Raw genomic sequence first — 60,948 nt, forward strand, 5'->3', positions numbered from 1 at the left:
TCTGTACCTGTCTGCAGAGAGAAACACAGGAAGTAACATTTTTCAGCATGTTCATTTGATCAGAGTGCTGATTGCAAACATGTGGTGTGTCCTAGGGACATCTTTGTTAGCTAGGGAGAGAAGAGGAAGCTCTTTCTTCTGGCTTCTGCTCTCAGAGCTTCTTGAGACAGTGACTTAGGAAACCAGGGCGAACATACAACAAAAACCAGAACACCCAACACTTGGCATTCACAGGGCTATTTACAAAAACCCAAACAAACAAACAAACAAACAAACCCAAAGGAACCTGCTTGGGGATAACCAGCAGCTCCCCTTTTGCTCTAGTATGGAAACTACCATGTGAGGTATGTAGACAGTAATTTTCTTTCCCATAGCTAATTTCTGGGCTTCTTGGATTAACAGAACAGTGGCAACCACAGCCCTTAGACACCCTGTCCATCCTCTGCTGACATTATCGAGTTGTTTAGAAAAATACCCTATAGCCCTTTTCCAAGATCCCAGTCTCTGAGTTAGTACTCAGAGCTTGATGGAGGCTCTCATATACAAAGAGTTCGAAGGGTTTAGTTAAATCAGGCAAGCCCAGGGCTGGAGCAGTCATCAAAGCCTTCTTGAGGGTTTGAAAGGCAGATCTGCACTCGGGCACTCACTGCAGTATTTCCTTTGATTCTCTGAGCCTTTCATACAATGGTCTCACAATTAACCCATTGTAGGGGAATAGACAGGCGTTGTGTGAACAAGTCTTTTCAGACACCCAAAGGGGCCTTGAAGGACAGGGCCTCAAGGTAGCTGAGGCAAAGGTACAGCGAGGACCAGTGTGTGGATTTCTGGGTGCTAGAATAGAAGGGGATTGCATACAAGCTCAGCCTATTAAACTTACACCTAAGGTTAAAAATTTACACGATGTACAGAAGCTGGTAGGAGCACTGCAGTGGTTGCGGACATTCGTGCGCGTCACCGGTGAGGAGATGCAACCTTTCTATGCGTTGCTGAAAGGGACCGACCCATGGGAGCCCAGGAGTTTAGACCCTGAGGCAGTTCAGCAGTTGCAGATGATAGACCGTCGAATGCAAAAGGAAGGAGTATGGCGGTGGGACCCTCAGGAGGAATTAATCGCAGGTTGGATTCTGACTGCTGGTGGAGGATTAGGATTGCTATATCAAATACGAGCAGGGGAAGAAAAGCCACTGCGATGGGTATATCAGAAGGTTCCCAAGGATGCATTCTCCACAAAAGTCAAGGTAGCCGGGGGAATGATTTGGCGTCTGCGACGGGAAAGCAAGGGAATCTTTGGGAAGGAGCCAGATAAGCTGACAGTGCCGTGGAATGGGGAGAAATGGCGGAAGGTGGTAGAGAGTGAAGAGGATATACAATTGGCGGTATACTCGTACCCAGGGAAAATCGTCACAGGCACGGTACAGAGGTGGGCCGAGACAGCCAAAGTGGTGGATTTAAGTGTGGATAGTAGAGTTTTGGATACCCCTCACCCAGGACCAACATATTTCACAGACGCTTCCTCGAAGACGAACAGAGCGGCGGTAGTGTGGAAAGAAGAGAATAGTTGGATGCGCCAGACGTATGAGGAGCAGGGTAAAAGTGTGCAGTGGCTGGAGGCGAAAGCGCTAGAGATGGCCCTGCAAAAGGATACAGATCGGCATATAAATGTGTGCACAGACTCCTTATACGTGTATAAATTAGTCACGTCCATGAAACGAGAGGGTGTACCGCACACGGAAATTGCCTTGATGCTAGAGGTTGCTTTATCGCAGCGAGGAGCAACTGTGACAGTAATTCACATTCACAGTCATCAGACGGGGCCTGGACCACTGATTGAGGGGAATTGCATGGCTGATGAGGCAGCCGCGGGAGTCTGGACATTGACGGAGGCAAAGAAACTGCATGAAAAACTGCACCTGGGTGCTAAAGCCTTGGCAAAGGAGTGTGGCATCTCAATAAGAGCAGCAAGAGAAGTAGTAGCCACCTGTCCTTACTGTCAGCACTCGCCATTGTGGGAGGCAGGAGTCAACCCTCGAGGACTGGAAGCAAAAGCTATCTGGCAGACTGACTTTACTGAATGTCCACATTTAGCCCCCGGACGGCACCTCGCAATTACAATTGATACATATAGTGGAGTCATCATGGCTACTCAACATCGGAAGCAGACCGCAGCGCAGTTGACTGCGCATTGGACCACGGTGATGGCGTGGCTTGGAAAGCCCACCGAGATAAAAACAGACAATGGACCATGCTTTCAGGCTCGAAGTACCGAAGAATGGTGTAAAGCTTGGAATATTGTATTAAAACACGGCATTGCTTACAATAGCACGGGGCAGGCAATAGTTGAACGCGCTCATCGCACCTTGAAAGCAAAAATAATACAGCTTGGGGAGGGGGAGGGGTATAAGGGAGCTATACCCATAGCAGCTCAGCAAACTATTTTAATGCGTGCATTATATTCGCTTAATCATTTTATATGCAGGCAGGAGCAAGTTACAGCAGTGGAGAAGCACTTTGGCAAAGCTCAAGCAGGCGAGCGCTATCCGCAGGTTCCCAGGCAGTGAGCAATGGGAGAGAGGATGGAAACTGAGATGCCTGGGGAGGGGCTACGCCGCGGTTGAGAATGAAGGGCGCATAGAATGGGTGCCTGCAAAGTGTGTGAAAGCAGAACTGTGCAAGGATGTACAATGAATAATCCCTTTCTGAGTTGTCTATTTGCAGGGTCTGCTGACATGGATCCTCATGCTAGCCGTACCATTGGGAAAAGAAATTAGCTCCTTGACAAGATCGCAAGCAATATTGCAGCGAGAGCGACACTGGAAAGGGCGGCAAAAGAGAGATATGAACTGGGACTGGATAGTAATAATTGGGGGGATCTTGTTGTGTGTAGTAACCATGGTTACTTGTGGGCTGCCATTGTTATGCTGTGTTATAAGACAAATCAGAGAGCGCCTGCAAGAGTTACATGAATATAGACCTGACCGCAATATGTATCCGCTTATGCAAGTAGCTTTGTAGAACTTTTAGCAGCATGGGGAGGGGGAGATGTAGGGGAATAGACAGGGATCGGCGACCGGAAGATCACGGGTTGTGACAGAAAGATAGACTCCTCCCCATAGGAGTGGCAGGAACAGGAACCGCAAGAGCTATATAAGCGTGTGACGCAGCTAAATAAATGGACATTTTGTATCCATCATATTGATGTCTGTGCATCACTGTCCCCAGGGTGGGTAGAGCCCTGTGTCCCGGAGATATGTGGCCCAAGATAAGTTCTCCCATAGAAGCGTACAGCAACAACCCATAATTAGGGTTCCACAGTTGTCACCGTCCAGCCATTCCCAAGAAGGCACGTAATTCCCGCACTGACCGTGGTTCTGGCATTTGGCAAATTGCTTCCTTCCATTCTGTTCCCAGGATCCGCTGTGCCTGTGAAATGGTGAATCCTAGGTATAGGACCTGGGTCTTTGCTACCTGCGCCACCTTCTTGGATACTCAGCAGCTGGCTTGTCCTAGAAAATTTAACAGGCTAACAGTTATTTGAATGCACTCCTCCTGCGAGGGGGTGGCTATCAGAATGTCATCCACATATTGGAGGAGAGTTAGATTCTCATTCTCCTTTTTCCATACTTCCAGCTCCTTTGCCAATTGATTTCCAAACAAGGCAGGGCTATTTTTAAACCCTTGTGGCAACACAGTCCAAGTAAGTTGTCTTTCTTCCCGTGCTTGGACTTTCCCATTCAAATGCAAAAAGCACTTGACTTGACTATCCAGCTCTTGAGAGGTATGCATAAGAAAGCATCATTCAAATCTAATACCATGAACCATTTATCATTTTCTTTTATTGTTGTTAACAGAGTATACGGATTAGCTACTACCGGGTGTCTATCTTGCACTATCTGATTAATGGCTCTAAGATCTTGTACTAATCTGTACTCCTCTGACTGGGGTTTCTTTAGTGGTGTGCTGGTTTTGGCTGGGAAAGAGTTAATTCTCTTCACTGTAGCGCGTGTAGTAGTCAGGGACCTTTCCAGCTTCCCATGCTCTGCCATGTGGGCAAGAGGCTGGGAGGGGCGGGGCCACAGCCAAGACAGCTGACCCCTGACTGGTTAATGGGATATTCATTCCATACCATGTGACACCACGATCAGTATATTAACCGGAGCGGTTTGTGGGCTGGGGCTCAGGGGCTGGTGGTGGTGTCAGGAGGTAAGCAGCTGCATCACATGTTATTTGTTTTGGTTGTTCATTCCCCCTTCCCCCACTGGGTTTCACCTCTCGTTATTTTCTTTTTCATTGCATTATTATTGTTGTTATTGTTTTATTTCAATATTAAACTGTTCTTATCTCAACCCATGAGCTTTCTCACTTACCCTTCTGATTCTCTCCCCTATCCTGCCAGTGGGGGAGTGAGCGAGCGGCTGTGTGGGGCTGAGTTGCTGGCTAAACCACAACTGGCAAAATGGGAGTGTTGTAAATTGATTGACAGTCTATCAACAGTTTATATTGTATAAACTTATTAATCAAGTTCTCCAATCCCGGTCAGGCATCAGGTTTCAGTTGTATCCTTACTGGTTCCGCTGCTTTTGATCTCCCTGGAATATCAGTGGCCCAGACTAGTGGCATGATTGCATTTTCCACCTCCACTGGAATCTCATTCTCCACCTTTGGCTGCTGTAACATAAAAACCTGGGCCTCCAGAGCTTTACTCTCTGGAATATGTACCCATACTTGTCCATTAGCAAAAGTTATTTGAGCCTCCAATTTGCTTAGTATGTCCCTGCCTAGTAAAGGCATTGGGCACTCTGGCATATACAGAAACTGATGTGTCCACCACTTTTTACCTGTTTTGAATTTCAGGGGTTGGAAAAATGGTTGGTTTTCCCCCTTCCCTGTGGTACCAACTACATTCACGGTGTTTTGACTCAAAGCCCCTTTACAGGTACTTAAAATGGAATATGCAGCTCCAGTGTCTACTAGGGAATACATTTTTTCATTCCCCAACCTCAGGGTAACCAGAGGCTCAGCTGGGGATGAGCCTCACGGTCCCTTTCATGCTTCATCTAGAGTTAATAACCTAGCAGCCTGTTCAGGAATTGCTCCACCAACTCAATTTCCCTGTGGACATTCCCATTTCCAGTGTCCCCTTTCATTACAAATAGCACATTGATCTTTATCCAGAGGTTGGTGCTGGAATCCACTCCTTCTAGCACCTCCCTGGCCTCAGCCTCTGCCCTGTTCCCTGTGATCTGTGCCCAGTCAATGCAGCAATCAACTCCCTTTTCCGACCCCTTTCTACAGTCTCTTGGTTATTTTACACTTTCCAAGCTGTTTCCAGCAACTTATTAAGATTCCTAGAATCTTTCCCCTCCAATCTCTGAAGTTTCTTTTGAATGTCTGGTGCAGACTCCTCCTACAAATAAAGTTACCAACTGCAAAGCATCTCCCTCTTTGGGTCCAAATTTGTATATCTCCTAGCCACAGACATTAATTGCTTTTAGAACTCAGAGGGAGATTCTTCCTTCCCTTGTATCACCTGATACAGTTTAGACAAATTGATAGCTTTAGGGATAGCATGCTTTACTCCAAACATCACCAACCTTTGGTATCTAGTCAATAATTCTCTTTGCACCAGGTTATTAGGATCCCATCGGGGATCCACAGATGGAAAATGATCATTCACAGTTCCTGGCTGGGTGCTTTAGGCATGTATCCTTTCAGCCTCCTCCTTTGCCTTAGCTAAGACCATAGTTCTCTCATCCAAAGTTAACGAAGTATCCACTATTACCTGTATATCATTCCAATCTGGATCTTGGGTTCTAACTATAGTTTCAAATATTTTTGTTACTTTTTCCAGGTCTTCCCTATATATTCCAGCTAACTCCTTCCAAGATCTTAAATCTGTCACTGAAAAATGAAACTTTGACAGTGCCTGGCCCGTCATTCCCAACTGCTTGCTGGAGAGGGGCTTGGAGTGCCTCCCTCCTTTCTGGATCATGGTGTCCCGTTCCCCTTCTAGTTCGCCCTGCAACAGGGCTAAAATCCCCTCCCTCTTCTGAAATTAACTCCTCTGCTCCCCCTCTGCTCCTTTCTTGCTATGGTGATTCTGGTCTCCTTTGCCCTGGGGCCACCAATAACACTACCCCCTCCTCCTCTGGTCTCCTGTATTTGATGTAGCGTTTCATAATACTACAAGCTGAATGGCACCTCTTAAGCTTTCTCCCCTGATCCTTTTATAAATTCCAGGTGATTTTGCAATGTAAAGAACAAATCAACATAAGGCACTTCATCCCATTTCCCTTCCCGCTGGCAAAACAACACTAATTGCAATAGGGCATTATATTTTAAAGTTCCATTCTTAGGCCACTTTATCTTCCAAAGTATACATCGGCCACCAATGATTACAATATTCAATTAACTGCTTCCTTGTGAGGGGATCATGCCCCACCTCCTTCCAATGCTTCAATAAACACCCTAAAGGTGTTTTCTTTAAAATTCCTCCCTCAACTGATTAATTTGAACCCATCTTAGTTCCAATTTCTTCTCAAAAAAAAAGCCTTAATTATAATTTCTACTTAAATAAACCTTAATTCCAGTTTCTGCTTAAACAAAACCATAGTTTCAATAAACAGACTGTGATTTCCAAGTTACCACTTAATCAGACTGTTAGTTCTGGTAGGACTCAAACCCCCAACCAGAAAACATACTTTGCAAAATTCTTTTTCTCTTACTAATTGACCAAAACAAATATTACAAGCACTGGTACTTAAAACCAAATTATAATTACAATTTCCAATTAAATAGGCTTTCCCCTCCTGTGCGGGCAGACCTTTGGCTGGTACGTGAGGCGCTCACGCCAGCACTCAAACCCAGCGCTGGGACTCTAACCCAGCCCCTTGGCTGGCACTCCAGGCACCCCCATAGTAACATACAAACAAGCCTTCCCTTACCCAGGTCCTCCTTTATTTCCCTTTATAACCCAATCCAGCAGGAGATTACTCTCCCAGTTTACAGATGGGTTTACCCTCAGTAGTGCCTTAAGAAATCCCAGGGGTCTTGCCCTGAACTCACTGGACCAGGGGATTGGAGGATCTCCCCGAAAACCCTTCGATGCTGCTGGAGTCCTCTCAATTCCATGGATCCATCGAGCTTCAGAAGCAGAATCCCACCTGGGTCACCAAATTGTCACCAAAAGCTGGGAATAAAACTCCTTAACACCGGGTGTATTAAAGAGCAGGCATTGCTTTGTTCAGCGCCGAGTGTGTGGGGGATAATTCCTCCTAGTGTGCACACCTACCGTAATTCCTTTTTGACATTTATACATGAAAGTAACACACCACGCCTATCTAATACATAATCATTGACCTGGCTGGGCATCCCCTTCTTCCACTGGTCTATATCTTCTCCGCTTAAGTTTAAAGGTACAATGTGATTTTAATTCACTGCGCATGCTCAAGAGGATTCAGGGGCGGGTAGTCCTTTCATTCCTCAGTTGAGTCGGTGGTTGCAATCTCCCCCTGCTGGAATTACCTTTCCCCTAGTTTCCACGCTTCGGCATCTTCTGAGCCAAGATGTTCCCTGCTGTCACTGCTGACTGATTTGTGGCCTTCCCTTATCTTCACACCCTTTGTGGCAGGATGTTTCCACTGTGAGTCCTTTAAGTTCTACTGGTTTCTATTGTTTTAGGAGGTTCTTGTCAATGGGGCATTCATTGCTAATAGCCTCTTGTCTGGCCTAAGCATTATTTATCTTGTTAAAATTCTCAGGTGTTAGTCTCTACTCCTAACTATGATTCTTTCTTAACTACTACTAACTCCTGTGCTATTCCATTTCATCCAAGAAGAATATATACATATGAGGTAACATTCACCACAACTCTCTGGGCTCAGCCATCCAGCTGTTTTTTTACCCAGCAAAGAGTACACCTGTCTAATTAATGAGCACCCAGCTTCTCTAGGAAGATGCTGTGGGAGACAGTGTCAAAGGCTTTACTAAAGTCCAGGTAGACAACATCCACAGCCTTTCCCTCATCCACTAGGCGGGTCACCTGGTCATAGAAGGAGATCAGGTTGGTCAGGCAGGACCTGCTGCCTTCTTGCAACCTAAGTTTCTCTTAAGCATGCGAGGGGTGTGAAAAATAACTATAAGGATTAGCTAGTGAATAGCACATCTTATATCTTTGCAGTTTAGGAAAAGACTTTTGTAATGGAAACAAAGTTACACATAGAGTGGATTTCAGTTCTGCTGTGTTCCTCTATATGTCAACACAGGAAGAAGATGAATAGCACTCAAATGTAAAGAGGCTTAAATAAGTGTAATTTGGGCTTAAATTTAAAAATTTAAAAAAGGAATTTATTTTTTTACACAGACATTCTGTAGTAAGTTGGAAAGAAAATAACTAGAATTAATTATGCACAAGAACATTAACAAACTGTGTTTACCCAACAAGGGAACCTCTCCCAGAAACAATTCCTATTAGAGGCTTCAGGGCTCCCAGTCCTCAGCATGGAGAGAGAGAGAGAGAAAGCTGCTCACCTGCTTGCTTCACATGGAAATCCCCCCAACATTTCCCAAACTTCTGTGAACGTAGTCCTCATAAGCAACAGCTACACAGACAAGGATGGCATTTCCATTCTCAAAGAAGTCAACCTTTTAGTTATATGTGCACTCTTTGCTACAGAGCCTCCCCACGTAAAATATCTCTTTAATAAGCAACTTCTCTTCTTGCAAAGTTTCTAATAATGACTGGTTTTGGCTGGGATAGAATTAATTTTCTTCACAGTAGCTAGTATGGGGCTACATTTTGGATTTTTGATGAAAATAGTGTTGATAACACAGAGATATTTTCATTATTGCTGAGCAGTGCTTACACAGAGTCAAGGCCTTTTCTGCTTCTCACCCCACCAGCAAGTAGGCTGGGGGTGCACAAGAAGCTGAGTGGGACACAAACAGGACAGCTGATCCAAACTGACCAACGGGATATTCTATACCCTATGGCATCATGCTCAGCATATAAAGCTGGGGGAGGAAGAAGGAAGGGGGGGACATGTGGACCAATGGCGTTTGTCTTCCCAAGTAACTGTTACACATGATGGAGCCCTGCTTTCCTGGAGATGGCTGAACACCTGCCTGCCCATGGGAAGTGGTGAATGAATTCATTGTTTTGCTTTGCTGGTGTGCGAAGCTTTTGCTTTCCCTATTAAACTGTCTTTATCTCAACCCATGAGTTTTCTCGCTTTACCCTTCTGATTCTCTTCCCCTTCCCATTGTGGGGGGAGTGAGCGAGCGGCTGTGTGGGGCTTAGCTGCCTACTGGGGTTAAACCACAACAACTCTCCAGAACAAACAAAAAAAAATCTGCAATTTGCTGAAGTCATGTAAATATTGCACTTCACCCCATTCCTGGCAATACTTTACCTCCATACATCTTTCTATTGCAGATTCTGCACTGAAACCTTAAGTAACTCACCAGGCTTGCTTGCTGGAGACAGATGGGGTTCACCTGTCACAAAGGGGGAAAAGGATTCTGGCTCAGGAGTTAGCAGGCCTTGTTGAGAGGGCTTTAAACTAGATATGAAGGGGGAAGGGGATAAAACCAGGCTTGCTAGGAATGAGCCTGAGGGTGGCATACCTGTGTTGGAAAAGAGATCAATAGATCAATTGAAGTGCATTTATACCAATGCATGCAGCATGGGCAATAAACAGGAGGAGCTGGAAGCCATTGTGTGCCAGGGAAACTATGATGTGGTCGCCATCACGGAAACATGGTGGGATGACTCGCACAACTGGAGCACTGCAATGGATAGCTACAAGCTCTTTAGAAGGGACAGGCAAGGAAGGAGAGGTGGAGAGGTAGCCTTGTATGTTAGAGAGTGTTTTGACTGTCTAGACCTCAATGACGGTAATGATAAGGTTGAGTGCTTATGGGTAAGGATCGGGGGAAGGCCAATAAGGCAGACATCCTGGTGGGAGTCTGTTATAGACCACCCAACCAGGATGAGGAGACAGATGAAGTACACTACAAGCAGTTGGCTGAAGTCTCACAATCTCTAGCCCTAGTTCTCATGGGAGACTTCAACTTACCAGATATCTGCTGGAAATACAACACAGCAGAGAGAAAGCAGTCTCGGAGGTTCCTGGAGTGTGTGGGAGATAACTTCCTGACGCAACTGGTGAGCGAGCCAACCAGGGGAGGTGCCCCGCTGGACCTGCTGTTTACGAATGGAGAAGGCTTGGTGGGTGATGTGGTGGTTGGAGGCTGTCTTGGGCTCAGCAACCATGACATGATAGAGTTCTCAATTCTTGGAGAAGTAAGGAAGAGGATCAGCAAAACCACTACCCTGGACTTCAGAAGGGCAGACTTTGGATTGTTAACAGAGTCCCTTGGGAGGCAGTCCTGAAGGGGAAAGGAGTCCAGGAAGGCTGGATGTTATTAAAGAAGGAAGTCTCAAAGGTGCAGGAGCAGGCCATCCCCGTGTGCTGTAAGTCAAGGAGGCAGGGGAGAAGACCGGCTTGGCTGAATAGGGAGCTTTGGCTGGAACTCAAGAAAAAAAGGAGAGCTTACTGCCTTTGGAAGAAGGGGCAGGTGACTCAGGAGGACTACAAGGATGTTGTGAGGTTATGCAGGGAAAAGATTAGGAAGGCGAAGGCCCAGATGGAACTTAAACTGGCTGCCACTGTTAAAGATAACAAGAAATGTTTTTATAAATACATCAGTGACAAAAGGAGGGCCAGGGAGAACCTCCCTCCTTTGTTGGATGCGGAAGGTAACCTTGCCAGGAAAGATGGGGAGAAGACTGAGGTACTTAATGCTTTCTTTGCCTCAGTCTTTAATAGTCAGACTGGTCATCCTCAGGGTTGTCAGGCCCCTGTGCTGGGAGATGGAGTTAGTATGCAGAATGAAGTCCCAGTTGTTGAAGAGGTGGCAGTCACCGACCTGCTCCTTCACCTCGATGTTCACAAGTCCATGGGGCCGGATGGGATCCACCCGAGGATACTGAGGGAGCTGGCAGAGGAGCTCGCCAAGCCACTCTCCATCATTTATCACCAGTCCTTGTCAACCGGGGAGGTCCCAGATGACTGGAAACTAGCGAATGTGACACCCCTCTACAAGAAGGGTCGGAAGGAGGATCCGGGGAACTACAGGCCTGTCAGCCTAACCTCGGTGCAAGGAAAGGTCATGGAGCAGATCATCTTGAATACCATTAGGCAGCACATGCGGGACAACCAGGGGATTGGGCTCAGCCAGCATGGGTTTATGAAAGGGAGGTCCTGCCTCACTAACCTGGTCTCCTTCTATGATAAGGTGACCCGCTTAGTGGATGAGGGGAAGGCTGTGGATGTTGTCTACTTGGACTTTAGTAAGGCCTTTGACACTGTCTCCCACAGCATTCTCCTGGAGAAGCTGGCTGCTCACGGCTTGGACAAGTGCACTCTGCACTGGCTTAAAAACTGGCTTAAAAACTGGCTGGACAGCCAAGCGCAGAGAGCGGTGGTGAATGGAGTCAAATCCGGTTGGCGGCCAGTCACGAGTGGTGTTCCCCAGGGCTCAGTGTTGGGGCTGGTCCTGTTCAATATCTTCACTGATGATCTGGATGAGGGGATTGAGTGCACCCTGAGTAAGTTTGCAGATGACGCCAAGCTGGGTGGAAGTGTCGATCTGCTGGAGGGCAGGAAGGCCCTACAGAGGGACCTGGACAGGCTGGATCAATGGGCCGAGGCCAATTGTATGAGGTTTAACAAGGCCAAGTGCCGGGTCCTGTACTTGGGTCACAACAACTCCATGCAACGCTACAGGCTTGGGGAGGAGTGGCTGGAGAGCTGCCTGGAGGAAAAGGACCTGGGGGTGCTGGTTGACAGCTGGCTGAACATGAGCCAGCAGTGTGCTCAGGTGGCCAAGGCGGCCAATGGCATCCTGGCTTGTATCAAGAATAGTGTGGCCAGCAGGAGCAGGGAGGTGATAGTGCCCCTGTACTCGGCACTGGTGAGGCCGCACCTCGAGTACTGTGTGCAGTTTTGGGCCCCTCACTACAAGAAAAACATTGAGGTGCTGGAGCGTGTCCAAAGAAGGGCAACAAAGTTGGTGAAGGGTCTAGAGAACAAGTCTTAAGAGGAGCAGCTGAGGGAACTGGGGTTGTTTAGCCTGGAGAAGAGGAAGCTGAGGGGAGACCTTATCGCTCTCTACAACTACCTGAAAGGAGGTTGTAGCCAGGCGGGTGTTGGTCTCTTCTCCCTAGTAACAAGCGATAGGACGAGAGGAAACGGCCTCAAGCTGCGCCAGGGGAAGTTTCGGTTGGATATTAGGAAAAACTTCTTCACTGAAAGGGTTGTCAAGCATTGGAACAGGCTGCCCAGGGAGGTGGTTGAGTCTCCATCCCTGGAGGTATTTAAAAGGAGGGTAGATGAGGTGCTTGAGGCTATGGTTTAGTGGTGGACTTGGCAGTCATAGGTTAGCGGTTGGACTCGATGATCTTAAGGGTCTTTTCCGACCTTAACAATTCTATGATTCTATGAAATCAGACTGAGCTCCTCCTGCTGTAGTCAGCTCAAATGATTTACCGCTGTCTCTGTTTCTCTCTCTTGCTCTCTCTCCCCGTTTCTGTGCCTCTCTGTTCCTCTCCCTCTCCCTCCCTCCGTGTCCTGCCCCACCCCACCCCCCCCATCCCCCCCATCCCCCTCCTGTGTCTCTGTCTTTCTCTCTGTCCCTCTCTGCATCTGTTTTGGTCTCTGTGTCTCTCCATATCTCCCCCCCCCCGCGTTTACCACTTGTTCTCTGTCTCTCTGTCTCATGCTCTCACTGTTTGTTGTGCACTCTTCCCCCGCCACCTCCACCTTGGTCTGCCTCTCTCTCTTTTGCTGTCTCTCTCTCTGTCTGCCTCCATCTATGTGTCTCTCTGTCCCTGTCTCTGTCACTGTCTCTGTCTCTCTGTTGCTCTGTCTTTAGTGTCTGTATCTGTCTTTCTCTGCCTCTCTCAATCTCTCTGTCGGTCTCTCTCTCGTTCTCTGTCTTTCTCTGTGTCTCTCTGCCTCTCTGTCTGTCCCTCTTTCTTTATGTGCGAGTGTGTTTCCCCATCTCTCTTCCCTGTCTGTCTGTCTGTCCGTCCATCTTTCCCTCCCCAGGGGTCTGAGTCGCAACCCAAGTAATTGTTAAAGTACCTGTCTTCAATTTTATAAAGATGCTGCTCAACAACATCTTCCCAGATGAAAGCATCTGAAACACTAAACACCTGCTTAAAGCTCAATGAAAACTAATTATCAGCTTGCAGCATATTGCTACCTCATCAGTTACCTTTGCTTTGAAGCTCATGTACTGTCATGTGTTGGAGGGTTTAATAAATTGGTTGTTCAGCCATAATAATTGCAAATGCTGTTTTTCTGTTACTGGTTTTTATGTTTTAAGCCAGTAGAGGTTATGTGAACATATTTGTGTAAATAAAAAGGTGAGTATTTTTCATTATATCACTTGATATTTAATTATTAAATATTGCTCTGGGTAGGTATTAGCTTCATACTTGTGCCTTACAGAGCACAACATGCATGTCTAGTGCTTAGGAAGTAACAAAGAAGGCAGCCGTGGCATATGTTCTAAGGACTGTGGACCAAATTGATCATTTCTCTTGAGGTTTCTTGTATTAGTGTCCCTTATGTTGGATATGCTACCCCCTTATGTTTCTGATATGGTGGGCCTAAGTACCTGATAAGTACCTTATTCTGAAACACCAGAGTTCCTGTATTATTCTATGCAATGTATAATACCATGTTTACCATTGCTAAACAGTGTTTGGGCCAACTTGAATATATGGTTGCTATCCTTTCTGCTAATATTTCCTCTGCCTCACTTGCTAGGTACATGTATGACTAGTTGGAGTACTAGCAAAGTATTTATAGCAATGGGCCTCAATGCAGCTAACTGCTGCTGTCATTGCTGCTGTGCTTCTTGGCTGTGTCTCTGAGCTTTCCAGTGCCCCTGACCTGACTGAACTTGTGCTCTATAAGAAGCTGTTGGGTTTGTCCTTTAAATTTTAGCTAGTAAGCAAAAGAATGATAAATATGCTCTACATTTATTTAAGTGAAACTACTAATTTCCTGTGAGAAGGGGGAGGAAGACAAAAGGCAGTGAGCACAAAATGAAATACAAAAAATTCCATTTAAACAGAAGAAAAAACCTTTTCACTGTAAGGTGGTCAGACACTAAAACAGGTTGCTCAGAGAGGCTGTGACAAATATCTCACCCTTGGAGATATTAAAAACCTGACTGGGCACAGTCCTGAGCAACCTGCTCTAGGTTACCCTGCTCTGAGCAGCAGGGGGTTGGACTAGACAATCTCCAGGGTGTCTGCCAGCCTCAGTCAGTCTGGTTTTGTGATACTCTCACAACTTGAGCCCTGTCGTATTAAGATGCTTGAGCCCAACATCTGGTTTGACAAGATTTTTCAGGAATTGGTTCACAGTGAATCAGAAAGAAACATGTTGGGGTATACTAGAACCCAGGAAAAACACAGAGGCTTCTGTATGTATGCAGTAGCATTGCTCCTAATGTTTCTTTCCCTTCCAGTTTGCGCCATGTGTTCCCTTGATCCCTCTTCATAACACCATCCAGGTCCACCTCGTGCAGACATTCTCCATTTACTGCTGATGCTTCTCCCTGGTCTTTTGTCTTTAGTCCAGCTTTATCTTTTCCTTTCTCGTTTTCTTCTCCTTCCCTGCCCACCACTCAATTGTTCCAAAGCACCTCCTGCCTTCCCACTGTCCCTCAAAGGGTAATTGTTGCAGCCCAAAGTCATAGGGTCATTAAAATCTGTTACACTGCTTAAGCATTTTTTGGCAATTTGACAGAGCCTCACAGAAAACAGGGCCTTAGAAAGTTAAGTAATTTTTTCTGGACTTGTCAATAAGGAGAGAAATATGTGCTTTATCTAAAAAGGATACTGTTAAAACTTAAATTGCTGTTCAGATAATGAGCAGTCACTTAAGAGACTAAGAGACTTGCTACACGTAATCTACTTTTGTCCTTATGTACTTGTTACACTAAATGACTAGGACAGCCTCAGTGAAGACAATGTTACTGATTTATATATCTTTAATTAAATGTAGATGTTCATGAATAATGTGGAATTAGATGAGTGATGACTTTAGTTATCAGGAGAAAAAGGCTGAAAACTTCTGAAATCTGTGCACAAATCCAGTTTTATTTCAGTTACCTGAAAGGACTTCAGTAGCTATACAGAATACTCTGGAAACTGAACATTAGCTGTACAACTACTCTTATTAAAAAACCCAAATCTTTGCCCAATCAATTTTGAAAATCATTGTACATGAAACACTTTGTTGTTCCTATTCAAAGCAAGATCTGACAAATGAAACTGTAAAAAATAAAAAGTATAAAATGAACAAAACTATCAAAATGGCCTAGAGCATTAAAACCTAACAAACCTGATAAATAAGAGCTGCTGTTAGTAGTATCTAATGTACTATCCATACATACAAGTGACTGGAATCTTAAAAGGTTATGTAATTATTAATTACATTCAGAGCATACATACATGTAGGCCTATTAAATAGCATCAGATGGTGTTTAAGGAACCTATTTTTAATATTCTCAGTATGGTATTGTGCTGGTTTTGGCTGAGAAGGGGTTAATTCTCTTCACTGTAGTGCCTGTAGCAGTCAGGGACCTTTCCAGCTTCCCACGCTCTGCCACATGGGCAAGAGGCTGGGAGGGGCGGGGCCACAGCCAAGACAGCTGACCCCTGACTGGTCAATGGGATGTTCATTCCATACCATGTGATGCCATGACCAGTATATTAACGGGGGCAGTTGGTGCAAGGGGTTGTTGTGGCTTGGGGACTGGCAGTGTCAGGTTGGCAGGAGGTGAGTGGCTGCGTCATGTGTTTTATGTTTTGTTGGTTCATTCCCCCTTCCCCCCCGCCCCAGGTTTTGCACCTCATTGTTTTCCTTTCCATTGCATTTTTGTTGTTATTGTTTTATTTTAATTATTAAACTGTTCTTATCTCAACCCACAAGCTTTACCTTTCTGATTCTCTCCCCCGTCCCACAGGTGGGGGAGTGAGCAAGCAGCTGTGTGGGGCTGAGTTGCCAGCTAAACCACAACAGGTATCAAAAGTGGAATTAAAAGGAGACCAAAATCAGTAAACAAATTACTTAATTCTGACTTGACAGTAGCCTAAGAAAAGGCATCTAACCTCTGAAGTAGTTTATGGCACTAGTTGGCTTAGTGTCCCATCATCAGCATTCATTCAGGATAACTGCAGGTTGCCTGGAAGCTGCCCTACTCTAGTTCCACATACAAGGTATAGAAATATATAGCTGGTTGTCAGCCTTAGATATATAACTCTTCTGTCCCTGGTTAAACATTCAGTAGGTCTTAAGAAAATACATACTGGTGTTTCTTTTTGAAGGGAAGAGACTGTGACCATCTACTTCATGTTCTTAACATGGGCCTTATTACTAGAGTAGCTCAGCACCTTAGAATGCTTAATGTATTTCTTCTCAGTACTCCTTCCAAGATAAGATGATATTACCCATGTTTTATAAAGGATACTGTAGCTTAGAGTTTGGCTATCCCTGCTTCAGTGCTCATCCACCCCTGAAGAAATACAGTATCAAGTACTCACAAGAGTCAGAGAGTTGAGATCTAATTATTGAATAAAGATTCATGTAAGCTACATGGGTCAGACCTAACCTTGGAGGACTACACAATTAGTCTGTGGTTGTTTTGCTTCCTTTACTAACCAGAGAGGCTGAAGCTACTGACCATGCCTGAAACAGACTCTCTGATTCTCAAGTCTGTGATTAACTATCAGCCACCATCAAAGAATTCAATGTGTAATTCAAAATATAACCATGGAGATGTCTTTGGTTTCATAGTCAGTACTGGTATAGTCCCTGGGTTATCTAGTAACCTACTGATATCTACCTATTTTATATCATTGTGTTAGGTCCCATGGATCCCTTACAAAGACAAAAGATAAGCAGTTCAAGTTTAGGTGACTTATCGAAGGAAGTACTGGGAAAATACCTTTTCAAGGGACAGATGAAATGATTACTAGAGAAATGATAGGATACTGAAACAAAAACTATAGTTTTTGTTACTATAGAAATAGTAACCTTAAGGGGAAGAAAGTGAACAGTTTTTATTGTCCATTCAATGTTTTATTTCCTTGTGCCTGAGAGACAGTGAAGCAATGCAACAACAACAAATTCATAAAAATATGGTATTAACCCTGTTGTTTCTTCGTTTCAAAGAAAATTTGTGTCTCAGTCACCTGCTGTATGTCCTCATTCATCCTAATACATTAGTTTTTATGATAGGATTTGCATTACTGTTTTCATCTAGCAAAACAGCAGGACTTGGCAAAGAATGCAGCAGTCACTGGTTGCAATGCTACCTCTAATACATGATGTTTCTGTACTTCCTCCCAAGTGTGTTCCACATGGATGACAGCTGAACGGCGTTCAAAAAGAATGACTAAAGCTGGAATAGGTACAGGGCCAAATTACCTCTTGGGCCCTCTTCTTCCTCTTGCTGTGCCTTGTGTGGCTGGCAGAACTTTGATGTTGTAGAACAGATATTATTGGAAAGAAACTCCTCTTAAGCAGACAGACAGGCTTTTGTTCTATTTTGACACAAGGCTTCCAACCCAAAGTCATGAGCAATCTTCACTGAGAAAGCTCTGTGCTTTTGTGGTACAGTTCTTTTTTGAAGACTTGTTGTCTGAGACAATTTGTAGTTAAGAGAATTATTTTTCTGAAGGAATGTGTTCTGGGCAAACAATCTTCATTATCAGTCTCATACTAGCATGCTCTCTGAGCCTTCCATCAGATTAGGCTTTAGATTTAGAGGCACATAAAATCATTCCTAGTTTCTTTATGTGGACAAAACAAAGAGAAATTGTATTCTTGTACCTCTTTCCTATTAATCCTTACTCTTTCTACACAAGTGGGTGAAAAAAAAAATTGTGTACATGTATAAACTTGCTGCAGAAGTCCTTGTCATCATGTTTTGCCTTGTCCCTTTTATTTCTCAAAAGGGAACACATGATTCTATGTCTTATCTTCTGGCACAACCATGATTTCATCATATGAAATCCAAGATTGTTCTGTGCTCTAAACTAGTCAGCATGTTACTCATCTTTTTGCGGACATGCAAGAGTCCAAATAATGTTGTGGGTTTTCCTGATCCTTTTCCACTTCTCCTTTCCACTTCCAGAAGACCGTGTCCATAATGTCTTTGCGCAAGTCTACAAATTGAGGAACTTTTTAGGATTAAGATTTCTGACATTCTCACATCACTCTAACATGTTTCTGAAGCATTTTGTGTAGCTGTTCTAAGTGCATTTCTCTCCTATTTTCTTAGTGACAATGGTAGACAATTCCTCCTGTCTGTTAGAAGTTGTCATCACCTGTCACCCAAGCTCTGAATATTTCTCTGTGTGACCATGGGCAAGTACATGGCAGAAAGACAACCAAGGAGTGCTTTCTCCTTTATGTTACCTTTTCTCTCAGAGATAGCCTGCTGTACTTCATTCTGACAGAAGCTGGAACTCCATTTTGAAAGATAGGCTGCAAAGAGAAATCACCTATCCTAGCAAAATTCCTGATAGAAAGAACTTCTGATGTACTGTGACAGAAGACAAAAACCAGGTTTTTTTATTCAGTGAACATTCATATCTATATTCTTATAGTTCATACTTAAACTGTGTAAACAATAACTTTCCTGGGCAAGTCCTTGGTAGGTAAGCTACATACTGTTTTAATTATTAGGCCTTCGTAACTTGTTGATATATTTACTGCAGAATTAGTTAATTAAGGCTCCAGTATAGCTGGAAGCCACTAGGGATTTACCTGAGTGTTTTATTTGCAGAAAAAAATTAAGACAAATGGAAAGCATTGAATGAATTTTAGTTAGGTAGATCATCTTCTTACTAATGAAAGATATACAAGTATTCTTTACACTAATATCTTTGTATTTTAACTTACAGTTCTCTGACTTCCTAGGTCCTTTTGAGATCTGGTAAGCAGAAGAAAGCTTGAATTTCCAGTGAGCTTTCCAGAAACACTCATTGAAACCAGAACATTTTTTAGCATGAACTCGTGTCAGACAGTTGAGTGGCCCAGACAAGCTATTGCTTTTCCCCTTACTGGAATTCCATTTACAGGAATTAATGAAGGAGACCCAATGATTAACATTTACCTCTCTTCTGTAAGCCAGATCCAATTTCCCACAAAAGGTACAAACATTGCTAGCTGATTACCAATCAAGAGGTGGAAAATAGTCCAAGTCAAAATATCTAGTTTCACTTCTTATCTTACACACTTAATATTTAATAAGCATTAAAAAGTAAAGGAAACAAGCAAATATTGAATTCTTGTGAATTTGGTTCAACATTTTTCCATATTAATTTTCCCCTTAAAAATTGAATTATAAATGCAAGTTTACTTTCTCAATGACCTTTAAAATTGTTGCCATGGTTTTGGCTGGGATAGAGTTAATTTTCTTCACTGTAGCTGGCATAGTGCTGTGTTTTGGACTTAGTATGAGAATAATATTGATAACACACTGTTTTAGGTGTTGCCAAGTACTGCTTACACTAGTCAAGGACTTTCCCAGCTTCCCATGCTCTGCCAGGTACATAAGAAGCCAAAAGGGAAGGGGGCACAGCCAGGAGAGCTGATCCAAACTGGCCAAAGGGATATTCCATATCATATGATGTCATGCCCAGTATATTAACTGGGGGGGGAGTTGGCCGGGGAAAGCAGCGAAAGCGGCTTGGGGACCGGTATTGTCAGTTGGTGGGTGGTGAGTGGTTGCATCACATGTTATTTGTTTGGTTTTTTCCCCCCCTCCCGAGGTTTTCTCTCTCTTGTTATTTTCCTTTCCATTATATTATTATTATTACTATTACAGTTTTATTTTCATTATTAATTATTAAACTGTTCTTATCTCAACCCACAAGTTTTCTTACTTTTGCTGTTCCAATTCTCTCCCCCATCCCACAGGGGTGGGGGGAGTGAGCGAGCAGATGTGTGGTGCTTAGTTGCTGACTAGGGCTGAGCCATGACACCAACCTAGTGGCCTTCTGTGATGGAGTGACTACATCAATGGACAAGGGAAAAGCTAAGGACGTCATCTACTTGGTCTTTTGTAAGGCTTTTGACATGGTCCCCCACAACATCCTTCTCTCTAAACTGGAGAGATATGGATTTGATGTGTGGACTGTTTGGTGGATGAGGAATTGGTTGGATGGTTGTATCCAGAGGGTAGTGGTCAATGGCTCAATATCCAGATATAGATCAGTGATGAGTGGTGTCCCTCAGGGGTCCATACTGGGACCAGCGCTGTTTAATATTTTCATCAATGACATAGACAGTGGGATTGAGTGCACCCTCAGCAAGTGTGCAGATGACACCAAGTTGAGTGGTGCAGTTGACATGCCTGAGGGACAGGATGTTATCCAGAGGGACCTAGAAAGGCTCCAGAAGTGGGCACATGTGAACCTCGTGAGGTTCAACAAGGCCAAGTGCAAGGTCCTGCGCCTGGGTCGGGGAAACCCCTGTATCAATACAGGCTGAGGGATGAAGACACTGAGAGCAACCCTGGGGAGAAGGCCTTGGGGGTACTGATGGATGAAAAATTGGACATGAGCTGGCAATGTGCACTTGCACCCTAGAAGGCCAACCGTATCCTAGGCTGCATCAAAAGTAGCGTGGCCAGCAGGTTGAGGGAGGTGATTCTGCTCCTCTACTCTGCTCTGGTGAGACCCCACCTGCAGTGCTGCGTCCAACTCTGGAGCCCTCAGTACAAGACAGACATGGACCTGTTGGAGCAGGTCCAGAAGAGGCCCTTGAAAATGATCTGAGGGCTGGAACACCTCTCCTATGAAGAAAGGCTGATAGAGGTCACAGAATCACAGGTTGGAAGGGACCTCAGGGATCATCTAGTCCAACCTTTCTAGGAAGAGCAGAGTCTAAACAAGATGGCCCAGCACCCTGTCCAGCCGAATCTTAAGTGTGTCCAACATGGCTGAGTCAACCACTTCCCTGGGGAGATTATTCCAATGGCTGACTGCCTTCACTGTGAAAAATTTCCCTCTGGTGTCCAATCGGAATCTCCCCGAGAGCAATTTGTGTCCATTCCCCCTTGTCCTCTCCATGTGACTCCTTGTAAAAAGGGAGTCTCCATCTTCTTTGTAGGTACCCCTTAAGTACTGGTACATGGTGATGTGATCCCCTCTGAGCCTCCTTTTCTCAAGGCTGAACAAACCCAGTTCTCCCAGCCTATCCTCGTATGGCAGCCTTCCCAGTCCTTTGATCATCTTGGTGGCCCTTCTCTGGACCCCTTCCAGCCTGTCCACATCTTTTTTTGTATAGCAGGGACCAGAACTGCACACAGTACTCCAGGTGTGGCCTGACAAGCGCTGAGTAGAGTGGGATAATGACTTCTTTATTTCTGCTGGTGATGCCCTTTTTGATGCAACCCAGCATCCTATTGGCCTTCTTGGCCACAGCAGCCACTGTTTGCTCATGTTGAGCTTTCTGTCCGGGCTTCCACAGAGCCTGCTGGGCTGCCCACCTCTACTAACATAAGCCACACAGCTTGTATCCCACTCAGCAAACCCAGCCTGTTCCACACTCACCAAGAAGGCCAATAGCATCCTGGCTTGTATCAGGTAAAGTGTGGCCAGCAGGACTAGGGAAGTGATCATCCCTTTGTACTCGGCACTGGTGAGGCTGCACCTTGAATAATGTGTTCAGTTTTGGGCCCCTCACTATAAGAAAGATATTGAGATGCTGGAGTGTGTCCAAAGAGCAGCAAATCTGGTGAAGGGTCTAGAGAACAAGTCTGATGAGGAGCGGCTGAGGGAATTGGGGTTGTTTAGTCTGGAGAAAAGGAGGCTGAGGGGAGACCTTATCACTCTCTACAACTACCTGAAAGGAGGTTGTAGCGAGGTGGGGGTCGGTCTCTTCGCCCAAGTAACAAGTGATAGGACGAGAGGAGACAGCCTCAAGTTGCACCAGGGGATGTTTAGACTTGATATTTTGAAAAATTTCTTCACTGAAAGGTTCTCAGGCATTGGAACAGGCTGCCCAGGGAAGTGGTTGAGTCACCATCCCTGGAGGTATTTAAAAGACATGTAGACATTATGCTTAGGGACATGGTTTAGTGGTGGACTTGGCAGTGTTAGGTTAACAGTTGGACTTGGTGATCTTAAGGATCTTTTCCAACATAAATGATTCTGTGATTCAAATGAGCTGGTCTTCTACAGCTCCGGCAACAGGTCACCCTGACCCGTTCACCCACTGGAACCCCAGCCAGGAAGAGGCAGCCAACACTGACGAGGGCCAGCTTTCTGCTCCTCCACAGACCCCTGATTTAAAAAAAACCCCAACATCCTGTCTGCAGCTCATTCCTCCCACCCCACCTGGCAGCCCAGTGTTGGCCAGAGCCTTGGGGCTCAGCCGCACATCTGCCTCTGCTCCCAAAACTGTAGTGCTTTCTCTCCTCCATGGCTCTGACCACTCACTCCACACACACGGGGTACCTCTGCTCCCACCACTTTGGCCGTGTGCCCAGGCACTGTTCAGGGGCACAGGGCTTATCATCACCCCTATCTCCAGGACTCCAAAGCCTCCCCTGGGTTCCACCCAACCATGGGGTGCTTGAAACCCCATTCTCTTGGCCCTCCTCATGCCCAGGTGAGCAGTGCAGCAGCACCAGCCTCCCCGACTGGAGCTCATCCAAACCCCGGAGAAGCTTCCCAGGGAAAAGTGCCAAAGCCTCAAACTAAACCCCTCCAGCTACTCCTCCTTCCAGCTTCACAGCTGCAGCTATCCACAAGGAGGCAGAAAGATGCTGGTGTAAGGGACTAGAAACTTGTCTCAACATTGTTGGCAGGACAGTTTTAGTCACCATGGCAACTAGGACAGTTTGACTGGACAGGAACACATATGCATTCTATGTTGCCTCAGAGCACATAGCCTTAGTCCTCTGCGCATGCACCTGGGCCCAGGGTTGACTGACCACATATGGGGGGCTTAGACCCTCTAGACCCTCTAGTGACGGTATTGGGCATGCGTCCCCATCACTGAATAGGAGGTGTGGGTATGCAAAACAGTTCTGAGAACAATACTATAAAAGGTGAAACCAGCAGAGACCCACAGGAGGGAAGGGAAGGGAAGAAAGAAGAAAGAACGTTCTCCCACTGGATTTGAAGATACATCGGACTGATGGGATGCCACAGATCCGTGGTGGTAGCTATCACAACTCTATCTCTCTTCCTTTCTCACTCTTTTCTCTTCCTCTCCTTTTCTCTTGCATACTTTTTGTTGGCCAAATAAAGTGACTTGGTACATGACTCCGTTTTGAGTCTTAATTCTGTTTCCGAGAATGTAAAAGAAACCTAGTCACAATAAAACATTGGAGTTAATCAGAAGTTAAGTCCAGCCACCCCCAACCACCCAAAGCTACCTGAGGTTGGTTGGCAAGCAAGGGGGTTTAACCTCTGCCAAATTGTTCAACCCAACAGTGGATCGTGACAGCCGGCCAGGAAGCGTTCCTGCCTTTGAACCCCTCCTCAGGAGCACAGACCCCCTGCAGCTGCTGGCGGCAAGGTGCTGAGACAGAAGGTGCCCTGGCACTGCCAGGACAGGAGGAAAAGCCAAGGCATCCAGGTCCCCCATTCCTGACCTGTCATCCTATCTGGCACCAGCTCAGGACCCTGGTGTCAGGGTGATGCAGGGCTATGCTTACCCTTGCAGGTGGCAGTCCCATTCCACAAGGTCTGGGTCCCACTGGAAATGCATCTGATCTGGGGGACCAATGGCAGATACTCCCCAGCACAGCTCAGCTACACCAAATCGTTGAAGGCATAGCTGCTCTGGTTCACGGTAAACTGAGGTAAAGTTAATTTTTGGCTTGGTTACACAATTCTTACTGACACTAAACTAGCTTATTCTAGCACATCTCCCTTATTTATTCTACTCAAGGATACAGTGACTCCAGACTCCTTTCTATCTAATCACATATAGCAAGTTCTAAGACTATCTTATTTGTAAAGTATTCAAAGTATTTAAAATTTAGCTATGTTGCTCTAATTAGAGGGGGACATATGTTCTTTTGAAGCTGGTATCAGTATAAATACATGCATAGTCATGTGCATTTCCAGCCCAGGATCAAGCCAAGGGGAAGATCCTGAGCAGATCTACAGCAGTGCCACGGCTGACCTAGGGGCAAAGGGCAGGTCCTATCTCATGCAACAACCTCCCATGGGGAACTCCCACTTAGCCTGGCCCATTCCCCTTTGGCCAGCTGAAATCTCACAGAGCCCAGGGCCATGAGACAAGCAGGATGGGGAGGCAGGTTCCCAGGTAGAAGGCAGTAGGGAGGGAGGGTGGATGCTGCTTTGCCCCGGCCATGGGGGAAGTCAAGTCACTTGCTGGCACTGGGAGGAGGATATCAGCCTCCCTCTGAGGCGCTCAGCAAGATGGTGCCTGTGATGGTCCTTTTTTGTGAGAGTCCAGGCTACAGGGCATCCACACAGATGCTCCTGAATGTCCCATGAGAAAGGACTTGCCATGCATCATGGTGTGACTTACATCCCAGGTGCTGGACTGGTGGTGACACACTTGGCTCACCCACAGCCTGCAGCACTGGGCCTCTCCTGGCTGTAATTACGCCAGGAGACCAGTTTGTCCAGTGCTGGTGCAACGAGCCACTGCAGAACAAGGGCTCACCAGGGTGGGGTGACCAGCCACCCATGACACAGGTGGACAGAAATTAGGCCACGGTAATCAAAGTTATTAATGGTGGCATGTGGTGGCATGCAGATGCTGCCTGGGAACGGGGCTCCAATGTGCAAGACACAGCAGGATCAAAGCCCTGCCCCGTTCATCTCAGCCCTGCCTTTTGCTGGAACCTGCAGAGACCCCAGGTTAAGGCAGCACTGCCACCACTTGCCCTGGCTCAAGTAGCATTTGCTTCTGCTGCTGCTGGCCTGGAAGCATTGGCCTCACACATTTGCCACTAATGTAGCTGAGTAGGACTCACTCTCTTTTCTGATTTTTTTACCCGCTGTGGGGTACAATGCTGCTGTGTGTGGACAGCTCTGCTCCCTTGTCCTGTTGTGTTGTAGAAAAGTCCCCAGGTAGAACAACACCACACCTCCTTTCCTTGCCCTTACACCATGTGTCTTCATGGCAGACCCTGGCACACCTTGTCTGTGCCAGACATGTTCACATACACCAGGGTGTGGGAAGGTTTTTTGGCCCAGGCCCCATGGAGCATGGCGATTCACTTCCTTGGAGGACAGGGTGCCTTAACTCATGGGAGAAGGAAGGAGATGAGAAAGGCTGGCAGCGCTGCTCACAGAGATCACTAAACCTAATGAGATTTTCAGCAGCCAGGAGAAGCAATAAAGAGCTGTGACTGAATCAGCTGCAAGCAGCGGCACGACAGCAAGTTCCATGCCAAACACAGTGCAGCTGCCTTCCCTCCCCATGCTGAGCCATGCTCCAGCCTGTGCTGCCTCAGCCTGCCCTGCCTGAACAGGGTCCGGCCAGGGCACAGGGGCAAGGGAAGGGGCTGGGAAGTGCCCCCAATCACAGGGAGTTCCCAATCTTGCTGGTGCACAGAGAGCTGATGCTCTGTTTTCCAGCCCCTCTGACGCCTGGACAGAGCATGACTGTCCCCATGTGGCCTTGGCATCTGTCCTGGTTTCGGCTGGGATAGAGTTAATTTTCTTCATAGTAGCTAGTATGGGGCTATGTTTTGGATTTGTGCTAAAAACAGTGTTGATAATGTGGAGATGTTTTAGTTGTTCCTAATTAGTGCTTATACTAGTCAAGGACTTTTCAGCTCCCCATGCTCTGCCAGGTGCACAAGAAGCTGGGAGGGGACACAGCCAGGACAGCTGACCCCAACTGACCAACGGGATATTCCATACCATATGATGTCATGCTTAGTATATAAAGCTGGGGGGGGGGGGGAAGAAGGAAGAGGGGGACATTCAGACTGATGGAGTTTGTCTTCCCAAGTAACTGTTACACATGATGGAGCCCTGCTTTCCTGGAGATGACTGAACACCTGCCTACCGATGGGAAGGAGTGAATGAATTCCTTGTTTTGCTTTGCTTGCATGTGCAGCTTTTGCTTTCCCTATTAAACTGTCTTTATCTCAACCCATCAGTTTCCTCACTTTTACTCTTCTGATTCTCTCCCCCATCCAGCTGGGTGGGGAGTGAGCGGCTGCGTGGTGCTTGGTTGCTGACTGGGGCTAAACCATGACAGTATCAGTGACCCCCAGGCAAAAGGCTCCAATGGACATCCAGAGCCCAGCATCATCACCCTGCTCCTCTGTGTCCCAGCACAGACAGGGGAAGGCAGCAGCCGCAGGAGGCCAGGCACTCAGCAAAACTCTCCTCTCTGCCTGGAGGTGGCCATGGCCACGTTTCCTCCTGGGAATGGCCCTGGCCTGTGACCTCCCTTGAACCTGTCCTATTTGGGACAGGCCAAAACTGTGTCAGGGAACCAACCGAGCGGTGAGGACGATTACAGGGCCATGCTCAGGCTGAGGAGTTAGAGAGATGTAGCCTGAGTGACTGCTGGCTTGAGGGTAGGGAGCCCCTTGCAGCACCTACCTCTTGCTCAGGCATCCAGGAAAATAAGCGGGGCTTCACAGTCTCTACTTGGGGGCAGGAGAGCAGAAGGGGCTGGGAGCATCTCTTTCACCCATGCTGCTATGGCCAGGGTGGGATGCACCCTTCCAGAACAGAAGCTCAGCGCTCACAGGGAAATGTTTCTCCAGCCCGATGCATTGCTTTCTTCCAGGTTTTCCTTTTGTCAGCTCTGGGATGGGTAAGGAAGCCAGGGCAAGGCTGAGGATGTTGGTTTGTTAATGTAGGGTCTCTGGGGTGGACTGTGTATGTGAATTTGTTCTGTAGGGTCTCTGGCAGGCACTGTGCTGAGCTATGCATGCCCTCACCAGCCTTTCCCTACACATTGCTGTGCTGCTTCTGAGTTCCTCCGTGCAGCAATGTCAAGCTGTGCAGATCAAAGGGCAGCGATGAACCACAGGTGAAGGCTCTTCCCCAAAGCCATAGGCCAAGACCCACTGAGCACTCTCAGCTCTGTTCCCTGCCCTGCTCTCCTGCAGCTGGTGGCATGGGTCACAGGGTTGCTCCCACCAGCTCAGCCAAGGCCAGTCCTGGGCAGCACTCTGATGTGGTCCGGCTCGACCTACCACTGCAGCCAGACCAGCTTCTTGGTGTCTCTGCTCCTGGCTCACATCTGGCAGATCCACAAGCACTTCAGGGATGCTGCATTGTGGCTGGGGAGTATTACTAATAGCCTGGCAAGAGGCAGGAGATGGAGCAAGGCTGGCACAGCCTCCTGGGGTGAGTGTGGAGCTGCTGAGAGCCCCATTGTCCAGGGCCAGGTCAAGAGGGCAAGGAGCAGCTCTGTTGCCTGCTGGGCAGCCTTGGAAGATGGGAGGTATTGGGAGATAAGCCGTTCAGGCTGGTTCAGGAGCAGGGTGGGAGATGCTGGAGGTGGTAGCATTTCCCCTACCTGTTTGGCATGAGGTGACCGGGTCCTGGTGACCAGTGAAGCTCCCCACAGTGCTGATTCATTGCAAGGATGTAGTTGTGCTCATATGGCTGCATGTCACATCACTGTGGGTCACAGGTGGTGCAGGCATGGCCAGAGCTGCCTGTCTCTCCTTTTCAGAGGTGGTGGTTGGGTTTTTTTATGTGTTCTCAATGTTTTCAAATTCACAGCCCACAGGGCTTCCAGCAGGGATGCACTCATCTGGGCTCAGGCGTTGGCTGCTCAGTCCCCTGCCACCTTGTTCTGTACCCTGGCAGGGGCATGGGGGCTTGTTTGAGAAGAAGCAGATCAGGGAGATGAGATCACTGCCCATCACTAAGAGACAGGGATGGGATGTGGATGCTGCCTCCACAGATGTCACGGTACCAGCACCCAGGCATGAGAAGCATCAACATGAGCTAACAGGAGTCAGTGAGCACTGCCCTGAACAGGCAGTGGTCCTGAGTTTCTCTCTGCAGGATGCCTTGACAGGACTTCCTATCTCTGCTGAGGTGCCTTGACCCTCAGGGGGCTACTGCTCATATGCACTCAAGGGAAAGGGAGAGGCAATGTTTGCTCTCCTTCTGGTCCCAGCTGAGCTACCTTTGCTCCTCTGAGTGGCTTCCTACACCACTGAGGAGCTGGAGGTCACCAGGATGTGGGCGCAGCAGGGTGCTCAGATCTCAGGTACCAGGGCTGAGACCAGGCAGGGAAGGCACCCACTGCCATCTGAGCAGCTGCAGCTGGCCATTGTGGTGGAAAGGCAGAGCCTGCAGCCTCCCATCTCCACACACAAACACTGACGTCTCCTCTCCATGCCCATCACAAGAGGTCCATGAAGCTGCTGCTGTCATTCTGTTGGGCCACTGTCAGTGGGACAGATGTGTGAGGCCTGGGAAGCCCGGGAATGTGGCCTGTTGCAGAGTGCTGTTCCCCATGGCTGCAGCAGCCTCCCTGGCACATGCCATCAATCACCCCGGTAGGTGAAGGCACCAAGCTGGAGCAGCACTAGCAAGGAAAGGAATGGGTCAGACCCTGCAAGACTTTGGCCTGTTCAGGGCACTGGTTGGGAGAGTCCCTTGGGAGGAAGTCCTGAAGGGCAAAGGGGCCCAGGAAGGCTGGGCTTTCTTCAAGAAGTGTTGCAGGCACAGGAACAGGCTGTCCCCAGGTGCTGCAAGATGAACTGGAACGGAAGACAACCGGCCTGGCTGAACAGGGAGCTTCTGCTGGGACTCAGGAAAAAAAAGGAGAATCTACCACTCTTGGAAGAAGGGGCAGGTAACACAAGAAGAGTACAGGGATCTCATTAGGTCATGCAGAGAGAAAACTAGACAGGCAAAAGCCCAGCTAGAACTCAACCTGGCCACTGTTAGAGATAACAAGAAATGTTTTTACAAATACATTAACAACAAAAAGAGATCCAAGGAGAATCTCCATCCTCTATTGGACGCGGAGGAGAACATTGCCACCGAGGATGAGGAGAAGGATGAGGTACTAAATGCCTTCTTTGCCTCAGTCTTTAAGTCAGACCAGTTATCCCCAGGGTATTCACCCCCCTGAGCTGGAAGGCAGGGACGAGGAGCAGAATAAACCCCCCATAATCCAGGAGGAAGCAGTTTACGACCTGCTGAGCCACCTGGACACTCACAAGTCTATTTGGCCAGATGGGATCCACCCGAGAGTGCTGAGGGAGCTGGCGGAGGAGCTTGCCAAGCCACTCTCCATCATTTATCACCAGTCCTGGTTAACAGGGGAGGTCCCAGATGACTGGAGGCTTGATGATGTGATGCCCATCTACAAAAAGGGCCGGAAGGAGGATCCAGGGAACTACAGGCCAGTCAGTCTGACCTCGGTACTGGGGAAGGTTATGGAGCAATTTATCTTGAGTGAACTCACCAGATATGTGCAGGACAACCAGGGGATCAGGCCCAGGCAGCATGGGTTTATGAAAGGCAGGTCCTGCCTGACCAACCTGATCTCCTTCTATGACCAGGTGACCCGCCTAGTGGATGAGGGAAAGGCTGTGGATGTTGTCTACCTGGACTTTAGCAAAGCCTTTGACACTGTCTCCCACAGCATCCTCCTAGAGAAGCTGGGTGCTCATGGCTTGGATGGGTGTACTCTTCGCTGGGTAAAACACTGGCTGGATGGCTGAGCCCAGAGAGTTGTGGTGAACGGAGCTAAATCCAGTTGTCGGCCGGTCACGAGCGGTGTCCCCCATGGCTCAGTGTTGGGGCCAGTCTTGTTTAATATCTTTATCAACGATCTGGATGAGGGGATCAAGTGCACCCTCAGTAAGTTTGCAGGCGACACCAAATTGGGCAGGAGTGTCAATCTGCTCGACGGTAGGAAGGCTCTGCAGATGGATCTGGACAGGCTGGATTGATGGGCTGGGGCCTATTGTATGAGGTTTAACAAGGCCAAGTGCCAGGTCCTGCACTTTGGTCACAACAACCCCATGCAATGCTACAGGCTTGGGGAGGAGTGGCTGGAAAGCTGCCTGGCAGAAAAGGCCCTGTGGTGCTGATTGACATCTGGCTGAACATGAGCCAGCAGTGTGCCCAGGTGGCCAACAAGTCCAACAGCATCCTGGCTTGTGTCAGGAATAGTGTGGCCAGCAGGAGTAGGGATGTGATCGTCCCTTTGTACTTGGCACTGGTGAGGCCACACCTTGAATATTGTGTTCAGATTTGGGCCCCTCATTACAAGAAGGACAATTGAGTTGATGGAGCGTGTCCAAAGAAGGGCAACGAATCTGTTGAAGGGTCTAGAGAGCAAGTAGGTGGTTGTTGGTCTCTTCCCCCAAGTTACTAGTGATAGGACGAGAGGAAATGGTTGTGCTTGTGCGGTGGGTTGAGTCCAAGATCTCAGCAGGATGGTAGGGCAGGCCCAGGATCTGAGCTGGGGTTTGGCTGCCTGAGCTTGCAAGGAGGATGTGGCTTGGCAGGGCAGCACAGGACCCATTTTCCTCCCACCTCCCTTGTTCCTGCTGTGCTTTCCACAGCCATGGGCACTTGCAGCTCCCTCCTCCATGTGGCTGCTGGGTCCTGCCTCATTCCAGCCTTAGTGGGCATGGGGGATGGGGAGGGGACCTGGGCATCTATGTCCCTACCCAGGTAGCTCAGCTCTGGTGAGCAGCTGAGCCAGGGCCAGGCGGGGTGCTGGGGTACTGCCACTGGTCTCTGACTGTGTTCCCAGCGTTAAAGCCAAAGGGCTCAGTGTCGAAGCCCTGGTGTCCCAAGCTTGCCCCTGGGTTGAGCCTTAGCCCGCTCCAGCCAAGCACTTCTCTTGGAAAGGCTGTCTGGAGCAGACAGGAGATGCTGGTGATGGAAAGATGCCCTTTTCCATAGGGGTTGTTCCCTGCCAATCCCTTGCTGTGCTGTAGAGCTGGGCCATTTTCCTTTGGAACAGCTGGTTCCCATTGCCTTTCCCTGTGTGATTTCAGAGGCACCAGGCCCACCCATTTTCTCAGGTACATGGACATTGCAGCGAGCTGCTTCTCCATCTCCAATAGACTGAGCAGATTGAGCCGGGTGTGTCTGTGCCAGACATTTTCTCTAGCCCTTAAACCGCTGTTGCACCTCTTCCCCAAATCCCTCTCTTTCCTGTGTGTGGTCTGCAGCAGACATGGGGGCTGCAGGCAGTATCCTGGCTTCACTCTCCCAGGGGCTGTATCCGGAGGTCTTCATTTATCCAGCTCTGTCCCTTATGCCCCACTGTCACACATCCTCCCAGAGATGCTGCTTCCCAGGGCACAGCCCTTCAGTACGCTCAGCCCAGAGCCCCATTTCCGTGGTGCCAGGGTGGAGTTAGCAGTTCCCTGTGCTGCCACCCGCCCGTCTCTGCTCGCTTCCTCGCCAGCCTTTGAGATTTTCCATTTACTCCCAATTTACCAGTGCAACTAATGACATAACTCCCTCCCTCTTATTTGCTGCCCTTCATCAGTGGACCTTGCCTTGTTTTACAAAGGAGGGTGGAGCAGCATGACACAGACAGCACAAATGGGGAAACTAAGGCAGCCAGGGAGGAAGTGAATTTGCCAAGGTCAGCCAGCATGGTGAGGCCAGGAGCAGCCCTGGCCCTGCTATTGCCACTCAGGAGCCCTAGGCACTGGAAACGCATTGTGCTGACTAGCCCAGGACCCACTGGCACCTCTCCTGCACTGTCATGGGGTGTGCTCTGGGCTTGCTGATGAGGGCTGGCAATGCCCTGCCACTGCGGTGCGACGCCAGTGCTGCCCCAGCTTCTGCTGTGCCCATGGTGCTGCTCCTGAGAGCATGGGAGGTGAGGACTACTGATGCTCAAGCATTTGTTGGAAGCAGGCGCTGCATACTCTGTTCCTTTTGCTTCCCTGGAGGAAGTCTGTCTTGACCAATTCTGCTTTTTCTGTGATGAGCAGGTTTTACAGTTCCACCTAGTAAAAGACCTGTTGCGCTATTGGGATTCCCGCAAGCTAAGACGCAGCCATTGCAGGCGACTCTGGGATTACCAGCAGTGCTGCCAACTCCCTTATCTGCCCTCCCGTTTTTTCCCTGCTGGGCTCCCTGTGTGACTGCCTTGCCTGCACCAAGCTGGGGCAAGGGGATGTGGGATGAGTGGGGTAATATGTGAGCCTGGCCATGGTGCAGGGGGTGCTTTGCCCTGTGTCTAGAGGGAGTGCTGACTGTGGGGAGGGAGCAGGCCATCTGCTCGCTCTGATTAGCATGCTCTTTAAATAAGACTTTAATTACTGCTGTTAAAAGAGCTCAGATCCCTTGTGCCCAGGCTGGGGCTGCAGCCAGCCCCATCCCATCCCCCAGGCCCGCATGATAGCAACAGATGGGATGGGGACCAACATGCTTGGCTGCAGTACCCCCACGAGACGCCCAACAGAGGGGCCATGCAGGGTGCTGGGGGCATCAGCAAGGGGCAAGGGCTCGCTTGGCTCCTGGGTGGGGGCCGGCAGCTTTGCCCCCACCCCCCCGCACCCCAGCACAGCTGTTCGTCTGAACTCAGCTCCAGGGAATGCGCTGGGATTCCTGGGCACCATGCCAGAGCACGGAGAGGCGAGGGGAAACACGGTTGTGGCTGGGGAGGCTCTGCTGCCCGTTCACTTCTCTGGACATCAGAGGGGAAGGAAACCCCCTTAACACAGGGATGTGTCCTGCCTGGGATCGTGGCTTGCTCCCTCCGCTGCTACTCTGCTTCTGTGGCTGGACTGGGTAAACTGGCCAGCACATGTAGGAGGCCGCAGGGCTCCCAGGGGAATGTAACTCCTTCCCTGCCAGCCTAGGCAGGGGCTGTTCTTGAGCTGCAGAGCATGCAGGGGAGACAGCAGGATGGGGCCTCACAAACAAACTCAGGGCACTGGATGCCCTTGAGGAGGCTGTGCCCCATGTGCATGGGGCTGGGGCTGTCCTGGGAGCCCCTGGAGCCCTCCCTGACCCTGGGGATGGAGTCCTGGAGCAGGGTGCCAGGGCAGCACTGTGCCAGTCAGGGGCTCCTGGGAAGGGGCTTTCACCGGACCTTCCCCCCCCAGGCTACAATTAGATGTTGTAGGGCTACACTTGGACCTAACCCAGCCTATTGCAATGGCAGGAGTCTTATTAACAAGGAATTAAGCCACAGGCATGTCCCAGCTATGTGGGGCTGAGCCAATGCCCGCCGGGGACTGTTCCCTGATGCTGGCAGGGACCCGGTCAGCCCCATGGCACATGGCCACTGAGTACCAGCATTGTGCGTGCTGCCCAGCATTCCTATCATGGGTACATGGTGCTGGAGCCTCACTGTCTGCAGCCATCCTGGTGGGGCTGAGCCTGCCTGCACCATGGAGCCAGGTCCTGGCACCTGGCAGCCGCCATTGCCAGCCAAACCAACCAAGCCAGTCCTGCCAGCCCCGCATGGTGTAGAAAGGCAGCGCTGCCACCAGGCAAGCCAGGTTGGGAGTGCTGGGCTTTACTGGGCAGCACCCAACACTAGGGACTTGGTGGGGCTGGGGGGGTCCCACTGGTTTTGTCCGCAGGGCCAGCAGTGGGGTGCTCCTGAGCAGGTTCTGTCCTGGACTGGGGCTCTGCGGGGAGCTGGAGGGGCCAAGGGAGACCCTGTCCACCCTGCTTTGGCCAGGCAGGTCCCCTCCTTAAAGCACGCACAGCCACAAGGGCCAGGCTGGGAACCCCATTTCTGTGACTGGTGCTGCCTCCAGCTGCCCCACATGTGGGGATAGGGTGGAGGGAAAGCAGGGATGGTGGAGATGGTGTGGGGGTGTTCCTTTCCCTGCCCGCTGGTTCAGGTGTGGGCTTGGGATGGGACTAACAGCAGTGCCAGGCACTGCAAGTGATGGGTTGGGGTGAGCCAGGTGGTGGGCATGGGGAGGACCTGGGGTGCCATTAGATGGGGCACCCTGGGTGCACATGGGGCTGGAGGAGTGTGCTCCCTGCAGCAGGGACTGTGCCATCAGCCTGAGACAGGCTCTCCCTGAGCCCAGGCACTTTGTCTGGTGCTCAGCGAGGAGGAGGCAGGCCAGGGGTCCTGGAAGGCTGTCTGGAGCTGGCCGAGAGGTGATGCAGGTGGCAGGTGTAACCAGAGTGGGGTGCCCACAGGCAGGTGGCTGCTGAATTATTCAGAGCCTCTCCATGAACTTAATGAGCTGGTGGTGGCACAGAGGTATTTGCCAGGCTACTGCCTCTCACTTCCACTCTGCCTGGGGCAGGTTTGGCTTTGGTGCACCCAGACGTGAAGGTCTTCATAAAGACCTAATTTCCCCCCCCCCGCCAGGCCTTTTGGTGGTGGGGAGCTGTTGCCCATCCCCTGGGTATTGGGCACTGGACAGGTCCCCATCTTAGTGTGCACCCCAGGACACTCCCTGAAGCAATGCCTGCCATGGGGTGGGAAGAGAGCCCAGCACATCAGCCTTCCCCACTGTGATGGGGGCAGGGGCCAAGCTGAGAGCAGGATGAGTGGCACTGGGGACCCTGCCTCCAGCCAGCCCCTTGTGCTTTGCCTGGGGCACAGGGGTGTGAGGTCGGCCAGTGGCTGGCACCAGCACAGCAGCTTCGATCAGCATCGACTAAAAAGGAGAAGAGTGGAGAGCTGACAGCAGTGCTGAGGAATGCCTGCACCTCCATGCATGGCTTGGTGCATGCTGGGGGGCAGCTGGGACCTGGCAGGGTGTCCTCCCCCCCAGTTGCTGCTCCAGGAGGGTCCCATCCCACCACCAGCACCTGCTCAGGAGGGGACCCCCAGCACTGGCTCAGGCCCCTGGCGCAGTGCTGGGGCACGGGATCCCATGCCCATCCCTCATCCTGCACGTGCCAGGGGCTGTCGGAGGACAGGGGTATCCGTGCTTGGCCACACATTCAGCTGCTGTTCCCTGCGGGGGGCCAGGCCCCCAGCTTGCATGACAGTGTTGGGCTGGGGACGGCTAAATATACAGCCTTGTCTGAGCGCAGTGCCCCATGGGGCTGGAGTCATGCACCAGGGGAGCGTTGGCCACCCCCGGGCCCTTTTCAGGGGCTATGTGCCCCCTCTGTCCTCCACCCCATGCTGGTGGGGTCTGGCTGGGTGGTACTGACCTGAAGAAGCTCTCCCTGGTGTGCCCCAATCCTGCACCTGCCTGTCTTTGCAGCAGGGTTGGGGTCACAGCTTGCAGGAGCTGCCATTGCTTCTCAGGGAGGGCTGGGCAGTGTAGTGTGGTGGAGGGAGTGTGACAAGCAGGATGCCCTGGGGAGGATGGGGTTGTGCATCATTGGCATTGGGGGTCCTTGGGGTGCTGCTGTGCTGGGAAAGCCCCCCCAACCCTAACAGTCCCTGAGGTTTCCCATACCTCAGGTGTGTGGGGCGCTTAGCTTCAACCTTTAGGGCTGGGTGTGGGTGCTGGGTGCAGGCTGGCATCTGGGGGCAGCTGTGGAGGCATGTGGGGCTCAGCTACCCCTGCACCCCCCTCCAGGTGCAGCACCGCCAGTCCGGGCAGATCATGGTGCTGAAGATGAACAAGCTGACCAGCAACCGGAGCAACATGCTGCGGGAGGTGCAGCTGATGAACCGCCTCTCACACCCCAACATCCTCAGGTAGGACCTGCTCCCCCACTGCCATCCCCAGTCAGAGCTGCTACTAGGGCTGGGCAAGCTCCTGGGGCTGGTCCCTGCCGCAGTCATCCTCAGATCCCCTCTGTCTCACAGGTTTATGGGGGTGTGCGTGCACCAGGGACAGCTGCATACGCTGACAGAGGTGAGAGTAGGGCAACAGCCATGAGTCTCAGGGTTCCTGCGGGCAGGGCCTGGGGAGGGGATGGCAATGGCTATGGGGACACTTTCTCGGCCAGTGGCACATGTGCAGGGCAAGGTCTGCTGGGGTCTGTGCCGGGGGGTGGTTGGAGGATGCGCTGGGGTGAGAGATGGGGACCCAGCTTTATGGGGGGGAGTGGGGACACAGTGATGCAATTGCCCAGCTCTTCCCATCAGTACATCAATGGTGGGAACCTGGAGCAGCTGCTGGACAGCCCTGTGCCCCTCTCCTGGTCCATGTGTGTCAAGCTGGCCCTCGACATTGCCTGTGGCCTGCACTACCTGCACTCCAAGAGCATCTTCCACCGTGACCTTACCTCCAAGGTACGGGGCATTCCACTGCTCTTGTTGTCCCGTACCCACGTTGCTGCCCGGGCACAGCTGTCAGGGGAGCAGGAGGCTGTGCTGTGCCCAGGGCATCCCAAGAGCAGTGGCTGGCAAGGCAGGGCTGGCACGGGTGGTGTGACAGGAGTCCTCCTGTGCCCCCAGAACTGCTTGGTGCAATGTGAGGCCAACGGCTACACAGCTGTGGTGGGTGACTTCAGCTTGGCAGAGAAGATCCCCACCTACAGGTGCGTGGGCAGTGTCCACCTGTCCATCCCCATCCTTGGAGTGGGGGGTTTACAGCCCACTTGGAGCAGGAGCTGGGGAGGGATGGACATTTGGGGTGCAGCTAGAAGGACAGAGATGGGGGACGGTGGGGTTGGTCCTCATCGGTGCGGACTCATTGGACGGATACATTTGGGTCTGGCTAGGAAAGGATGGAGAAGGGGATGGTGTGGGTGGGGAGACATGAGTTCATGGGGTGCATGGAGGAAGGTTGGCCCAGAAAGGGAGATGGAGATGGCGATTTGGGCTGCCCCAGTGGGAGGATGGGAGGTGGGATGGGAGCAGGGGCCTGCAGGCAGCCCCTGATGTCCTGCCATGTCCCCCAGCGAGGGCAGCAAGAAGGAGCCACTGGCTGTGGTGGGCTCCCCGTACTGGATGGCGCCTGAGGTGCTGCGAGGGGAGATCTACAATGAGAAGGTGATATGCTGTGATTGCTGCATGCAGGGCTTTCTCCAGGCTTACACCACTGGTGGTTTGCAGGATTTGCGGCCCTGGGGGAGGTCAGGCACATGGAGGGAAGGAACTGGGCATCCCTCAGGAGCAAGGTGGCAGGGCCCCTAGTATGGCTCCGCAGGGAGGAGGATGGTGTGGGTTTACAGAAGGGTGGGCATGTTGCTTCGGGTCTGCAGGGCCCCCCCCAGTGACTCCCTGCTCTCTGCAGGCTGATGTGTTCGCGTACAGCATCATCCTGTGCGAGACCATTGCTCGCGTCCCTGCTGACCCTGACTACCTGCCCCGCACCGAGGTGACTCCCTGGGACAGGGACAGGGAGGGAAGGCAGCAGGCAGCAGCACTGCGGCTAGGGCTGCTTCACCAAACTAGGGGGACCATCCTGCGTGGGGCAGAGCCCCATGTGCAGGAGCTGCCCCACGTCTCGGGGCAGGGGTGCTGTGTCCTAAATGTCTCCTGGCAGCAGGTGCTGCTGCCTGGGGAGGAATGCTCTCTGATGATAACTTGTCCTTGGAGCCCAGAGTCAGCCGGGGTGGGAGAAGGGGATGGTTGAATTCAGGCAGAGAGCAGGAGGGATCTGTGTCCCAGCATCCCCCAGCCTTGACCCAACTTGGGGTGCTGCCAGGTCTGCAGCTCTGGGTGATATGCAGTCAGTACAGCGGGTGAGGGAGGCCAGGCCACCCTGGGTCCCCTGGGCTATGTGGTGCCCCAGGGGACCCAACCTCACTCTCCCTCCTTTCCCTGGCACAGGATTTTGGCCTGGACATCACCACTTTCCGCACCATGGTGGGAACTGACTGCCCAGTGGCCTTCCTCCAGCTTGCTTTCCACTGCTGCAGTGTGAGCCTCCCATCTCTGCTGCCAGGGCAGCCAGGCAGGACAAGCAGCCTTGCCTATGCAGGGGGAGAGGCAGGGAGCTGCCTTTGCTGGGCAGGGCACCCTGGGGTGCTGGTGGGGGTCTGCAGACCTCACAGGGAACCCCTCCTGCCCACAGATGGAGCCCACCTCCCGCCCCTCGTTCCTGGAAATCATGCAGTGCCTGGAGAGTGTCCTGCAGCACCAGCCAGGTGCTGAGGGCACTGGGGCCACCCTCTTCAGCAGTGGGGAGACCCTGCCCATGCCTGGGACAGCGGCCACACTCAATGGTATGTGGGCACCCCAAGGACAGGCCATAGGGGTATGCAAGGAGGGGGGCTGTGGGGTGTCCCATCCTACCCTGGCAGACATCAGGGCAGGAGACGGGTTGCATGAGGTCTGCAGGATAGAGCCGATCTCTGTCTCCCCCGCCCAGGGTGTGCCCCTGGGTTGTTGGGTGCCCAGCACCCTGTGGCACCCCATGCCAGTAGCTGCTGGCAGCTGGTGACCCACTCCTGTGCCTGTGCCCAGTGGTAGCCGGGCAGGCAGCCAGCCATGCTGAGCAGTTGCCCCTGCACAAGCTGGGGACACAGTACCTGCAGCCAGACCAGTGCCTGTCCCACAGCCAGTCTGACATGTTCCCCCACAAATCGCCCACCCTACTGCAGCTGCTGGAGCCTTATGGCAGGGCCAGGACCAAGGAGCTGCCACCCTGCATCAACCCCTTCTCCTAGCGTGAGGACCTGAAGGGAGGGAAGATCAAGCTCTTTGACACACCAAGCAAGTTGGTCATCTCACTCACCTTCAATCTGCTGCCCCCTGCCCTGCTCCAGCTCAGCACCCCCGTGATGCCCAAGCCCACCATGGAGGTGCAGTGGGACTTCTTGGCCCCTGCCACCACCTCCCACAAGTGCCACTCACTGCCTGCCTCCCACAAGCTGCCCCACCGAGGGCCTGGTGCTGGGCGTAGGGTCCCCTTGTCCCATCACCAACCCCCAGCCCCCTGCCCTCCTCCTCCCCCTGGCATGGAGACAAGCCTCCCCCCCTAGCCCTGGGGCGGAGGAGCAGATGGACTGTGGCCCCAACAGTCCTGAGCTGCTGCAGGTCACCCCCAACAGCAACTTCATCCACACGGCAGCCTCGGGCACCCGAACCTGGCAGCTGGAGCCGCGAGCCCCCAATGGGCTCCTCTTCAACAACCACATGGTGGTGAGCAAAACCCTGGCTTGGGGCAGCGGGCTGGAGTACGGCTTCTCTAAGCTCAGCATCCCCTGCGCGGCAGCACTGGAGCAGACGGAGCATGCAACCATGCTACCTGAGCACGGCTCCAGCACCATGCTGGAGTAGAACAAGGTGCTGCCCTGCCCCAGCTACTGCCTAGGTCCCTTCAGCTTCAGCTTGGCCTCTGTCTGCCACCGGCCAACACCCAGCCCACCCAGCTACCAGAACCTCAAATGCAAGACCAAGCGCCTCCTCTGCCACGACCGAAGCTGCCACCAGAAAGCCCCAGGGCCGGTGCTGGCAGAGCCCAGCCTGAAGCTGCCAGAGGCACAGCCCTAGTGCCCGGGACCCCTGGGGAGCAGGGCTGCATCCAGCCCCCCCCTTGGACCCCCCCTTGTGGCCGCAGCACCAGGCAGGTGCAGGAGCCCAGTGTGTCCCTCAGTCTGTCCTCACTTGCTCAGCACCTGGTGGCCGCAGTGCCCCATGCTGTGGCCACCATGGTGCTGCTCAGGTGCCTGTCCTGCCAGGATTGACCTCAGGAGTCTGCGGGGAGCCCCAGGGGTGGGCTGGGTCCTTGCTGGGGACTGAAGCGCAATAACACCCCTGCCTCAGGCACGCTCCAGCACTGCCCCGGGCAGCAGGGCTGGTCCCCTGCAGGGCCCCCAGGACTCAAGCCCTGGATGTGGGATCCCTCTTCCCCAAGGGCCCACCCGTCTGCAGGCTCTCACCAAGGGGTGTGCAATGAGTCAGGAGCCCCTCATGGCCCCCTAGGCCATGGGGTGAATGAGGCTGGGCTGGTGGCAGAGGGATCAGTGTGTGTGTGTGTTGGAGGACCCTGTGGGTCTGGTGGGTGTCCCCATGCTTCCTCACAAGTGTGGGGAGCACACCCAGTCCCTGACATTAGGAGAGGTGTGCAGGGGGCTGGGAAAGGGGCGATGCCCATAGGGCAGTGCCCAGGGAGGATTGCCAGTGCTGGGGTTGGCCCCTGCCCACCCAATAATGAGGGCTGGGTGCTGAGCCAGCATGGCACCCTGTGCCCCCCTGGCACACAGGGTCAGGAGTGGGGTGCTGGCAAAGGGGCCAGGGTGCCATCCTGCCCAGCATCCCATCCCAGAGTCTCACAGGTGGCTGGGGGGGGGGAAGGGCCAGTGGATAGTGTGGCCAGGCTGCCCAGCCCCTGGCAAGGGTGGGAGCTGACTTTCCTCCCTCCTGCACAATGCACTAGTGAATGCAAAACTTGTGGGTTTTATTATTATTAATAATAATGATAATAATTGCTTGTAATATATACCCAGCTTATTTAAAGTGTTCAATAAAAACTGAATGTCCCTGCAGCTTGAGCTGCTACTTCTGTCTCTCAGCTGCATGTTGGACGGGGAGGGGAGCCCCACGCCAGAGGGTGTCACAGGCTTGCCCAGGGTTCTTGGGGTCTTCCCTCAGGGACCATGAGCCAGCCTGGCTCAGCCCCAGGTCTTAATGCCCCCAAAGTGACCATTTCAGTTGAAACAGCCTCAAAGTCCCATTTATTATTTAGGTTTGTTGGGTTCTTGCCCTCAAGTCTATGTTTGTGGTTGTACACAAGAAAGCAAAGAACAGACAAGCTGCGTCTCTTGCTACAAAGTGGGTTCAGTCAGCGGACAAGACATGCTGCTTCCAAAACACCTGCCTTTAACACCCTTTTTCTTTTCAAGCAAGCTAATTCACATAACATTCAACTATATATGGCACACACGACCCCATAATAAACTGAGAGCATCTTCGCCTAGTTGAACATGACTTCCTCTGCTCTTGCCTGGCTGCAGTGTTACATCAGGGCTATTTTGCTTAATCTTCGCACGTGCACATGTGTAGTAACTATTTAAAGTCCTGATGATTTGTCTCACAGAGCATCAGTCCGCTTCAAGTGCCAGAGTTGGGCACCGTCACATAATACAGTCCTAAAGGTCACTGCTCTACTTCCTAATTAGCAAAAAAACCCCAACCACTGGCCAGTTCAGGTGCAGCTTCTCTTGCTGGGTTGCCTGAAAGCCAGGGCCAAGCTGCTCCTGGGATGGGGCCAGGCAGAAAGTCCCTGCTGTGGGGAGGGAACCTGGCCGGGTACGGGGCTGTGCCATCCCCTGCTCCTGCATCCTTGCATCCCTGCACCACAGCTTACTCCATTCTGGGGCTGTTGCACAGCTGCAGTGCTGAGCATCAGGGCTCACGCCACTCTGCAGCCAGTTCCAGGCTCCCCATGGTGTGCCAGCCTCTATGCTCAGGAAGACCCAGTGTACACTGTGCAGCTGTGGGGCCTGTACCGCTCTGCTGAAGTGTGTCAGCTGGGGGGAAAACAGCACCACTGCCTCCCCCAGTATGTATGATGCCCGAGCATCGCTGTGGCCAGGGGATCAGGTGGGAAGGACCCAGGTGGCCCCTGGGCAGGGGTCTGAAGAGGGAAGGGGGTTGCTCACATGGATGGGACATCCCAGGCAGGGGTGCAGCAAGGCTGAAGAAGAGGCAACATGGGGTGCAGGCGCTGCAAAGGAAGGCAGAAGGTAAGGGTGAGGTGCTGCCCAGCCTCCCCCACATACAGTGAGACTGGGAAGGCAGCTTGCAAAGGGATTTCCTCCATCTTGCCCCTTTGCTGCCTCACAGCTTGGGGCGGGGGGGGGGGCATGTCTCAAGCTACCGCAGACCATGGCAGCAAAGGGATGAAGGCAAGCTCTTGAAGGGATGTGCCTGCATCCCTCTCCCTTTCCCGCCAAGCCAGGGGTCAACACGCCCCACACAGAGACTCAGGCTCCCTGTTTTCCTCCACACACACCCCATGGGCCCCATGTACCCCAGGGCACAGCAGAGCCTGGTGTGGACACACTCACCACAGTGGTGCCAGGGCCAGCAGCCATCATCATATGAAAGGGGAGCTCGGCCCCGCTGTCTTTTCACAGATCCAGAGGTGCAGGTCATCAGGACCAGCACACTGGGTGGGTTTGATGTTCCCACGGCTTATTATGGCACAGGACCTGTTCAACTTTGCCACAGCCTGGATGAGGAAACAGCACATAAGGGAGCCGCTACCGCACTATCCACCATCCCCTGCTGAGGGCTGCAGGCAGCTGGGGCCACTGACAGGTTCCCTCTTGCACACTGTTCTGGTTTCAGCTGGGGTAGAGTTAAATTTCTTCGTAGTAGCTAGTATGAGACTATGTTTTGGATTTGTGCTGGAAACAGTGGTGATAATGTGGAGATGTTTTAGTTGTTGCTAAGTAGCACTTACACTGGTCAAGGACTTTTTCAGCTCCCCATGCTCTGCCAGGTGCACAAGAAGCTGGGAGGGGACACAGCCGGGACATCTGACCCAAACTGACCAACGGGATATTCCATACCATATGATGTCATGCTCAGTATATAAAGCTGGGGGGGGAAGAAGGAAGGGAGGGACGTTTGGAGTGATGGTGTTTGTCTTCCCAAGTAACCGTTACGCTTGATGGAGCCCTGCTTTCCTGGAGATGGCTGAACACCTGCCTGCCGATGGGAAGTCGTGAATGAATTCCTTGTTTTGCTTTGCTTCCGCGCGCAGCTTTTGCTTTCGCTATTAAACTGTCTTTATCTCAACCCATGAGTTGCCTCACTTTTACTCTTCCAATTCTCTCCCCCGTCCCACTGGGTGGGGGGAGTGAGCGAGCAGCTGCGTGGTGCTTGGTTGCTGACTGGGGCTAAACCACAACACTGTTCCAACCTCCCAGCCTTGCCATGCTGTGGGCTCCTCCACCAGCCTCCTTCCACACCTCCTCTCTCACGAGCTGCCTGAGTCCAGCTTAGCGAAGTGCTTCCCACCTCCCTCATTGCCCCCATGTCAGCTTAGATTTCACTACTCCCACCATGGTCATAGGGATCTTTCCCCTGTGGTGGCAGGGCCTTTCCCTCATGTTCCCAAGCCTCCCCAGTGCTCCTCTATCTCTCCCTCTGTCTTAAGGCTCCTCACTGTACCCCCATTTCTTCCCATGGCTTCAGGACTCCTTCATTTGCCTCCCATGATCTTGGGGATCTTTGCTGCACCCTCAAATCCCCCATGGCCTCAGGGCACCCTTATTCACACGCATCCCCCATTGTCTCAGGGGTCTTCACTGCACCCCTTTTCCCCCCTGTGCTGGTTTTGGCTGAGAAGGGGTTAATTCTCCTCACTGTGGGGGTCGGCTACCTTTCCAGTTTCCCGCGCTCTGCCGCGTGGCGGGGGGGGGCTGGGAGGGGCAGGGCCATGGTGGGGGCGGCTGACCCCGACTGGCCAATGGCAGGTTCATTCCATACCATGTGACACCATGACCAATATATTGAGGTGGGGGCAGCTGCAGCGCCAGCGCGGAGGCGGCGCGGCGTCGGGTCGGCTATCGGCTATCGGCTATCGGCTATCGGCTATCGGCTATCGGCTATCGGCTAGCGGCTATCGGCTAGCGGCTAGCGGCTAGCGGCTAGCGGCTAGCGGCTAGCGGCTAGCGGCTAGCGGCTAGCGGCTAGCGGCTGCGGCGCGGGCAGTTTGTTCCGGCGGTTCGTTCCCCCTCTCCCCTCCCTTCCCCCCCGCTCCCCCGGGGCTTTGCGCCTCTCGTTGTTCTCCTTTACATTGCATTTCTACTGTTGTTTTCTTTTAATTTTAATTATTAAACTGTTCTTATCCCAACCCACGAGCGTTACCCTCCTGATTCTCTCCCCCATCTACCGGTGGGGAGTGAGCGAGCGGCTGTGTGGGGCTGAGCTGCCGCTAAACCACGACAGTCCTTTTGGCGCCCAACGTGGGGCTCAAGGGTTGGAGATAATAACAGCTGCTGGTCACAGCACCATGTTGTCCTTTTTGCAGTTGGTGTTACAGATTGGTGTTGGTTTGTTGAGTCTGCTGTGTTCTGCTGTGATTAGTAACATTTTGCCTACAAGATTTGTTATACAAACACTCGTTTTCAGCTTTATCTGGTATTTGGGGTTTTTGCTGAAACCGTTACTGTACTTCGGATACCACCTTGTTGAGGCAATTAGCAATTATACCTCCTCCTCTGAGAGATTTTATATGGAGGAAATACAGAATAATACCTTTGCAACTTTGTTCTATGATGTCTGTGCCTTTGTTACAACAACGTCTTTGTATCTTGAACATCCTTGGGTGGTTAAGGTGCACTTATTGTTAGTTTTTGGGCAGGTTGTTTTGGTTTTGACTAAGCAACTTAAGAATATCACCCAGAAATCTTCCCCAAGGCTTGATAGTTACGAGTGGCAGGGCATGTGGGATAGCATGGGCAAATACCTAGGGCAGTGGGCACCCCCAGTGTTTTGGAGTTTCACCCCCGAACAAGTGCAGAATCCTAAAAAACTAGTAGAATATTTGGAGAAAGTATGTTGTTATGCTGGGAACTCCAGAGAGACACAGATAACTGCAACATGCTGGGGTCTGGCCCATGCATACCGAGCCCTGCTCAACAGCATTCAATGCCCCCAGGGGGAAGAGAATGTCTCTGGATTGAAATGCAAAGTGACTGGCACTGTAGACAACCCAGCCCGGACGACAGGCACTGCAGCCACTCAAACCCCCACAACAAGTACTGGAGCTGGCTCAGAAAATAAACCCACAACAGTATCAGTTGCCCCCATACACAAGACAAAATATTGGAAGCGGACATCAACTCGTTTAGAACGGGATGATGAAGAACCAGGGCCATCGCGGGGAGAGGAGGGAGAAGTAATAAATGAAATAGAGACCACCCGATCCCTGTCCTTAAGCGAGTTGCGAGATATGCGAAAAGATTATAGCCATCGTTCAGGTGAGCACATTGTCACCTGGCTGCTCCGATGCTGGGATAATGGGGCCAGTAGCCTGGAACTAGAGGGAAAAGAAGCCAAACAATTGGGATCCCTTTCTGGGGAAGGGGGCGTTGACAAAGCAATAGGAAAAAAGCCACAAGCCCTCAGCCTCTGGAGGCGACTCCTGTCTGGAGTGAAGGAAAGGTATCCCTTTAAAGAAGATGTTACATATCGCCCAGGAAAATGGACAACTATGGAGAAAGGCATTCAGTATCTAAGGGAATTAGCTCTGTTTGAGGTGATTTATGGTGACCTGGACGATCAACGGTCATCCAAAGATCCAGATGAAGCCGAGTGCACACGACCCATGTGGCGGAAGTTTGTACGGAGCGCACCATCTTCGCATGCAAACTCATTGGCAGTGATGTCCTGGAAAGATGACGAGACACCAACGGTGGCAGAGGTGATAGATAGACTCCGAGATTACGACACAAATATCTCTTCCTCGCTTGTCTCTGCTGTGGAGAAACTGTCCCAAGAGGTCCAGCAACTCAAAGAAGATCTGTCCTACTCCCCACCTCGACAGAGCAGTGTCTCAGCTGTTAGGAATAAGCGTCCTTTGGCTCAAAGAAGGGGATACACACCACGGGCCACCCTATGGTTCTACCTGCGTGACCACGGAGAGGACATGATGAGGTGGGATGGCAAGCCTACCTCGACCCTACAGGCACGAGTGCATGAACTGCAAGGAAGAACAGTCACTCAGGGGGGCTCTTCCAGGAAAGCCGCTGCTCCAGTTTCCAGTGAACAAGTCCCCAGACAGAGGAGTAGAAGCGCAGATTTTATTTCTAAGTGTAATAGAGGGACTCCTGATTCACATTTGCAGGAAGTGAGTTGTGACTGCCATGATCAGGACTAGAGGGGCCCTGCCTCCAGCCGGGTGGAGGAAAGGGATAACCGGGCTTACTGGACTGTGTGGATCCGATGGCCTGGCACGTCCGACCCACAGGAGTATAAAGCTTTAGTGGACACCGGCGCACAGTGCACCTTAATGCCATCGAACTATATAGGGGCAGAACCCATCAGCATTGCTGGAGTGACAGGGGGATCCCAAGAGCTAACTGTATTGGAGGCCGAAGTGAGCCTAACTGGCAATGAGTGGCAGAAGCACCCCATTGTGACTGGCCCAGAGGCTCCGTGCATCCTTGGCATAGACTACCTCAGGAAAGGGTATTTCAAGGACCCAAAAGGTTACAAGTGGGCTTTTGGTGTAGCTGCCTTGGAGACGGAGGAAACTGAACAGCTGTCTACCTTGCCCGGTCTCTCAAAGGACCCTTCTGTGGTGGGGTTGCTGAAGGTCAAAGAACAACAGGTGCCAATCGCCACCACAACAGTGCACCGGCGGCAATATCGCACCAACAGAGACTCTCTGATCCCCATCCATAAACTCATTCACCAACTGAGGAGCCAAGGAGTCATCAGTAAGACCCACTCACCCTTTAACAGCCCCATATGGCCAGTCCAGAAGTCTAATGGAGAGTGGAGACTAACAGTAGACTATCGTGGCCTGAATGAAGTCACTCCACCGTTGAGTGCTGCTGTGCCAGACATGCTAGAACTTCAATACGAACTGGAGTCAAAGGCAGCCAAGTGGTATGCCACAATTGATATCGCTAATGCATTCTTCTCAATCCCTCTGGCAGCAGAGTGCAGGCCACAGTTTGCTTTCACATGGAGGGGCGTCCAGTATACCTGGAATCGACTGCCCCAGGGGTGGAAACACAGTCCTACCATTTGCCATGGACTGATTCAGACTGTACTGGAACAGGGAGAAGCTCCAGAACACCTTCAGTACATTGATGACATCATTGTGTGGGGCAGCACAGCGGAAGAAGTTTTTGAGGAAGGAGAGAAAATAGTCCAAATCCTTCTGAAAGCTGGTTTTGCCATAAAACAAAGTAAGGTGAAGGGACCTGCACGAGAAATCCAGTTCTTAGGAATCAAATGGCAAGATGGTCGTCGTCATATTCCAATGGATGTGATCAACAAAATAGCAGCCATGTCTCCACCAACTAGCAAAAAGGAAACACAAGCTTTCTTGGGCGTTGTGGGTTTTTGGAGAATGCATATTCCAAATTACAGTCTGATTGTAAGCCCTCTCTATCAAGTGACCCGGAAAAAGAATGATTTCAAATGGGGCCCTGAGCAACGACAAGCCTTTGAACAGATTAAACGAGAAATAGTCCATGCAGTAGCTCTTGGGCCAGTCCGGGCAGGACAAGATATAAAAAATGTGCTCTACACTGCAGCCGGGGAGAATGGCCCTACCTGGAGCCTCTGGCAGAAAGCACCAGGGGAGACCCGGGGTCGACCCCTAGGGTTTTGGAGTTGGGGATACAGAGGGTCCGAAGCCCGCTATACTCCAACTGAAAAAGAGATATTGGCAGCATATGAAGGGGTTCGAGCTGCTTCAGAAGTGGTTGGTACTGAAGCACAGTTGCTCCTGGCACCCCGACTGCCAGTGCTGGGCTGGATGTTCAAAGGAAACATCCCCTCTACACACCATGCAACTGATGCTACGTGGAGTAAATGGGTTGCACTGATTACCCAGCGGGCTCGAGTAGGAAACCCCAGTCGCCCAGGAATCTTGGAAGTGATTATGGACTGGCCAGAAGGCAAAGATTTTGGATTATCACCAGAGGAGGAGGTGACACGTGCTGAAGAAGCCCCACTGTATAACCAACTGCCAGAAAATGAGAAGCAATACGCCCTGTTCACTGATGGGTCCTGTCGCCTTGTGGGAAAGCACCGGAGATGGAAGGCTGCTGTATGGAGTCCTACACGACAAGTAGCAGAAACTGCTGAAGGAGAAGGTGAATGGAGCCAGTTTGCAGAGGTAAAGGCCATCCAGCTGGCCTTAGACATTGCTGAACGGGAAAAGTGGCCAGTGCTCTATCTCTATACTGACTCCTGGATGGTGGCAAATGCCCTGTGGGGCTGGCTGCAGCAATGGAAGCAAAGCAACTGGCAGCGCAGAGGCAAACCCATCTGGGCTGCCGCACTGTGGCAAGATATTGCTGCCCGGGTAGAGAACCTGGTTGTAAAGGTACGTCATGTGGATGCTCACGTCCCCAAGAGTCGGGCCACTGAAGAACATCGGAACAACCAGCAGGTAGATCAGGCTGCCAAGATTGAAGTGGCTGAGGTGGATCTGGACTGGCAGCATAAGGGTGAACTATTTCTAGCTCGGTGGGCCCATGACACCTCAGGTCATCAAGGGAGAGATGCAACATACAGGTGGGCTCGTGATCGAGGGGTGGACTTGACCATGGATATTATTGTGCTGGTTATCCACGAGTGTGAAACGTGCGCTGCAATCAAGCAAGCGAAGCGGGTAAAGCCTCTGTGGTATGGGGGACGATGGCTGAAATATAAATATGGGGAGGCCTGGCAAATTGACTATATCACACTCCCACAGACCCGCCAAGGCAAGCGCCATGTGCTTACAATGGTAGAAACAACGACTGGCTGGCTGGAAACATATCCTGTCCCCCACGCCATTGCCCGGAACACTATCCTGGGTCTTGAGCAACAAGTCCTGTGGCGACATGGCACCCCAGAGAGAATTGAGTCAGACAACGGGACTCATTTCCGAAACAGCCTCATAGACACCTGGGCCAAAGAGCACGGCATTGAGTGGGTGTATCACATCCCCTATCACGCACCAGCCTCTGGGAAAATTGAACGGTACAATGGACTGTTAAAAACTACACTGAGAGCAATGGGGGGTGGGACATTCAAGCACTGGGATACACATTTAGCAAAAGCCACGTGGTTAGTCAACACGAGGGGATCTGCCAGGCGAGCTGGCCCTGCCCAGTCAGAATCCTTACGTACTGTGGAAGGGGATAGAGTCCCTGTAGTGCACACAAAAAGTATGCTGGGCAAAACAGTCTGTGTTCTTCCTGCCTCCGGCAAAGGCAAACCCATTCGTGGGATTGCTTTTGCTCGAGGACCTGGGTGCACTTGGTGGGTGATGCGGGAGGATGGAGAAATCCGATGTGTGCCTCAAGGGGATTTGATTTTGGGTGAAAACAGTCAATGAACTGCATGGCACAATGTGAACTGCTATATAATACTGTGTGTCACCTCTGTGTTGTACCAATGATATCAGAGTACGAGCCTCCCAACCCATGGAAGATCAACTATGAAACAAGCCGTGCAGCAGTGATGGAACGATGACTGACTCGGTATGCAGCAACCCAACGCCACACACCATCTCTCCCACCCTGAAAGACTGATACAACAGATGGAGCCCAGAGTCATGGACTGGATGAACTCAATGGACATTTTTAATGGACATTGTACAGAGAAGGTCCATGAACTAAGGGAATGATGTCTGTGTATTATGTTAAAGGATGGGAAGGGGAGGGGTGGTGGTTGGTATGGTTGTATTGCATCATATGGGACCTGGGCATGGTGTAAATGGTATGGAATAAGGGGTGGAGAATGTGCTGGTTTTGGCTGAGAAGGGGTTAATTCTCCTCACTGTGGGGGTCATCTACCTTTCCAGCTTCCCGTGCTCTGCCGCGTGGCGGGGGGGCCTGGGAGGGGCAGGGCCATGGTGGGGGCGGCTGACCCCGACTGGCCAATGGCAGGTTCATTCCATACCATGTGACACCATGACCAATATATTGAGGTGGGGGCAGTTGCAGCGCCAGCGCGGAGGCGGCGCGGCGTCGGGTCGGCGGGCGGCGAGCGGCTGCGGCGCGGGCAGTTTGTTCCGGCGGTTCGTTCCCCCTCTCCCCTCCCTTCCCCCCCCTCCCCCGGGGCTTTGCGCCTCTCGTTGTTCTCCTTTACATTGCATTTCTACTGTTGTTTTCTTTTAATTTTAATTATTAAACTGTTCTTATCCCAACCCACGAGCGTTACCCTTCTGATTCTCTCCCCCATCTACCGGTGGGGAGTGAGCGAGTGGCTGTGTGGGGCGGAGCTGCCGCTAAACCACGACACCCCCATGGTCTCAGGGTTCCCTCATTCACCTCCCCATGGTCTCAGGAATCATCATTGCACCCCCATTTCCTCCACAGTTTCAGGGCTTCCTCATTTGCTCCTCATGGTCTCAGGGCTCCCCAGCACTCCTCCATGGCCTTAGGGCTTCCCAGCGGTTTCTCACGCTGATGGCACCACTGCCTGTACCTTCCCCGGGCAAGGCCCAGCCCAAAGCCCTGGGCAGGTGATGGAGGCAGAAGAAAGGGCATGACGAGAGCTGTTGGTGCTGAGGGAATAGGCAAGGGACAGGCGGTAAATCCACAGGACTCCCCAAAGAAGACAGGTCAGAGACACCAATGGCACTGTCATCCCCCAGCTCTGAAAAGATGCAAACAGCACATCCCACACCACTGCACCACTGACAGCCTCAGGGGAGCATGGTAGACAGGAGCTGGGCTCCACACTGGAGTCCTGGGTCACTGCAAGCTGTGCTGGCTGGGGCACATGGGGACACGTGCCCAGGTCCAGAGGGCTGGTGCAAGGTGGTATAAGTGTATGCATGAGTGCGAGAGAGGGAAATAAGGTCTGTTTTCCATGAGCCTTGCTTTAAAATACAGACACCCTTTCTCAGTGCTTTGCAATGCAGTTGAGGCAATGCATGCACAGGGGAGAGGGTCTCGGGGTACACCCCCAGCTTCTGTCCCTGTGATGGAGCAGAGTGGCAGCACAGTCACTCCTTGACCAGGAGAGGAAGGAGGGTCTTGGGTGTGGTACTCAGCTTTGGGGGCTGCTTGCAGATTTGCTGGTACTTTCTCCCACATTTTGAAGTCTCTATTTTCCCATTAGCTGATAGCCTGTGGTCTGCAGAATGGTTGTACCTAGGAGAGAGGGCACATCTCAGAGGGGCAGCGACAGCATCCCCACTGTGGACACCTCTTCCCACAGCAGCTGAGCGGATTTCTCTTCTGGCTCTCCCATCAGGTCATCTTCTCCACTGAGATGAAGAGGCACTTGCCCCCGTACAGCACCCATCATGAGCAGCAGCAATCTGGGGGCAGGGGCACAGCTCAGGCACTAGTCTGCCCGCAGACGCTCAGAGGGATCAGCCAGGATTGGCCCCCACATCTCCTCAGCAGTATCACTGCCCATCTCCCCACTCTGCCACGGCCCTACCTGTATTCACACAGGCGCACTGTGCTCTCGCTGGCCCTGAGCTTCCCCCATGCCTCCTGCATCTCCTTCTCCAGCACAGCCAGCTCCTGCCTGGTGCGCCCAGCTCAGCATTCCAGCTCCCCAGCTCCAGCTGGCTGCTGTTGCCCTCCCGCCACGCTCACTGCAGCTCCATTCTGGCCCACGCCAGCTCCAGCCATGTCTGCTCCAGGCTCTGCTCCTGCGCACTCACCTCCTGTGAGAGGTGGCCCCACTTGGCTTCGTACTCGCAGGAGGCATCCCACAGACTGTGGGTGACCTGCCAGTCTGGGGACAGGCTGCGTCAGCTGGGGCATGGGGATGGGACAGTCCAGGCAGGGGACACAGGACTGCCCCTGCTCGGAGGGCTGAGTGGGCATGGCCCTTGCAAGGGGGAGTGGGAGAGAAGTGTCTGGCTGTGGGCAGAGGCAGTCCCAGGGGCACCAGTGGGACAGGCAAGGAAGCCCCAACAGTGTCAAGGGGAGGGGAGGCAATGGAAAGGCAATGGGAGGCAATGGGGAGGAAATGGGGAGGCAGTGGGAAGTGGTGGGATGGGAAAAGGAAGGGAAAGAGAAGGGAAAGGAAAGGTGATGGGAAGGGAAAGGGAAGGCAGTGGGAGGCAAGGGGAAGGCAGTGCAAGCAGATGGAGGGCAGCTCAGGGCAGCCCTGCAAGAAGCAGCGCCGCCCCGGGGCTCCCATCCCCGGGCACCCTCTGGCCCCAACCAGCCCCCAGCAACCCAGCCCTCACCCAGCCCCAAACCCATTCCCGGTGTCCCCCTCCCCAGCTGCCCCCCACCCCATGGCCCCTGCCCTGACTCAAAGCAAGCTCCCAGGGCTGTGGTGGCCACCAGCAGCAGCAGGCTGGCTGCCAGCAGCCCCGCGGGGATGCGCCACCACCGGGGCCAGCGCCCTGCAAGAGATGAGCAGCCACGGGCATCAATCACCCTGCATCCCTGCTGCCGCTGCCCAGTGCCCCCCAACCCATCCTCCCCATAGTGGTGGCCACAGCTGGGCTTTCACCTGGGCTGGTTGCCACGGGCACCGGCCTCAGCTGCATGTTTTCATAGGGGCTCTCGTTTTATTTCTGAGGCCGCTCTCACTTTGGGGGTGGAATGAGTTCCATCCCAGGCAGCACATTCTGCATCCTCCTCCCCAGGGTGCAAGGAGCCCCTGGAGCCCATGCATAGTGGCCACAATGGGGCCATGCCCCACTGTGCCTCACCTTCCCCATCCCATCCCCTGCCAGGAGAGAGGGGCTTGGTCCTCCACATTTGCCAGGAAGGACACCCAGAGATGTCCATGCGGGAGCATCATGCTTCTGGGATGACCCAGGTGGGCTCTATTGAACTTGTAACAGCCCCAGGACCAAACCCCTCCAAGCCAAGCCCTAGCAGGCCTTTTAGGCTCGTGCATCACCCAGCCTCAAAGCAAAGTGTGTTTGCTGCAATCTCCGCAGACTGGGTAGGCACCAGGAGACAAGCTGCTGCTCAGCCCAAGCTCTCTGCAGGACCGGGAAGGCAAAAGATCACCCCTCAGCTGCCTTCCCTGAGAAGCGTAAACCCCAGGCAACCACCATGATCAGAAAGCCCAGAGCTTTGGGGGACCTGCTCCAGCCTGCACAGGAGCTGCTCCATGCTGCCACCAGGCCATGGGAACACTTGGGTTGATGCTGGCTCCTGCCATTTCCTTCAGTGCCATGACAGTTGCCGTTTCCCACTGGGCAGTGATATGACCGAGTCAGTGAGCTGGAGGAGGCACATCCTCCATCCCACCACCCTCACTCCCCAAAGCCAGCCACAGTGTCTGAGTGCCAGTTTATTGGCAAAGTGCAGAGATCTGGGGGGGTGAAGAGCTCTGGGTGAGGAGGCGGCGGTGCCCAGGGATGCCCATAAGCTCAGGTTGAGCAGGGCTGCAGGGTGGGACACAAAGTGGTGGGACAGCCAGGCTGGAGGTCCCCATGGTTGCCAAGGCCCCACACAGGTGTAGGTGGTATTCCTCCAGAGGAAAGCAGGGGGCGAAGACCAGAGCCACTGCAGGGCTGCTGTGCTCTTCTTGAAGACCCAGCTGTGGGCTTCCCTGCAGAGGCAGCTAGACAGCCCCAAGACTGACAACCTGCTGCAGGCCAGGAAGGAGCTGGTGGAGCACTGGATTGGGAAGAGCCTGCAGGGAGAGAGTGGGCTGAGATGGGATGGGCCAGGCCTGGCCCATCAGCAACTCCTCCAGCCAGGGACCGGAGGCTGCACAGAGATGCTGTGGGGGCAAAGCTCACCCTCCCCATGGAGCATTGCCCCCTGCCACCCTCCTCCCGATTAGGACACATGCTCTGAATCCCTCCCCACCTTACCTCTGTCTGCTTGGCATGCAGCCCCCCAGCCCCATCATGCACGCAGCACTCCCAGGCCCCTCCTGGCAGAGCTCAGCACCAGTTGAACCAAGCAAAGTCCCATGCTGGGAACCTGCTTTTGGGGGACCTCCCCAACCCCTCACCCAAGCAGGGTGGGGGCACTGGGGTCAGGCCCCTGCAATTTTCCTTTCCCTATAATGCCCCAGTGCAGCCCTGGGGAATTGAGAGGTGGCCAAGACATGGAGCACGTCCCTGCCCTCTGGTGGGCTGCCTGCCCCCCCGTCACCTCCCCGAGCCCTGGTGTTGGACCCTCAGCAGCCCTGGCTGGGGACAAGCTGACAGCCTCACCCCTTCAGTGCAGTGCCATCCAGCCACTTCCAGTCAGACCTGAAGCCATCCCGCTTCAGCCCCACATGGAAGACCTCCATGTCGGCTATGCGCACCAGGAAAGCCTAGCGCAGGAGAGGACCCGCATGAGCTGTCCGGGGGACACCCAGCCCCAGCCACGTGATTAGCAATGGGGGCTGCGCAGTTCGGGCACAACATTGCTGGCTCCCTGCCTGGAGGCTTGGCTGGGCTTTGGGCACATGAGCCAGAGCCGGGGAGCTGAGACGATGCTGGTGATGGCTGGGTGACTGCTGAGGGACCTTGAGGTGGTCACCAACACAGCCCAATGCCTGCAGAGGGTTGGACTGGCCAGGCTGGGTGCACTCACCAGGGTGGCATTGGCTCGGATGGTGACCAGCTGTGCCCCTCCGGAGCAGCAGTCCTCTCTGCTCTGCTCCCAGCTCTTTTTGGCAGAGGAAAAGTAGTAGTACTGCCCCGCATCCCAGAGCCGGCTGGCTAGGCAGAACTGGCACCACCCTGCACACCAGAAATGAAGCCTAGGAGAACAGCTGGGACAGGGCAGCTGGCAGGAGCTGTTACCAGCCCCCAACCCAGAGGGAAGCAGTGACAAGAGACAGCCAGGGTGCTAACCAACCCAGCGTGCTCCTGCAGCTGCCCCATGGAGAGGACCCTCCATTTGCCCTTACTCTGGAGCCCATGTCCCACGCGGGAGACCCAGGGGAGGTGGATTGGTTACATGAAGGCACTGGCACCTAGCAGGTGGGTTGGGGAGGGGAGCTCCAGGTTTGGGGGTGTGATACAAACATAATTTGCAAAATGCTGAGAATGCAGTCAATTTTTCAGCTTCACCAGAGGCTGGTTGAAAGAGAGCGCCCGATGCCATTTGGCATGTGGTTGCTCATGGCAGCTGTGAGCCTGGTGCTGGTGGCATGCCCAGGTAACACTGAGACACACTGGGGTCGTCTCTTCTGAAGGGGTCCCAGCAGTGCAGCCTGTTCAGCAGCACTGGGGCAGCTCTCCATGCTGTGAGCCAGGGGGCAGGCAGCAAGGGTGGAAGAAGACTTGGTGCGGGGGACACATTCTGGAGTAGGGACAGATCCTGCTTCTTGAAAGGAGCAGCCAGGCCCTCGCCAAGCCTCACCAAGGAGCCTGCCGGGCTCTCCTACCTTGTAGTGTCTGTCGCCTGTAGCTGGGGCTCTCCTCCATGCTCCAGGGACCATGGGTGCAGCTTGCCTGTTGTCCTAAATCTACAGAAGACAAGCACAGGAGCATCCCCACCAACCCTGGGCTCTTGTTCCCAGCATCATCCAGTGCCCTCTCCCATGGGTCAGTGCTGCGGCTGAGGGCATCCCCCCTTTAGGTGACCTGCCAGCCAAGCCTGCCAAGGTCTTTTGCAGCTTTTGCTGTGCTTGGGAGTCCATCATGTGACAGGCTTTTGGGGAAAGAAGAGAGACTTGAGAAAGAATTTGAAAAACTATGGATTGCAGCAGGAGTGAATAAGGGAAAAGTTCCACCTATCTGGGACCTGAGAACAGTAATGGTGATATCTGAGGAGCCCGGCGGTGAGGAACCAGTCTCAGAATGGGATATACTTGCTCCAAAAGTCTTCTGCAGAACATCTGTCAGGAGTCTGTGACATTCATCCCTGCATGTCCCCTCCCTGCATGCCCAGAGGGGACATACCAGCCATGGCCTGCATCCATGTGTGCCATGGGTCCATGGGTGTACCTGGTCCCCACCCAGCATGTCACTGCTCACGTGGCTTTGTGGGCTGTGTCACAATGTGAGTGCCTGTGTGGGCACGGATGGCTCTAGCTTGCACCTGCCTGACCGTCTGTGGGTCCTCGTGGCTCTTCCCTCTGTCTCTTGCTTAGGAAGCACCTGTCAGCTTGCAAATGCCATGCATCTGTTGGTGCCTGCCTGTCTCTGTGGCAGTACCCATCTGTACCCATGCCCTGGAGGGGACTGGGCTGTCACTGCAAGGACAAGGCTTGGCTGTGTGTATGAGGGGGCAGCTCTGGTCAGGCTGCTGTGCCCCTGCTCCACTCTATCTCCAGGGACCAGTCCCATGTCTGCAACTCTGCTCCTGGCCTGTGTGTCTGCCTGAGAACCCTGCAGAGGAGAGGGGTTGTTGTGTGTGTGTCTGTATATGTGAGACTCCATGTGGGGCTCTGTGCTGTGCAAATGGTGCTCTGTGTGTGTTCAGTGTATGCATGCAGACAGCGCTGCGTGCGTGTTTGGGTTTGTGCAAGCAGACAGGGCTGTGTGTGTTCTTTGTGTGTGTGTGCAGATTTGGCTGCATAAACGCACACAAGAACAGCAGATGTGCAGATGTGCCCTGTGCATGTGTGCAGATGGTGCTATGTGCATGCTTGTGCATATTGGGGTGCCTGTGCACACACAGGCAGCACTTGGTGCATGCCGTCTGGATGTGAGCCTGTCTGCTCCTGTGTGTTAGAGGCTGTCGAGGTGCTGGGTGTGCCTAGAGCTGTGTGCATGGAGGTGTGGAGCAGCAGGGGTGGTGTGCCTGCTCTGACTCTTCCGCTGCATTTCTAGTTCACACTGAGTTGCCAGTTGCAGTTTGGTCCTTCCACAACATGGTCACACACAGGCATTGCAAGGCACGGTGTTTGCACAGCAAAATCCAGATGAAATAGGAGCCATCTGAGTCCACTGCTAAAGGCAAAGTGGGTCTAAGCATGGCCACATTCCTCCTGCTTGCCCAGCCTGGCACAGACAATTGCAGCGCAAAGATCCTTGGGGTCCAACTCTGAGCTGCCATGTGTAGTACCAAAGCAGCTCATTTCCGTGCTCGCTGAGTCCCTGGGTCAGCAATGTCTGGGTGCGGCAGGTGCCTCTGGTGGAAGCGGGAGCTGCTCGAGGGGCGCAGAGTGAGGGCTGGCCCCCTTCTGTGCCACAGGTTTGAGCCTTGCACCAGTGTGATGGCCAAGGTGTACCTGCATGCCTACCTCTCGCCATGCATCAACAACTGTGGCATCTACAGCCAGTGCAAGCTGCTGCGCACCAACAACTACCTGTACGTCGCCTGTGAGTGCAAAGCCGGTGAGAACTTCCCCAGGCACCTGGGGACCCCCCAGCATCCTCCTCTCCTCCCTGGGGGTTGCATACCCCATTAATCCTCCTGTGCTGGCTCTCTGCAGGGTGCTGGAAAGGGGCTTCCCCGCTCCCTCCCCAGCCACTGCGGGTGCTGCAGGGGTAATGGCAGCTCTCCCCGGCCACAGGCTGGAATGGCTGGGGCTGCACAGACAATGCTGAGGCTTTCTCCTATGGCTTCCAGCTCTTCTCCATGCTGCTGCTGTGCCTCAGCAATGTCATGTTTGTGCCTCCTGTGGCCACTGCCGTCCACAGCCATTACCTCCTGGAAGCTGCCATCTACATCTTCACCATGTTCGTCTCCACTGTGAATGCGGAGGTGGCTCTCATGCCCTTCCCCCCCCACCCAGTTTTACCATGCCTGTGACCAGCCTGGCAACATTGTGTTCTGCATCATGGAGTATGATGTGCTGCAGTGTGACTTCCTGGGCTCCCTCATGTCCATCTGGGTCACTGTCATTGCCATGGCCCAGCTCCAGCCCATGGTCAAGCAGGTGAGTGGGGGGAGGGGGCCCATCCTGACATGTGCCCCACAGGTGCTGTACCTGCTGGGGGCCATGCTGCTCTCCATGGCTCTGCAGATGGACCGCCATGGGCTCTGGAACCTGCTGGGGCCCAGCCTCTTTGCCTTAGGGATCATGGCCATTGCCTGGGTAAGGAGATGCTGTTCCCAACCATCCCCTTACATCCCCATCCCGGCCGTGCTCTGCATCCTGCCCAGCCATCCAGCCCCACTCCCCTGCCAGCATCTCCCCTCTGCTGCCTTCACCTTTCCCCATGAACCACCTTCCCTGGCTCAGGGGGGACACAGCACCACATCAGAGGGGCCATGCCCATCCCCACGAGGGCTGCCTCTTCAAGCCCCCTTCTTTCCCCACCACAGATGGCTCGCACCATCCGGCACTGCCACTACTACCCACCGACCTGGAAGCGCTGGGCTTTCTACCTGTGCCTGGGAGCACTAATAGCAGCAACTGCCATGCTGCTCTATGCCTTTGTGGAGATGGAAAACTACTTCTACATCCACAGCATCTGGCACCTGCTCATCACCGGCAGTGTCGGCTTCCTTCTGCCACCCTGTGCCAAGCCCAGCAGGCGCCTGGGGCCCCTGCCCCAGCGCAAGGGCTGCAGGTACCAGCTCTGCATCAACAGACAGGAGGAGCTGGGGCTTGTCAACCCAGCTGTGGCCTCCATCAACAGCATTTGTACCAGCTGAAGCCGTTGGCGGCCTGGACTCCTGTCATGAACAGCAGCCCCATGGGGCCCAGCACCCCCTCTCTTTGCTGACCGCATGGACTCATCCACAGGTCACAGTCCTTGTGACTCAAGTTCACTCTGGAGTTCCAGCCTGTCCAGTGCAGCAGCACAGAAACAGCAGCGGGGCCCTGGCCATCTGCCAGCCCAGGTGCATCGCCATGGCTGTTATCAGAATGTTCCCAGGCAATGCAGGGTAAGGTGATAAGCAGTACAGCAGTACAGCAAGCAGTGAAAGCAAAAAGCAACCACTAATGAGCACTACACCTGAAGGCCTACAGTGTATATATATACAGTAAGTCAGGCAAGTCCAAAGTCATGGACTGAATGAACTCAATGGACATTTTGTGGACATTTGTGGACCTTCTACAGACATTTTACAGGGGTGGTCCATAGACTAAGGGAATGATAAATGATATCTGTGTATTTTCTCAAAGGATGGGAAGCAGGTGGAGGTTAATGAGGTTGTATTGGATAGTGTGGGACCTGAGCATGACGTAAATGATATGGAATAAGGGGTGGATACTGTCCTGGTTTCAGTTGGGATGAGTTAATTTTCTTCGTAGTAGCTAGTATGGGGCTATATTTTGGATTTGTGCTGGAAACAGTGGTGATAATGTGGAGATGTTTTAGTTGTTGTTAAGTCGCGCTTACACTGGTCAAGGACTTTTTCAGCTCCCCATGCTCTGCCAGGTGCACAAGAAGCTGGGTGGGGACACAGCCAGGACAGCTGACCCAAACTGACCAACGAGATATTCCATACCATATGATGTCATGCTCATTATATAAAGCTGGGGGAAGAAGAAGGAAAGGGGGGACGTTTGGAGTGATGGCAGTTGTCTTCCCAAGTAACCGTTACACGTGATGGAGCCCTGCTTTCCTGGAGATGGCTGAACACCTGCCTGCCTGTGGGAAGTAGTGAATGAATTCCTTGTTTTGCTTTGCTTCCGCGCGCAGCTTTTGCTTTACCTATTAAACTGTCTTTATCTCAACCCATGAGTTTCCTCACTTTTACTCTTCCGATTCTCTCCCCCATTTTCACTGGGTGGGGGGAGTGAGCAAGTGGCTGCGTGGTGCTTGGTTGCTGACTGGGGCTAAACCACGATACAACCCAAACCATTCTGTAATTCTATGATACTGTGAATTATACTCTTACAATCTAAGTTCCCCTCCCCTCACATGATGGTTCGGTCCAATAGCAGTATATGGGTCTGGGGTCTTCTTGTTCCTTATTGGATCCTTTCTCTATCTCCGGGCAGGACATTCTTTTTCTTTTCTTATTGGATGCACCTTGTGCTGATGGTTGTGGCTACCTTGTCTGTCTCATTTGCACCGGGTTTCGGGGCCTTCCTTCATGTAGCTAAGTAAAAGTTCAGTACACGGTCAGCCCATCTAGGTGAAAGTTTACAACTTACGGCCTAAGGCTTTAGCAAGTCTTGCTGCTAATGCTATGCATTGCATTCCATTTGAGCTAGAAAGTGTCTTCTACAACAATGAAAGGCTGGGAGAACGGCCCAGCTGCTCTCTTCTTTTGCAATCTGCCTGACACAACCTGCAGCCACTTGATTTTCTCATCAGAGCAGCAAGCCTTGACCACCCTCCTCACGCAGGCCCATCCATTGATCACGGTTGGACACTGCTGCACAGACCACAGGCGCTGGAGCTACCTGCCCTGCTCTGTCCCTGGCCATCCCTCAGCCCCACAGACAGAAGCCTGGCTGAAGCCAGCCAGGGGGGAGCAGCTCTGAGCAGGCAAAGGGACCTGGTTTCTCCTGGTGTAACACATGAAGACCCTGTTTGCTCACCCCTCCTCCTCTATCCTGTAGCTCTGTGTCTCATGTTTCTGCTGCCATCCCCAGCCCTTGTCCCATGGTAGGGACCCCTCACAGCCTCAGCCCCAGTGTGGAGGGTGCTGGGCGAGGGCCAGGTGGGAGCTACAGACGGAGCAAGCCCAGCCCCAGCACATGCTCCTGCATTGCTCTTACCATAGGGCATATCTCCAAGTCCCTCTGCTGGGACAGCACCATGCTGCGGGTACCTGTCCTGTGCATCTGGGACAGAGCTGAGCATGGCAGAGCCAGCCCAGAGCAGGGACAAGGGGATCTGGGATAGACCCCGGGGCATCAGGAACCAGCATTGCCCCAGTGGCACTCTGTGTCACAGTGCCTGGAAGTGTGAGAAAACAGTGGGGTGGCAGGGGATTCACAATTTTGCTTGAGGGTATGGGTGCACAGGCCATGGAGATGAGGGGAAAATGGCTTAGCTGTACCCACAGGGAGCGGAGCATCACAAGGGTGTTGTGTCAAGGGACAAACAGTGGCTGCCACGGCCACAAGCTGGGGGGGGAACAGTGGACGGGGGGGGGACACTGTAGCATGGGAGACTGGGCAAATGTGGCGATGATGCAAAGCACCACAAGTTTTAGCCACTGGTAATTTAATTTCTTGGAGAAGCTGGTGGGGTAACCTGCAGGGGGGCCAGACTCAGGACATTATTCCCAGCTATTTAGATGAGGGCTGTTGAAGAGCTGCCCTGCCAAGCAGAAAAGCCACTTGAGTTGTATTTAACCTCATTGAGGGAACTGCATAGAAATCAGTGACCTTGCTAAAAGAAATTAATAGAGCAGCCAGGAGGGCAGAGCACCTGCAGACAGCACAAGAATTGCTCAGAGCAGCATGCTGGAGACTTCCAGTAAATGAACGCATCCTTTAATGAGATTTGCAGGGCCAGCATGGCTGAGGAGTGGGCGAACAGATAGGAAAGGGCATTCCTCAAGGAGGGGAACTGTGTCAAACTGAAGATCATGGGAAAGAGGATGAAGTTACGTGGAAAATCAAAGCAAAACAACCCCCAAAAAGGGTTTGAGGAAGATCTTGGCAACAGTGTAAAATTGCAAAAAAATTTTGCAATGCCATTTTGAGGTGTTGCTGAAACAATGAGACTTTGGGGGTGTCCAGG

At 52.2% G+C, this 60,948-nt stretch overlaps 2 protein-coding genes and 1 pseudogene across 2 annotated transcripts; 2 read left to right on the forward strand and 1 right to left on the reverse strand.

Moving 5' to 3' along the window:
• Positions 1-35,948: 35,948 nt before the first annotated feature.
• On the forward strand, positions 35,949-39,762 carry LOC135310602 (dual specificity testis-specific protein kinase 1-like; annotated as a pseudogene).
• Positions 39,763-50,639: 10,877 nt separating this feature from the next.
• Positions 50,640-55,342, reverse strand: LOC135310603 (uncharacterized). Its single transcript, XM_064438726.1, has 8 exons — positions 55,306-55,342; positions 54,789-54,869; positions 53,990-54,138; positions 53,623-53,726; positions 52,896-53,090; positions 52,031-52,100; positions 51,077-51,210; positions 50,640-50,790 (listed from the first exon to the last, which is right to left on the reverse strand). The coding sequence occupies exons 1-8, from the start codon at positions 55,340-55,342 to the stop codon at positions 50,640-50,642; spliced, it is 921 nt and encodes a 306-aa protein (XP_064294796.1).
• A 1,222-nt stretch (positions 55,343-56,564) lies between these two features.
• LOC135310604 (transmembrane protein 8B-like) lies at positions 56,565-57,952 on the forward strand. Its single transcript, XM_064438727.1, has 5 exons — positions 56,565-56,685; positions 56,865-57,043; positions 57,087-57,230; positions 57,273-57,389; positions 57,620-57,952. The coding sequence occupies exons 1-5, from the start codon at positions 56,565-56,567 to the stop codon at positions 57,950-57,952; spliced, it is 894 nt and encodes a 297-aa protein (XP_064294797.1).
• Positions 57,953-60,948: the final 2,996 nt, after the last annotated feature.

The sequence above is a fragment of the Phalacrocorax carbo genome, chromosome Z (genome assembly GCF_963921805.1).
Source record: "Phalacrocorax carbo chromosome Z, bPhaCar2.1, whole genome shotgun sequence".
NCBI classification, from domain to species: domain Eukaryota; kingdom Metazoa; phylum Chordata; class Aves; order Suliformes; family Phalacrocoracidae; genus Phalacrocorax; species Phalacrocorax carbo.

Coding starts and splice junctions, on each gene's coding strand:
- LOC135310603 (XM_064438726.1), bottom strand. CDS start 55,342: ATGGACCCATGGCACACATGGATGCAGGCCATGGCTG. Junction 53,727..53,989: donor TCCGAGCCAATGCCACCCTG/GTGAGTGCACCC, acceptor CTCCTGCGCTAG/GCTTTCCTGGTGCGCATAGC. Junction 52,101..52,895: donor TACACCTGTGTGGGGCCTTG/GCAACCATGGGG, acceptor CATGGGCTCCAG/GGGCTCCTTGCACCCTGGGG.
- LOC135310604 (XM_064438727.1), top strand. CDS start 56,565: ATGGCCAAGGTGTACCTGCATGCCTACCTCTCGCCATGCATCAACAAC. Junction 56,686..56,864: donor CGCCTGTGAGTGCAAAGCCG/GTGAGAACTTCC, acceptor CCCCGGCCACAG/GCTGGAATGGCTGGGGCTGC. Junction 57,044..57,086: donor TCACCATGTTCGTCTCCACT/GTGAATGCGGAG, acceptor CCCCCCACCCAG/TTTTACCATGCCTGTGACCA.